Raw genomic sequence first — 72,089 nt, forward strand, 5'->3', positions numbered from 1 at the left:
TCCCACCGCTAGACACCAATATGTTGGACCTTTTGTTACCAGATCACATAGGGTAGCCTGGCCTAGGGTAAGACAGTCAGTTCCTAGAAGCACAAGTGTAAAGGTTGCGCACCGCCCTGTAATAACTTAATGCACTTCCACACAAAAACGACACTACACCAATGTTTTGGAAAAATATGGACTGGTTTATAAAAATATATTAGATTCACTTTTGTCTTTCTCACACTATCAGTTCTCCTTATCCTCCTCATATTTTACACAGTTGGAATCACATTACAAAGACATGTTTTTACTTCCTCCATCAACTTACATATGAACTCCACACTTCTTTACCCACCGGAATATTAGCAGTAATACATAGCAAATACTGAGTGAGCAGTAGATTAAGCAAGTTAAGCTATTCCATTCCCTAAGAAATCCTAGGCATTCTAAACAGGCAGTTGCACAGTGTTAACAGAAATTTTCCTCAGTTGATCCCTTCAGTTCTGTAGCCTCCTAGCACTTCAACTTCTTACAGAGAATTTCTCTGACACGCAACCCCGATTGGAATTTCTGTCACAGGTAACCCACATCCAGGTGTCAGTATCCCAGTTAGACTGAAGAGCCACACCCTATCTCTGCCTCATTAAAGTCCTGCAACAGAACTCCTCTAGGTGCCAGAAACGATCTCCTGCACCTTTTATCGGTGTTTCTAGTCAGTAGCTAGGCGAATTGAAGGAAAACCTAGGCACCCAACAGTTCCCACTTCCCTCCTTACTTGGGACGGCTGTTAGAGCCTTTCTCAGTTCACAGCTCCAGCCCCAGGGTTCAGCTCTCTTCGGGGGCCTCCTCCGGTCCCCAACAGCGCTTACCTCGGGGCCTGGTGAAAGTCTGCACACGCGTCAGCCCTGAAGAGAGGTCGGGCTATGTCTGTCCCCAGCGCTTGGCCCCGATCCCGCCTCCGGCCGCCTCTGACGATCCTCTCACCGCGGCGCTACGGCGCAGGCGCGGGAGAGTAGCGGCCCTGAAACGGAGGCGGCTCCACTCGACGGCACTGGGAGTGGCTCACCTCTGGGCCTGCTCGGTCCTAGGCCCCTCCTGACAGGAAAGTGGTCACCGCCGAGAGTATGCGCAGAAGCGCGCTGCCCCAGGCTCGATCAGCCCTATGCTCCGCTCCACTTCACCTTCACAGCAGCACCAGTGATTCCCCGCCTGGCCCGTCCTCAATGGATTCAGGACTATTGGACCACCCACCGAAGCCCCGACTCTCCTTACTTCGGGCTCTACAGGTTGGGGGGTAAACTCCTGCTGCACTTCCTGATGCAGGTGAGAGGTCCCGATTTTACATAGGCAGCCAATGGCACCACCGTCACAGAGGAGGGGTGGGTCAGAGGTAAAGTCTCACGCTTTTGGGCCCCAGTCCTCTATCTCCTGCAAGGATCAATCTAGCTCTTCATACTGGACAAAGGGAAGAGGGGGGGGGTGCTTCTCACTTCTCGCCCTCCTCAGTTGGGATTCTCTAAGCTTCACCGCTAGCTGGGGGTCAATCCCTACACCCAATTTAAGGTGCCTCCCTGTCCAGGGTCAGCAGGTCGGGACTAACTGGGTCAGGTCTACAGGAATGGGGGTGGTGATCCCTGTAAGGGGGCAACCCTTGAAAAGTAGTCCACCCTATGAAGGCCCTACCCCTTCCAGACCCTTAGCCTATACTCAAGCTGCTCCTCACTGACAAGACAAAATGGTCGCCCTACAGGTGTTCTATTTATACCCTTAGCTCCCAAGGTCCAGAACTAGCCTGAAGGTTCTGGATGCTTCCTATTCTATCCTATGGGCCCAGTCCCTGAGTTGGCAGTTGTGGCAGTTACTAGCCACCATTTTACATGGCCCAACCTTTCTAGTCAGAAAAGGGTACCTAGGTCTCAGGAAAAAAAACTATGAGGGCGAAAGAGCACCTATCCCCCAGGACAACACCATAAAAGTCCAGTGGACACAAAAAGATAACAAGCATTTACAATGCAACGGTTTCGCCTTTGCAAAAGTTAGAGCTATTGGCACTGTAAATGACAATTTTTATTCATGTCTTGGTTTTGAAAACAGATAAATAAATGACATTGTCATTTACACTGCCTATAGCTTAATCTCTCGCAAATGTGAGACCTATTGTACCCTACTGGACGAGCTCAGCAGACAGCAATTACTTGCAGACGAGTTCTATAACACAACAGTGACACTGCTAAATCCAGCGCTTCACAATACAAACAGAAATGATACATCAGAAGATTACGAGTGAACAAATTACAAAAGCAAACGTTGCGTTACATGAGGCAAAAGTGACAATTGTGAGCAAACAAAATACAAGAGGAGCAAAAGGTACATTACAGGAGTAATATACGAACTCGAAAGTTTCTAACTGGCATCCCGGAGCGGCCACATCCGCTGGTTCAAGACGCGGAAGGGAGACATCAAAAAAACAGTATTTACAAGAACTAAATCTGAAAGTGATTCTCCAAAAACTCGTAATTGGGTTATATCTGTTGCTCAGTGGAGTCGAGTCTTATAAAGCACAATAAATATCACACCAATTACGAGTTTTTGGTGAATAACTTTCAGATTTAGGTTCTTACTGCCCCAAACTCTGCATGTTCTTTTAAATACCTGATGAGGGCCTGAATGCTTCTTGATGACTTGTGTTCTCGTGCAGGAGCCGATTACGTTAGAGTGGTGTTATTAATAGCAGAACATTGATTGAGACCTTGGTTCAGTACTCTTGAATAAAAATGATAAGTGAATTATCAAAGCTGTTGCTTCAAGCCCGATCTCAAAATCCATTACATGGCCGGCCGTCTAATTAAATACGCAAGTATAATAAAATCATATTTTATGACTATTTGAGGGTAATGAGATTAGCCTTTAAAAGCGATCGCCACATACTCGGGACGCCAGTGTCTATAGAATGCTAATAACCCTAAATCAAAGAATATGGAAACTGTTCATTAGAAATTAAAACAAAATTCCTATATGCACAACAAGCCCAGATCTTCCCCAGCACAATAGGAGAGATTATGGCATTTAATATGTTTTGTCGACAGTGGAAAAGCAGCAATAATTTCACAGACTGAACCGAGAGACTTTGTTTGCATGTTTTTGTTTCTTAGACGGATTTAGCTGGGATTACTTTTTTTGTACAATGCGATGCTTAATAATGTAACTTAAAATGCAGACAATTCTTTGTGGAAATGCAGTTTTAGCTGCAGCTAGGAGTCTGCGCCCGGCTTCTAACTCCTTCCAGTATCTTCGGTTCAGATTACACGCGCCAAAGCGATTTAAATCTGGTTACCAAATTAGACGGCTCGAAAAGAAAACAAATCCCTTTAAATCTGATACTCTCCGCTAAAGACGGAAAACAAAAGTTCATTGAGACCCTCTCAGAAGGTACCGGCCCCGCCCCAGAAAAAAAAAGAGAAGGCGCCCTAAACCTTTGACAACAAATGCAGCTGTCCCCGCACTTTAGGCGATATTAGGCGAAAATGAATGCAAATCTGTGCTCAGAAACCATCTGGTCAGGGATGGGGGAGTCAGCTGCTGCTCACGACAGGCGCCGGGGCTGCCTCGTTTGCGATCATCTGGCCCCGCACCCCGAGCATGGAGAATGCGCTCTTTATCACCCACCAACTTTCCGTGTTTTGTGACGCTCTCCTGGCTGCGGCTGGGAGGCTGCCTGTGAGCACGGGGGCCTCCCTTCAAGAGCGGGCAGTCTGTACCGATGGCCCACCGAGGCTCGCCTTATTTACCAACAAGGAGCCCAGCTCCCGTGGGCCACAGCTGCGGAAGTGGTGGATTAGTGTAGGGGACCTTTAAGAACGTTCTCCCATTGATAAATGCTTATTGACTTGTGTTTTTGCACGAGATTTCAAAGATTACTACAAAACGTGGGCCCCAAAGTGTATTTTCTTCTCTAGAGAAGAAATCGGGACAGTAGGAATTGGGCAGTCAGTGCAGAAACAGATGTGCACAGCTGCACGTTTTGACAGCTCCCGTGTTTCCCTTTTCCAGTAGAGAGGCCCTGTGGGTGAAGGGGAGCTGGTCCCTTCACGCTCCCACTGCTCTTTTCGTTCTGCTCCAATGTTCACTTATCCAGAACTCTCCGCTCTGCCCCAATGGAAAAGCACAGCGATGCAAGGCTGCTGTGTCTCAGAAGAGAGGCTCTGTGGGTGAAGGGGTGCGCGTCCCCTTCACACTTGCACCCCTGCCCCCAGTGCAGAAGTCTGTGGTTGAAAAGGGAACAGCCCTTCTCACTGTCTGCTTTGCCCCAGCAGAGAGGCCCTGTGAATGAAGGGGACCCTGGTCCCTTCACCCGGCCCTGTACCTCGACAGAGTTAGTCACGCAGAAGGGGTGCGGGCCTGAATGCCATTTGCATACTGCCGGCCGGACCTTCCGAAGCTGCGGCTGTCCTCCTCGCGAGGCGCGCACAGTTCCTTTTGTGTGGATTTATGGGCTGAGGCTTCAATGATCCCCCCCGCACATTTGCATTTAAATAGAGACATCAAGCGATTCGCGTGCCGCACACCATGACCCTCTGTCTCAATTTTATAAATATGTATTATATATTTGTGTAACCCTAATCGCTCCACCTTTTCCTAATATGTAACCTTGAGTGAATTTGTAACCTATTAATACGTAACTCTCACCACGAGTAACTATTGTACATATTAGCAATGGTACCTACTACCATGATGTCACTCTTGTACCTTATGTAATTCACTTCGCTCTATTATTGTAAAGCGCTCTGACACCTCTGGGTAAAGTACGCGCTATACAAAAACGCAGTAATATAAGGCTAAAGCTCTGGAGCTACCATTACATACCTAGTGATATGCCTGTCTATGAGGGAGAGCTCCGTGCTATCCGAGACGTCTGACTCCATGGTACACATTCGGGTACGAGGGCAGGAGGAACAGAAACAGTACTCCGAGTGGAAGATGTTAAATTTAGTTCACTGCGGTCCTTTTGACGAGCCACGGCCCTGCAAACCCCATCCTCTCCCCGAACACAGGAAAATTGTTTACCGCCTCTTCGATTGAAATTCAGCGGAAATAATTCTGGGGCTAGTAGAGTCGCACGATTAACATGCATGCGTGGTCGCCATCTTGAAATTTGAGTGATTTGTTGCAGTAGCCTAAAAACCGGTGTTACTCCAATGACGTTGTTTATTTCCAAGTATGCCAGCGCTAACGTTGGTTATAAAATCCGAGAAATACAGTAGTAAGTATTATATGTCCGGAAGAAAAATGATCTAGGATTAGGTTTCAAAATATAGTGCAGAAAAAGGTGCACTGAGCTACGATTTAATTTGCATAAGCAGTTATAATCACGCTTAGGCAGCTAGCAAATGCTAATAATGCTTACAGTGGAACCCCCTCACCACTATGCGTACTAAGTTTGAAACGCTCACATCAGACTATGCAAAGCTAGTCCAAGGTGGCCTCAGAGTATGCATACCACCTTGAGCGTTTGTCACCCTAGAGCTACGCCCCTTTACTCTGCTGTAGGGAGCTCAGTTTGTCGTTGCTAAGCTACGGAAACAGCTGGTCAGCGTGCATGGCTTATGTTTTCTTTTGCACAAATACCTACCCGTTCGTTCCCTTTTCCAAACCGCTAGCAGCTTCCCTTTTTCCGAGGGTACTTTTGCACTATGTACTGAGTGAACGGGAAAATAATTTCTTCCAATTTATTTTTCTGAATCTACCCTTTGCTTATTTCAAAATTTTGCCATGTATGAATGTTAAGGTTTTTTTTTTTTATCTTAGCATTACGTGTGGATCGCGCAGGGCTTTAAGGGGAATTAAAACAAGTCAGGTCCCGGGCCGCGCTGTGATTGGCTGACGTCACGGGGGTTTCCCGGCCGGCAGCCAATCACAGCGCGGCCCAGGAATGACGTCACGGGGGTGTCCCGGGCCGGCAGCCAATCGCAGCGCGGCCCGGGACAAAGGGGCGGGGCTTAAAAAAAGCACCAGAAACGCCCCCGAATCGCGTTTTCGTGAGAAAGCGCGATTGACAGCCTCTGTCTCCCAATGGCTAGTCTCCATTTATGGAGCTAACCAATTGGAAACAGAGGCTGTCCTAACCTCACTATTGAAAACAATAGATTTCGATCTGGGAGGGGCTTCGCCCCTCGCCAGGTTTCGAAACCTAAAAAGGGTATGAGGGGTGAAAAAGGGGATGAAATAATTAATTAATAGGAGGGGCTACGCAAAAGGCCAGACAGGTCTAACAAGACTTATAAATGTATTCGACCTGAACAAACCTTTATATTCTAAATGATGTACTTAATCATCCAGTTTTTTAATTCTGATTAATGTATTTTGAACTTTCATTTATTTTCATTTATTTTTATCATGCATTCAGTGATGTCATTACCTTCAGTAACTTTTTCTGAAAATTGGGCTACTGATACAGTGTATAATATGCTGTCTGTTTTAGGAATAATTGCTACATTTTCAGATCATCAAATGTTAGAGATTTAATCATATTGCAACGCTACATACCTGTTACCTTTATTAAGGTTATCAACTCCTACAGAATTGAAATACATCTAGAAATATGGTTGTTTAAACACCAGTAGGAATGTTGCCAAACACCACCATACATACATCAGCAGAGGCAAAATTAGATGCTATTTACAACACAACAGGACAGACCCAGTTAGGAAAGTATGGGTGGTTTGGCCTTTTGACACAAATACCTGTCACAGAAATGATTCCTGAACGTCACCAAGGGACTCAGTATTAATCATGAGCGGAAATCCATTCCGCTCGCGGATTTTGCGGATTTTCGGTAAATCCGCGATCCGCGAACTCCCGCTAATTTACTGAAAATCCGCGAGATCCGCGTGCGGCAGATTTCGGGGGCAAAAGTTCAAGCCTGTTGAACTTTTAACTATTTTAGGATGGCGCCGGCAAGCTGCCAGCGCCATCCTAAAATAGTTACTAAGTTAGTTCGAAAAAAGGAAGCACTAATAGATAAAATAAAGCAGGTGCTCGAGCACCTGCTTTATTTGATCTATTAGTGCTTCCTGATTAAGCTAATTTAGTAACTATTTTAGGATGGCGCTGGCAGCTTGCCGGCGCCATCCTAAAATAGTTAGTTAGGATGATGTATGTTTTGTCGAGGCTGGGTAGGTGTGCGTTCTCCCCATATCTATAGTCGAAAATTAGCTATGATGCTTGATGGAGGCCTTTGCATAATTGACTTTCACTAGCTCAATCCCTGTGCAGTTCCTGTGACCACGAGCTTCTCTGATCCGTGCCTGTCATTTTATACACACAAGAGGCATGTGAACTCGCATATAAGCCCCGTCCGTTTGGCCCCTCCCCACACACTAGTGGTGTGTGCACCGTCTTCGCTCCCTTTACCCACTTGATGGACAGCTCACTCGAGGGACCCCGGCGCCCTTTGGTGTGATGGCAAAGTTAATCAGCCCCCCCAAAAATGTGTGTTTTGTCGAGGCTGGGTAGGTGTGCGCTCTCCCCATATCTGTCGTCGAAAATTAGCTATGATGCTTGATGGAGGCCTTTGCATAATTAACTTTCACGAGCTCAATCCCTGTGCAGTTCCTGTGACCACGAGCTTCTCTGATCCGTGCCTGTCCTTTTATACACACAAGAGGCATGTGAACTCGCATATAAGCCCCGTCCGTTTGGCCCCTCCCCACACACTAGTGGTGTGTGCACCGTCTTCGCGCCCTTTACCCACTTGATGGACAGCTCACTCGAGGGACCTCGGCGCTCTTTGGTGTGATGGCAAAGTTAATCAGCCCCCCCAAAAATGTGTGTTTTGTCGAGGCTGGGTAGGTGTGCGCTCTCCCCATATCTATCGTCGAAAATTAGCTATGATGCTTGATGGAGGCCTTTGCATAATTGACTTTCACGAGCTCAATCCCTGTGCAGTTCCTGTGACCACAAGCTTCTCTGATCCGTGCCTGTCCTTTTATACACACAAGAGGCATGTGAACTCGCATATAAGCCCCGTCCGTTTGGCCCCTCCCTACACACTAGTGGTGTGTGCACCGTCTTCGCGCCCTTTACCCACTTGATGGACAGCTCACTCGAGGGACCCCGGCGCTCTTTGGAGTGATGGCAAAGTTAATCAGCCCCCCAAAAATGTGAGTTTTCTCGAGGCTGGGCAGGTGTGCGTTCTCCCCATATCTATCGTCGAAAAATAGCTATGATGCTTGATGGAGGCCTTTGCATTATTGACTTTCACGAGCTCAATCCCTGTGCAGTTCCTGTGACCACGAGCTTCTCTGATCCGTGCCTGTCCTTTTATGCACACAAGAGGCATGTGAACTCGCATATAAGCCTCGCCCGTTTGGCCCTGCCCCTCACACTAGCGATGTGCACCGTTTTCCCACCCGGCCATTCCCCAAACAATCCGCAAAATCCGCTAATCTGCAAATTCGCTGATTTTGCGGATTGCGAATTCGCAAAAATTGCAAATTCGCGAATTGCGAATTCGCAAAATTCGCACATGCCTACTCAGTATACATAGGCCAGACCTAAGTTATGTACAGATAACATCCAGAGGTAGTGAAATCCTACAGTGTAGGGAAGCTGTGCCATTTAAAAAAAAAGCCCCAACACTGACAGTAGTAAAAACAAAAGTTTCCTTCATAAAATTCAATAATGCTTAAAGCGATCTGAAAACCATGCTTGTGCAGCAGCTTTTATTTTTTCATTTTACATCAGCTAAAGAAATATTTTTTTCTTTTTTGCATAATAGTACTCTTAAATACAGGCTGCCCCTTTTTTCCTTTTTGATAAATTTGGTCTTTCACATACAAGCAGTGTGGGACACCTTGGGAATAGCTCGAACAGGAACTATGCTTCTCATGGTTTCTAATATTTAAAAGAACAGTCTGAAAAGACTGCAACGTACCTCTTCCAAAGGAAAATGCCAGTGGCAATCACCACCATGCAGGGTCTGCTGAAGTCCTATGCTTGGCTGTGTCCCAAGCGTATTCACATCAAACCAAAGCATTCCTTGCAAATCCAATGGGTGCCTTGTACTTCATTTAGCAACACCAAGGTATGGATTGAGACCTCATCGGCGAATATGGCTGAAGGTGAGGTACGAGTAAATCCAGGCACACAGGTACAATCTTTAGCACCGGCTGCCTCAGAACAAGCAACTAGCAGCACTGTCTTTCTGTGCTTCCACAACGACTGTGCGAGGTATTAAAAAGGTCTGTTTACTGCAGCAAATGGCTACGAGAAATTTTGTGACTACCAGCACCTTTTATCTCTAGTTCTTCAAAACATGTCCTGAAACACATTTTTTCTGTTATTGTTTCAACTTTCACCGAGTGCTTGGAGCTTTCCCTCTAAATTGACTATTTTAAAGAAAGCATGGTCTTCTGAAAAAAGCATGAAAGAGTTTTCAATTTTATAAACAGAAACTTTTATAAGTAACTACTTACTCTAAAGAGTATATATATATTTTTTAATGACACTATAGATTTTTCCTGTCTCCACAGAGTCTACAGTAATTTTATATATTTTAACATCTGCTATTTTTTTCAGCTCATAAAACTCTCATGCAACTACCTGCCAATTATATGCAAATGCCTATTTTAGTCACGTAGTTTGCTTTTAATGGGTTATTAACTCTTGTCCATAGATTGGAGTGGGTGTTATGAAGGAAATTGAGGCCTTAACATAGGTACTGTCTCAGAGGCACAAATTCTTTGTGTCACAGAGACAAGCAGGCCCTTTCACAGAGACAGGCAGGCCCTTTGACCTAGATTAGCCCTCATTTCACAATAACGAGCAACAGAGAGGCTGTCCCCTTATCTGATCACTGTGTGCTCTGTGCACAGAAGACGGTCCATCCTAAATACGTAATCTCCATGTCCAACAGTGACTAACCTACGTCACAACCAATTCTTGGAAACAGACCAAGAACACATCTTCCTCTGACCAACATTACGTCAATCCAAGACACCTATCCAGTATAAGTATACCTCCCTTTGCCCAAGCAAACCAGAGGAGACAGAGACTTCCAGGCGGACACTCTGCCTGAGGCGCTGCAACCTGTGTCATGCCACAGCTCCAGCTGGCAGAGGTCCATCACCCATCTGTGGGTGTCCAGCTCAAGATCAGGATGAAGTCCCAATAAGGTAAAGGGGTTAGACTAACTCCTAGGGGGATTCTTGGCTCTCTAAGATCTACACACATGCTAGGTACACTTAGGTACATCTAGTTAGGCATCATAGGGGTATAGGCTTTATCTTAATGCATTCTGTATTTCATGTATGTGTTCATTACTGTTGCAAAATGGTAGAACTATACAAAGCCTTTTCATTTAACTGCACTGCTGGCCATAATTCTCTGCTACTGTCCAACAGTTGTCGGAGCACATATAACCAGTACTAGAATAACAACTGTGCAATAAATGTTATTGTAAACACACCGACTGTTTCTTCTATGTACTTCTCTGAGATGAGTGACTGAATGAAAAGTAGTATTTTGTTTCCATGATCCTGAGGGATGTGGGTTTTATGTTATGTGGTTGCCAGAAGCTATTCCCTTCTTGTCTTCAAGAAGTTTCTAGTGGCCTCTGAGCTAGCTGGTACATAGTAATTAAGCTTAATATACATATTAGGGGCATACAGACCTCAGTCCTATGCCAAGCCTATTGTGTATGTTATTCCAATGCGCAGAACCTATAAGGGATATAGGAACTACACTACAATAAAAAGCACTGGGGTCTTTATATAACAAAGCTGGCCAATGCTGTGGCACTAGGGGCACCAGTACCAAAGTCTTGGCTAGGGGCCGTTACAATCCCGGTGTATAAGAAAGGCGACAAAACACAGCTTGGGAACTACAGGCCTATTAGCCTGTTAGACACGGTACAAAAGGTGATTGGAAAAATGACCCTAGAGAAAATATCGGCCTGGGTAGAAGAGAAAAATATTCTGACCCCCTTCCAGGCTGGATTTCGTAAATTAACTAGTACCACAGACCAGATATTCAGATTTACACTACTATACTGGAAGACGGTAGTACTAGGAAAAGGCAGCATCTATGCAGCGTTTATAGATTTACGTGCTGTCTTTGATTTAGTCCCAAGATCCCAGATGTGGAAAGTGCTAAGCGAGATGGGTATGCCGCTAGAGATCCTAACACTTGTGATGAGGTTGCATGAGTCAAAGTATGCAAAAATACAGTGGGGGGGTCACGGCCAAGTAACCTCTGAATTCCCGGTAGAGCGTGGGGTGCGCCAAGGCTGTGCTTTGGCCCCCACGCTCTTCTCATTGAGCATTGATGGGGTAGTTGAGCGTATGTTGCTGGGAAAAGTAGATGCTCCTAGCCTGGCTGGAGTGAAAACTCCAATTCTACTATTCGCTGATGACACGCTAATTTTATCTAAAACCCTTAGCGGGTTACAGCGAGCCCTGAAGATCTTTGAGGTTTTTTGTGTCAACCGGGGGTTGGAAGTTAATGTTACAAAGTCAAAGCTTATGGTATTTAACCCCCACCACAGCTTTAGAGGGAAATTCTCTTATGGATGGACAAAAAGTGGAAATGGTATCGGACTTTGGTTACTTAGGTATCCACGTGTCAAACGGAGTAAAATGGGGGAAGCATATAGAAATGGCGGCATTAAAACTCCGCCAAAACACGGGAGCTATAAGCCCGGAGCACAGGAAGTCCTTGACCAAGCCGGTACAACCAGCACTGCAAGTATATGAGGCGCAAGCCCTAAGTTCGGCCCTTTATGGTGCTGAAATAGGGGCTTATGATAAGTTAACGTCACTAACGCTTGTGGAATTTTTTTTGCCGTAATCTTGTTGGCCTCCCTAAAAGTACCCCAATCCAACTGCAGCGCTATGATCTAGGCAGGAAAGCCCTCTCAGATATGGCTAGATTACGACCTATTCTATATTGGAGGGTTACTCCGGAACTTATAAATGTTAAATGTTGTATACTTGTAAAGCGCACAGCTGCCCCAGCAAAGGGGCGTCCCGGCGCTGTATACTGCTGGGGAACCCATCCTGGCTTTCCCTGTGAGATTGTCCCTCCTGGGCATCTCCAAGGTGAAGACAAGCATCCCCGGCGCTGATGGGGCCGTTAGTAGAGATTAAGCAAGCTATTGCCCAGAGTTGCTGAGTGAGACCCATGGTTGGTGTAGGCACCGAGGCGAGAATTATCGAGTCCGCTGACCATGGCCCAAGACCCTGCCGCGTCGGGAATCGAACCCTGGTCCCGGGTCGACCTCTGCTTCCAGGTCTGCCGCCTCTAACCAGTGAGCCACACCACTCTACTTATGCATTACGCTCTGGGATTTCTGTATGTGATTAAAACTGATATATTCCACAAGATAACTTGGCTCAAAGAACTTCATAAAGTATTGGGAATAATGGGTATGCAGGAGTTGTGGGAGAACCCTGAGACAGCCCAGTTCCCAACCAAAGGCGCCATAAAAGAAAGGTACTGGGAAATGGTCGCCTACGGGAACTGGAATGATGTTGATCCCTCTACTATGGATTGTCGCTTTTTGGAAACAAAAGTTTCTCCTAGCTTAGAGCCCTATTGGGACAACATCACAAAGCCGGAGGATAGGAAGCTCTACTTCCAGCTTAGAGCAGGGTCACTCCCTATAAGATCACTAACCGGTAGATGGGGTATAGGTAATTCTGAATTATGCCCGGCGTGTAAAAGTGAAAGCGAGACCATTGCCCACCTTCTTTTTGTTTTTAGGGCCTACTTAACCCCCCGACGTGTTTGGCTAAAGGCGATGTGCAAATTGCTAGGCACAAGGGACAGTAAGGTGGCCTTAAGAATAATTTCCACTAACACCTTGCCGGTTATTACAGTTGCGGTCGCCAAATACTTTGGGTGGGCATGGGCCATTAGAAGAAAACTTGTGGTGGGCTTGACCCCCTCGAAGTGATTGATCTGTTTTCCTTAATTTGTCTGTCTCTATAGTAAAAGCATAAAATGTTTAAACTGTGTTCTCGGGGGCATCTAACATAACGATTGTCTATTTTAACTTGTTTTTTAAACTGCAGTCAGTATGTTTTCTCTTAATGGTTTTTAACTGTATTAATATATATGATGAATTTTGTGATTTGTAAATAGTTTTAGTAACTAATACATCTGTTTTTATGCTGTATGCTTTTATGAGTTTTATCTGTCCCTCTTCCTATTGGTTTATGTGCACGTGCTACCCCTGGAATGTTAAGGTGTATTTAAGTGACGTCACTACCCAGCTCGATGAGAAAGACCTGGCGACGCTGCATGGTCATCTTTCCTCTCACAAGCTCTTTCTTCTGGTAAATAATTACCAATTACATATATTCTTCTTGTGTGTCATTATTTGATAACACAACAGCTACCACTAGGTGGCGCCACAACCACTCCTCATTGCAGGCAGCGCCTCTATGGTGTCCATTTAGGGTAGGAAGCAGCCTTGCCATCTCCAACCAACTGCTACCAACCGGCCGTGCTGGTGATCGTAGTTTTCTCTCCCTCTGCGAGCTGTTTTCTCATTGTGTGGACAGTCTTTCTCCCCTTGATGCCTGGTCGTCCCTTAGTAGGCAACAAATAGCCACTCTGGGACCGTCTTCCCTCGCTGTGGCCTCTCGTCCAACCTGCAGTCACATCACTGCCAAGGAAGGCAGGTAAACGGCCTCTACCGCAGAAGGTAGCGGGTTGGGTGATTTTACCTCCGGGTGCAGTTCAGCATTGTCGTGCCACATCAGTAAGGCGCTCCACTCCCTCCCCTCCTCACTGAGACAGACAGTGGCAGGCGGTGCAGCTGACGGGCACTCCAGCAAGAAGGGGAGGCGCTATGATTTCAGTTTGGGCCTCCTGCCTGGTCACCTTTTTGATTTCTTCCATTGTTTGATCTCTCCTTGTTTCTTGTTCCAATTCTGCGTTTGTTATGGATGCTGGTGTGTTGTGCTTCAGGATGAAATTCAAGTATTCTTTCGCCATTGTTGTTGTTTCTGTGTTGCGTGGCAATGGATGTCTGGACATATAGTCAGCTGGGTTATGTTCCTTTCCAGGCTTGTGTATTATTTTGAAGTTGTAATCCATCAGCCGTATTCCCCACCTCTCTATTCTTGGTGGTATCTTTGCGTTTGGGTTTCCGTAAATTGTTACTAGAGCTTGGTGATCTGTTACAATTGTGAAAGGCTTCCCGTAGATGAACATGTGGTAGTGTTCACACGCGCACACAACGGCCAGACTTTCCTTCTCCGGTTGAGAGTAAGCTCTCTCAACGTCGGACAAGCTCTTACTTCCGTAAGCAACTATGCATCTCGGCGAGTCTTTTCCTGGTTTGTGTTGCTCCAGTATTGTCCTCAGTCCTACTGGGCTGGCGTCCACCGTTAGTTCTGTACACAGTAGTGGGTCAAAGTATGCTAGATGATCTACCGCTGTTACTGCCTCTCTTATTTCTTCGAATGCCGTGCTGCACTCTTTTGTCCATGCAAAAGTTTGTCCCTGTTTCGTCAGCTCCCGCAGTGGTGCGCTCACTGTTGCAAAGTCTTTGATATATCTTGCACAGTAACTGGCAAGTCCAAGAAATGACCGTACTTCTGCTACATCACTTGGTGGTTTCGCTTCTTTCAGAGTGTCGCCCTAGCTCACATTTGTCTTCATTTAATGTGAGGCCAGCCTGTTCTAGTTGGGCACACACCTCTCGCAACGCCTTGTCGTGTTCTTCGTCTGTCTTGCCAAACACTAGGATGTCATCGCTGTAATTGAGACTAATTTTCACTGGCCTTATCACCTGTCTGATCGTTTCCTGAAATATTTCTGCTGCTGACGATATCCCAAAGCTTAGGCGCTTGTATCAGAATAGACCTAGATGTGTCGAGAAGGTTGTGATATATCTCGACTGTGGATCCAGCTCCAGCTGGTGATATCCCTTACACAAGTCCAACTTTGAGAATCGTCTTGCTCCTGTCAGGCAACTGATCATGTCGTCGAGGTGTGGTCCAGGGTGTCTTTCTCTTTCGATCGCCATGTTTGGTATCCTCATGTCGACACAGATTCTTATTTTCGATGTGTTTTTCTTTGGCACGGCTACTATCGGCGATACCCACGGCGTTGGTCCTTCTGCCGGCTCGATGATGTCTTGTTTCAACAGCGCATTTATTTCTTCCTCTACTTGAGGTTGCAGGTGTATTGGTACTCGCCGGTGATGCTGAGCTACTGGTTTCTTTGTTTCGTCGATGTGCAACGTTATTTGTCGCCCTTTTAGCTTCCACAGGCCTTTCAGTAGCTTTGGATATTCTTTCAAGATGTTTCCTTTTCCTGACATGTTATATGTCATTGCTATCAGGCCCATTATTTGTGCTGTTACATTGCTCAGTAGGCAGGGTGCTGGAATATCTCCTTTCAGTACATGAATCTCTTCTCTGAGTGTTTGGTTTTTATATGTTATATCTTCAGTGAATTTCCCCAAAATTGTTACTGGTTTCCTTGAGCCCCAAGTGAACACTTCAACCCTTGATGGTCTCAGCACCGGTTTTATTTCCATTCTCTCATATTCTGACGCACACATGATGTTGCATGTGGCGCCGCTGTCAAGCACGAACTGTGCTTTATGTGGTCCGACTTCTATTGTCACTGATTCCATTTTTTTGATTGCTTTCTTGTCTACCAGACGAATGCTTTCTTCTCCTGTGTCTTCTTGAGTGGACATGAGGTACAGTCGCTCCATTTTTTCTTCTTCTTCCTCTCCTCCTGATTCTATTGACGAGCCCCTGTTTGCTGTTTCGATGTGTCTGACGTGCCTGCTTGTCGTCATCCACTGCCTGTTTGGTCTTCCTCTGTCATTTCTGAATTATGTCCCTTGACACACACTGGCAAAATGATTGCTTCTGTTATATTTTTTTACACATCTGTCCAAATACTGGGCAGGCGCCCTTGTGAGGAAATTCTAAACCACATCGGTAGCATTGTGGCCCTTGTTGTTTCTTCGTTGTGTTGTCGCGTTGTCCCTTTTTCCAGGTGCTGGTGCGACTGTTATCTGTCATGCGGTGTGCTTGTTCGATCCTCCGTTCCATCTGCTTTGATTGTATCTTTGCTCTTGCTTTTGCCCTTGCTAGCGACAGGATGTTTTCCAGCGATGTTGGTTCTTTCAATATTCTGGTGCGGAATTCAGTGTTGCGACATCCTTCAATTATCAGCAGGCGAATTGCTTGCTCGTTGTCATACTTGTCAAATTCGCAGCGCGTTACCAATTTTCTCAGTCGTGTCGCAAAGTCATCCAATGATTCATCGTCATGTTGGAAAGCTGTGGTGAACGTGTATCTTTCAAAGTCTATGTTCCTTTGAGGGTCGAATTTGCTTGTTAGGCACTTGATGAGCTTTTTGTATGTTGATGTCTCTCCTGCCGGTAGTGTCACTAGCAGTTCATCCACGTCGTCACCCACGAGGTTTAGGAACAGTCCTAGCTTCTTTTCTTCTAGTACGTCAGTGGCCTCCATGTATCCCTCGAACCTAGCGATCCATCGCTCCCATCTTATTCCTACTTGTGGTTCTGATAGATTGAACGGTAGTGGTCTGCGATATTGGGCGCTTGGCCGTGGTTCTGCCATCTTTTTCTTACAGTTCTTTTGTTATTACTTTGTAAATGCTCTTTGTGGCGCTTATTTCTTTATTGTGGCTCTTTCTGGTCTTTTCTTTTATTTATTTTCTTATTTGAGCCTCTCTTTGCTCTTTATTTTGTTATTCAGCTTCTTTTGCCACCTTTCCTGATCTTTTTGTGGTTCTTTCTGGCTCTTTTCGACCTTTTTTCCCTTCGCCTGACCTTAAAATGGCCGCTGACGTTTCCTGTGCTCCTATTGGCTCCCTCGCCTGACTTCAAGATGGCCGCCGATGGTCTCGTGAGACTTCGCAGCCAATCAGTGCTTCGCCTGATTTCAAAATGGCCGCCAGCAATTCCAGTGCTCCTATTGGCTCTCTCGCCTGACTTGCAAATGGCCGCCGAGACTCTCGCGAGAGCTCGCGCCGATTTGTATTCCTTCGCGCTTCTTTCTCTGGCGCTTACCCAATGCAGGCGATTTCGTCGTCGCAGCAGCCGGGGTGGGCTCCCGCGTCGCTGCTGTCCTTAATTTCGTTCTTTGGCCACTATGTTCTTCTTCTCGGCACCAGTCCAGGGTGGGCTCCTGGCTTGTTCACGACGTGGTCGATCCGGCACGCGTGGTTTCTTTATTTCTTCCTTCGTCGCCAGTTGTGGTATCGTGCAGGGTCCCCCCACAGATGACAGGACACGGTGCAGGCGATTTCAGGTATCTTTATTTCGTATCTCACATGAGCTTGTATTGGTGCTTCCTTCCCTGCCTCTTGCTTCCTGTGGTCTGTCCTTTGTCCCCCTGACCGGATGTGGTGTCCGGTGTCTGTCCCCCCAAGTCTGTGTCCCTGTGGGTCCTAGAGCCCATGTTCTCTGGTCACGACACTTACTGGACACAACGGATCAGCACCAGCCTTCGCATGCACGTGTTATCTTGCGAACCCTTCTTCCCTGCTTGCTAACGTCACCAGGCGGATGAGCGATTCCCTCATGCCTCACTTTCATTCCACCAATGTTTTACAGGCACTGAATCAGGCATGCTAGTGCCTGGAGAAGCTGCAGTATGGAGACATTTCACCTTGGCACGGAACGAGGCCTACACCCTCACAGGCGGGTACCACAGTCCCTGACCTACTGCTGACATGCAGCGCAGTGTCCTCCACGATATTGTGGGCTGTGTCGTGCTCTTTTCACTTTTGAGGCAGCTCTGTGGATTGAAGCTTCTCCCTTGGTTACGGGGTTCTGCCGGCGCTGTGGGGTTTCGCTTTATGCGCTCCTTTTACACATCCCCTCCACTCATTGCTGCCCACTGCCAACTTCTGAGCTCAGTCAGCTCACCTTCTTCCCAGTGGTCCTATGTTGCCTTTTAGGGGTCATGGCAGGCAGGCAACTGCATTACATGGAGGCTGGATGCTGTCCTCTTCACTCATAGTGTGGCCGTTGCGCTGGCAACCGGTGCAGGGGTGCCGTGGGCATCGGCTGCACTTCCCCTCATGATTTAGTACCAAACTGGTGACAGCTCACAAGGGGCTCATCGCAATTGTAATGGTTAGAGCCCTAGGCCCTCATGCAGCTACAATAATGACGCAGACACATAGTCATATGGTCTGGAACTGGCCCATGGCCCATGGCACGTGCTCCCGGCCCCTTTTATTAGCAGGGTCACCTGACCAGTGACACCTGTGATAGATGGATGTGCGGTGAGTGTGGAAGCTAGCCCTCAAGGAGTGGCTGGTGGAAATGCATATTGTAGAAACACTAGATCGTGACCAGCCGGTTACTAGAACCTCCTGGCCTTTTACTTCAGATTTAATTTCTGCGGCTCACCATTGAAATCACAATTGGTGTCTATACCAATAAGATCACAATAAATAGGAATAACTTCCTCTTTCGAGGACTACGTTACTCAGATATTCTATTTCATATTACTATTAGACGTCATACCTTTCCAGCCCTCTCTAAAGCCAACAGCTATGCAATTAAGATGCTACACATTACCATCACTTAACAACGCATAATTATGCATGACTTTAACAACCTCTTATGGTTTAAAAGAAAAATGAGTCTCTTCCTTAAACACTTTCCCCGTTTTTTTTTCTCTGACCAATTTTAATTCTACATGCCTTGGTATTGTTCCTTTCATCATATCTTGTGTAACCCTCACAAGCTTTCTTAATTCTATTCCTATTGTCTTCAGTAGGCTAGTAATTGATTTATGATTTATATTTTCACTTTGGATTACATTTTGTCCTAGGATTACGTCATTTTATAATCTCAAATGGTGTTAACCCTGTGCCCTAGTTAACAGTTATTCTATGGATCCACATGGTCTTTGCAACCTTTGCCTTCCAATTAAAAGTACACTTAATGACCACCTGGACAGCACCTTTCAATTTGAGATGATTAAATCTTTCAAGCATCCCATTGCCACAAGGATTATGTAAAGATTTGGTCCTATGCTTAATTCATGTACTTTCCAAATATTACATAGTTTGTGCAAAGAAAATAAAATACCATTATCACACAGCAGGCATACCTTATTCCATGTACACACTCTCCCAAAAACTCAACACTTAATCAATGTTGCTCTAGCTACAATCTGAATAACTGGGTAATTTGAGAAGTATTAGTCAAAGGAAAAACCTACCTTTGAGTAACTGCAACAGGTCCCTTGTCTTCTGCAATGCATACTCAAGGATTATTGAGATAAATATTTTCATACATGAGCAGTTTCAAGGCTTTCCAAGTTTATCAGCCATCAAACACTATGTACACTCTCTCACATAGGTGCTGGAAGTAGGGGTGTTGGAGGTGCTTTAGCACCCCCAAAATAACAATTCTGGAGTTCGGAAGGTGACTGAACAATAAAGATGGCTTTAATTTTGTTTTTATCTTTATGCATTTGTAGTGCAATTCAAAGACAGAGGTCAAAAGTCTGGCTTTGTCGTCTGAAAAATTGCTACTTATTCTTTTACTATGGAGACTGGTGTTTATTTTTTCTTTTTCTAGCTGTAAAGTTAGGGCATTTTGTAAGGTAAACCATCTTTGAAAATATTGCTGGGTTTCAGAGTGAAAGGAAAGGCTGTAGAATGTAATTTATTTTTAACACACAACATTTAAATACTTTCAAAAGACAAAGGAGACAGTGGAAACTTCTTAATTATAGCACCTAACCCAAATCACCCCCAGAATTCTAAATCGCCCTGGGTAGTTTGTATGGGCGAAGTGTGTGCACACTGGTTAACATCCACTGTCACAGTGATAGTTCATCCAAGAACTCAGTAAATTAATAAATAAACGCAAAGGTGCACCACACAATTCCAGAAATATAGTGTCAATGATCACAGACGTAGGTTTTCTTAGTTGTGATTTTCTTTATTCCAAAAAAAGGGTGTACAATCAAAACACGGGTATTCGCAGCCGACGCGTTTCGTCCTCAAGGGACTTCTTCAGGGCAAATTCTTTTGAGTATATATAGTCATTGTAATCGGTGGGAAATTTCTTTGTGGATGAGCGTTTCCGAATGATCTCTTAATTGGTAGTATTAGGAAGCCACAAAATCGTATGTGCATGCAAACAAGTAGTCAGAATGTGAATTGTCTTCAAGAATTTCGCAAGATTTCTATGAATAGTCCTCTTTGGTTATAATATAGATTAGTGTTCAGAGGAGGATGGGCAGAAAAATAATTGTTCCATCAGGGATGACTCTTGATAAAGTTTTAGATTCCCCGCATCCTCCTTCTTCGTACCGCACCACGCGAAGAACGGCTTCCTTCCCGGAATAGGGCGCAAAAGGCTTATATATATATATATATATAAATACTTGTAAATGAACTGTACAAATACTTCAAAATATATCAGCGGGTAGGAAGCCAGACATTATTCTGTAGTTTTTTTAAACTCTGAAGTGTAATGAAAAAAAGATGGGAATTGGACTAAAACCATCAAGACACTTAGGCCCTCATTACGATTTTGGTCGGAGTTGCTTCCGACTGACACTGTTTTGTGGAAGGAACCACCCGAACATAGGTCGACAGATCCGACAGCACAATTAGGCATGTGTAGTCGCAAACTTCCATTTTTCGATGGCTACTTGTGCAGCTGGATGAAACCGCACTCAGCACAAGCCCCCATCAAAAATGGAAGTTTTAAAACATCTCGGCACCATGTGGCCAAATGCAGAGGACCAGGGTGAAGGGGGCCCTGCTAACCCTCAAAGTCAGTTTCTGACAGGGGGAAGGGGCCCTGCTAGCCCCCAAAGTCAGTTTCCGACAGCCGATCCATGTTGGAAAGGCTGGCATGGATTGGCATAAAAGTTCCTGCGCTGTTCTCTTTTGGCTTTATACCTATTATTCATTTCGACCATTCATTTTCTGTATTTCATCATAAGGCCCAAAACTTCTTGCGCAGTTCCTTTTTTTTTTGGCTTTATACCTGTGATTCATTTAGAGTCTTCATACACCGTTACAGTAGCCATGTAGTTTTATTATATCTCTAGAAGTAACATGACGGGTTCAGACTATTTAGACAAGACTGCGGAATTGTTGCTTTGCTGGTCCTGAATAGGAAGTAGAACATCAATAACTCTGCTCTAGGTCTATACCACAATTATCTGCAAACATACATCTGTACATTTGGTCGTTATTGGTCTTTATTTGGTTTTATGTCACCCACTGCTGGTTTTACCTTGGTAAACCTACACTTACATCATGGCCGCCACGTAAACCAACCAGCTTTGGAATCAAACATGTGATTTGTCACATGACTGCCATCTGACTATTTCTAAACCATTTCCAAGCGTTGCGGTGACATCAAATTATCCGTCTTCCTATACCATGCATGTTGCATCTACCAACATTCGACGTGGTTGACTCGAGGCGTATCGATTACCTCATTGTAGGAGCCCAAGTCAGAGACCTTAATTATCAGGATAGACACAATGGTAAGTCCTGGTTTATACTCATACATAGCCTTTATCGCACCGCATAGTATTCCATCTCATTGCCACGCTGGATTCCATTTTATGCATCGTGATTTTGTTTGTCATTTCTAGCTGTTGTAATTCAGTAGCTTTAACCCGTGTTCCTCTTCGACTTAATGGTATTTTTGCGTTAATTGTTCAGTTGTCACCTCACATTAGCTCTAATCTCCTTTACCTTAAAGAGTCCGTTTTTTCTATCTAAATGATGGTGCCTATCACAGTTTGAACTGCCTTTGGCTGTTAGCCTTTAAAAGTCTTTGGGCTCTACTGTTAAACGAGAAATATTGACATCTTATTGAGAAATGGATACCTGAATTTTTGGCAAATAACCTGGGGAGCGCACCCCTAGACGTAGTGTGGGACACATTAAAAGCTGGTATCAGGGGTGAAACGCTGCGCTTCTCAATAAGGAATAACAAAGCTGCCAAACAAAAGATAGCCGAATTACAGGGGAAACTGACAGAGGCCGAGGGGGATCTTGTAAGAGCTACTGAAGGGGGTATAAACATAGAAACGGCATCACAAAAGATTGCCATCGCAAAAAAATAGATTAACGGAGATATTTGCAGAAAAAGCAATTTGTAAAGCCACGATCCAAAAAGAAAAAGTATACGAACTAAGCGAGCAAATTGGGCACCACCTCGCCACTCGCATGAGACAAGAAAACATGGCTAACATAATTAAAGAGATTAAAGACTGTAACAACGTTCTCAAGCAAGACCCGTAGGAGATCAGATCAGAATTTCAAAAATATTACCAAGCTCTATATAAAGAAACCAATAAAGACCAAGAACTTATTGACATATATTTAGAGGCACAACGGGGTCTGCCACTGCACCCTAGTACAACGCCTCAGCAACATCGGGATCCAAGAGAAGGCACTCGAGTGGATCATCTCCTTCCTCGCCGGAAGAACCCAGAGCGTCCGCCTCCCCCCGTTCAGATCCGAGGCCACGGAAGTCATCTGCGGCATACCCCAAGGATCCTCACTCAGCCCCACGCTGTTCAACATCTACATGAGCCCCCTTGCGGCCATCGCACGCCAACACAACCTCAACATCATCTCCTACGCCGACGACACCCAGCTGATCCTCTCCCTCACCAACGACCCCACCACTGCCAGAACCAACCTACAACAAGGGATGAAAGACGTAGCTGAGTGGATGATGAACAGCCGCCTGAAACTGAACTCAGACAAGACGGAAGTCCTCATCCTGGGATCTTCGCCCTCCGCCCGGGACGCCTCCTGGTGGCCCCCTGCCCTAGGCAACGCACCCAAACCGACAGACCACGCACGCAACCTGGGCTTCATCCTGGACTCCTCCCTCTCCATGACCAGACAAGTCAACGCCGTCTCCTCGTCATGCTTCAACATCCTCCGCATGCTACGTAAGATCTTCCGGTGGATCCCCACAGAAACCAAGAAGACGGTCACCCAGGCGCTCGTCACCAGCCGCCTGGACTATGGCAACGCCCTCTATGCCGGAACCACAGCCAAACTTCAGAAGAGACTCCAACGCATCCAGAATGCCTTTGCACGCCTCATCCTGGACATCCCCCGACACAGCCACATCTCCGAACACCTGAGAAACCTGCACTGGCGCCCCGTCAACAAGAGAATCACGTTCCGACTCCTCACCCACGCACACAAAGCTCTCCACAACTAAGGCCCAAGATACCTCAACAACCGCCTGACCTTCTACACTCCCACCCGCCAGCTACGATCGACCATCCACGCCCTCGCCGCCGTCCCCCGCATCTGAAGAGTCACAACGGGAGGAAGATCCTTCTCCTACCTGGCTGCCAAGACGTGGAACTCCCTCCCCATCCACCTCCGCCTGACCCAAGCCCACCTCTCCTTCAGGAAGCAACTCAAGACCTGGCTGTTCGAGCGGTAGCGGACCCCCTTCCCCCAGCGCCTTGAGACCCTACGGGTGAGTAGCGCGCTATACACATGCTTTGATTGATTGATTGAGAGCAGGTAACGGCACCTCAATTGTCATACACCAACCAAGCTAATTTAGCGACCACACCGCAGTGGTTGGAAATTCTGCTGTCCATCAACAGGGAAGGCAGCTGGACTGGATGGAATACCCGCCGAATTCTATATCAGATTTTATAAGTCACTAAAGAATGTGCTAACTGACTTAATGACCGAAGTATTCCAAGGGGGGAACCACCAAAATCATGGGCACGGGCTAAAATTGTAGTGTTTCAAAAAAAAACCAAAGATCCAACTAAACTGGGATCCTATCGCCCAATCACCCTAATCAATTGTGACTCAAAAATTTACGCTAAATTGTTAGCCTGTCGACTTGCTCCGATTATTCACAAGATCATATCAGCCCGACAACATGGATTCATCCCCGGCAGATCCACGACGGATCACGTACAAAGGGTCATCACACTCTTTGACATAGAGGAAGTCGCAGGAGACCCTACTGCGCTTATACTCTTGGACGCAGAGAAGGCGTTCGATAGGGTCTCCTGGCAATATCTATGGACGGCCATGTCAAAGAGTGGGATCGGAGATCGATTAATTAACGCTGCACGTAGATTGTACCATAACCCAGAAGCAGTCGTTATGATAAATGGCGGACTGTCAAATAAGATAGATGTGACTAGAGGGACAAGGCAGGGGTGCCCGTGCTCCCCGTTATTGTTCGCGATATTTATCGATCCGTTCATCCGCAAACTGGAGACTAATCAGGATATATTGCCTATTAAGACATCAAATGGATTAATAAAGACTCTAGCATATGCGGATGATATTGCGATCGTTACCAGTGATCCTCATGTGGCCATCAAAATGATGGAAAAAGAGGCTTCCCTCTTTGGCGCGATCTCAGGATATAAACTAAATCAGGGTAAAACGCAGATAATTTTCAATAAAAAAAGTTAATTACAGAAATGAAAGGATCTTCAGGAACGCTGTATATCTAGGCGTTAAAATCACATTGAATCTAGACGAATTAGTCAAGATCAATATAGACCCACTCTTGAAAGAAACAACACGAAATCTTAGCAAATTAGACAACCTCCATCTAACCCTAATAGGCAGATGCAATGTGATCAAAATGATTTATCTCCCGAAATTTTTGTATTTTTTCCGCACTATCTGCCTAAACTTTGATCAACACATATTCAAGGCAATAGACAACACATTTTTTTCTTTCTTTTTTTTTGGAAAACCTTTATTGTAGCATTCAATAAAAATACAAGCATGGGCCTACAACCGCAGGGGCCGGCCGCTAAACAAAATTAAGACCCACTATATCACGGTACGACACAGCTCATCAGCTGACAACCCTGAGGTCCGGCAGCAATCCAGGATAGAACTTGTATTAGAACGAACAACTAAGTCACAGGATGAGACAGAGGTTTTATTTTATATTATCTAAAGAAACGGATCAGGTGCCATACAATCAAACCGAAGAATACGGGGGACAGGTCAAGAGACATGATATGCACGTAGAAACAGCTATAATGGAACTTTGGCGCCAAAGCATATGGATCGGTGTAAACAACAATACAATATACATTCTATGTTAAGAGCCAGTTCTCAGGGCCTGCCCACCCGGGAATCAGGATAACGTAAGAAGCATGAGCACTAAATACAAGTACACGATAAAAATCAGAATGATTCGCAATCTATACTGATCCTGTAAGGAAGAAAAAGGGAAGGAAGAAAAAGCCCATAGAAATAAAAAAAAAGGCAAAATAAACCCCCCCACCAAACCCTACCCTGCACCCCTGTGGATGGCTGCAGCCTAACCCCACTAGCAGCGGGCCTGTCGCCCCAAATAACTAAAACCCTAAAAGTAGGAAAAAGAATGGAGGAGGGCTTATCCGTATGGGCTCCCAGCCCCCTTAGTCCCCCCGCCAGAAACAGCCACCCCCCATCGCAAAAAGACCAATGTATGACAACCCTTATAGGAGAAATTTGGGGGCACCGTGATACACCGCCCAGCCTCGTAAATCAAACAGTTGCAGGTCGAACACCCGTAAAAGCCACTTCAAACCGTCTCAATCTAATTGATATTAACCTTGACCCTTCCGAACGAGCACACAAACCCCCCCTAGCAAGACCGAAAGGCACACAAAGGAGTCATAGAGGAGAAGGAAGTCATCAAGAATCAATCCATGGCAACTCGTAGACAGTGAGTCCACAAGAATTTCAGACGCAGAAAAACTCTCTCTCCTAGGTGGACAGTCCCAATGTATCTTGCCCCGGAGTCGTAAAGTCACCTAGAAAGGAGAAGACGAACATAAGATTAAAGAAAAGTCCACAACAAAAGTCTCCGGGAGGGGAACGCCTTTCGATACCCCCAAAGTCGATAGTGATGGAAGGTTCGGCGGTACAATCACGACCTCGGGAACACCGTCCTCCAGGGCACCATCCAATGGTTTCAATACTTGCTTCCTCACGGGGTCCTCGCACGGAGTCAAAATGGCCGCGGCTTGAATGGCTGCAGATTGCTGGTCCAACAGTAGCGTGGAAGGGTATACTCAGATGTGAGTCCCTAGCTCATTGCACCATCAGGATTCAAGCAAGCCGGGCCGAAGACGGCTGAAATGCCAGAAACCGGTCCCCGGTAGCTTGTTTCCTTCCCAGTATAAGAATTGGCTTGGTAGTTTGGTCTGCCCTGTTCCCATGATGCACTGGGCCAGGGTCAGACTAATTTGCATATAGCCAAGTTCTGAGCTGGGATGGTGCAGTGAGCTAAAAAACGGTGATGGATCAAGCCCTGATCTTTGGACTGGGTAAGAGTGGTCTGCTTAATTCAGACACTCTGTTCATCACCACCCCCTTTTCTGAATCATTTTTGTCCACCATAAGCGTGGAAGGGTATACTCAGATGTGAGTCCCTATCTCATTGCACCATCAGGATTCAAGCAAGCCGGGCCGAAGACGGCTGAAATGCCAGAAACCGGTCCCCGGTAGCTTGTTTCCTTCCCAGTATAAGAATTGTCTTGGTAGTTTGGTCTGCCCTGTTCCCATGATGCACTTGGCCAGGGTCAGACTAATTTGCATATAGCCAAGTTATGAGCTGGGATGGTGCAGTGAGCTAAAAAACGGTGATGGATCAAGCCCTGATCTTTGGACTGGGTACGAGTGGTCTGCTTAATTCAGACACTCTGTTCATCACCACCCCCTTTTCTGAATCATTTTTGTCCACCATAAGCGTGGAAGGGTATACTCAGATGTGAGTCCCTAGCTCATTGCACCATCAGGATTCAAGCAAGCCAGGCCGAAGACGGCTGAAATGCCAGAAACCGGTCCCCGGTAGCTTGTTTCCTTCCCAGTATAAGAATTGGCTTGGTAGTTTGGTCTGCCCTGTTCCCATGATGCACTGGGCCAGGGTCAGACTAATTTGCATATAGCCAAGTTCTGAGCTGGGATGGTGCAGTGAGCTTAAAAACGGTGATGGATCAAGCCCTGATCTTTGGACTGGGTAAGAGTGGCCTGCTTAATTCAGACACTCTGTTCATCACCACCCCCTTTTCTGAATCATTTTTGTACACCATAAGCGTGGAAGGGTATTCTCAGATGTGAGTCCCTAGCTCCATTGCACCATCAGGATTCGAGCAAGCCGGGCCGAAGATGGCTGAAATGCCAGAAACCGGTCCCCGGTAGCTTGTTTCCTTCCCAGTATAAGAATTGGCTTGGTAGTTTGGTCTGCCCTGTTCCCATGATGCACTGGGCCAAGGTCAAACTAATTTGCATATAGCCAAGTTCTGAGCTGGGATGGTGCAGTGAGCTAAAAAACGGTGATGGATCAAGCCCTGATCTTTGGACTGGGTAAGAGTGGTCTGCTTAATTCAGACACTCTGTTCATCACCACCCCCTTTTCTGAATCATTTTTGTCCACCATAAGCGTGGAAGGGTATACTCAGATGTGAGTCCCTATCTCATTGCACCATCAGGATTCAAGCAAGCCGGGCCGAAGACGGCTGAAATGCCAGAAACCGGTCCCCGGTAGCTTGTTTCCTTCCCAGTATAAGAATTGGCTTGGTAGTTTGGTCTGCCCTGTTCCCATGATGCACTGGGCCAGGGTCAGACTAATTTGCATATAGCCAAGTTATGAGCTGGGATGGTGCAGTGAGCTAAAAAACGGTGATGGATCAAGCCCTGATCTTTGGACTGGGTACGAGTGGTCTGCTTAATTCAGACACTCTGTTCATCACCACCCCCTTTTCTGAATCATTTTTGTCCACCATAAGCGTGGAAGGGTATACTCAGATGTGAGTCCCTAGCTCATTGCACCATCAGGATTCAAGCAAGCCAGGCCGAAGACGGCTGAAATGCCAGAAACCGGTCCCCGGTAGCTTGTTTCCTTCCCAGTATAAGAATTGGCTTGGTAGTTTGGTCTGCCCTGTTCCCATGATGCACTGGGCCAGGGTCAGACTAATTTGCATATAGCCAAGTTCTGAGCTGGGATGGTGCAGTGAGCTTAAAAACGGTGATGGATCAAGCCCTGATCTTTGGACTGGGTAAGAGTGGCCTGCTTAATTCAGACACTCTGTTCATCACCACCCCCTTTTCTGAATCATTTTTGTCCACCATAAGCGTGGAAGGGTATACTCAGATGTGAGTCCCTAGCTCATTGCACCATCAGGATTCAAGCAAGCCGGGCCGAAGACGGCTGAAATGCCAGAAACCGGTCCCCGGTAGCTTGTTTCCTTCCCAGTATAAGAATTGGCTTGGTAGTTTGGTCTGCCCTGTTCCCATGATGCACTGGGCCAGGGTCAGACTAATTTGCATATAGCCAAGTTCTGAGCTGGGATGGTGCAGTGAGCTAAAAAAAAGGGTGATGGATCAAGCCCTGATCTTTGGACTGGGTAAGAGTGGTCTGCTTAATTCAGACACTCTGTTCATCACCACCCCCTTTTCTGAATCATTTTTGTACACCATAAGCGTGGAAGGGTATTCTCAGATGTGAGTCCCTAGCTCATTGCACCATCAGGATTCGAGCAAGCCGGGCCGAAGACGGCTGAAATGCCAGAAACCGGTCCCCGGTAGCTTGTTGCCTTCCCAGTATAAGAATTGGCTTGGTAGTTTGGTCTGCCCTGTTCCCATGATGCACTGGGCCAGGGTCAGACTAATTTGCATATAGCCAAGTTCTGAGCTGGGATGGTGCAGTGAGCTAAAAAACGGTGATGGATCAAGCCCTGATCTTTGGACTGGGTAAGAGTGGTCTGCTTAATTCAGAGACTCTGTTCATCACCACCCCCTTTTCTGAATCATTTTTGTCCACCATAAGCGTGGAAGGGTATACTCAGATGTGAGTCCCTAGCTCATTGCACCATCAGGATTCAAGCAAGCCGGGCCGAAGACGGCTGAAATGCCAGAAACCGGTCCCCGGTAGCTTGTTTCCTTCCCAGTATAAGAATTGGCTTGGTAGTTTGGTCTACCCTGTTCCCATGATGCACTGGGCCAGGGTCAGACTAATTTGCATATAGCCAAGTTCTGAGCTGGGATGGTGCAGTGAGCTAAAAAACGGTGATGGATCAAGCCCTGATCTTTGGACTGGGTAAGAGTTGTCTGCTTAATTCAGACACTCTGTTCATCACCACCCCCTTTTCTGAATCATTTTTGTCCACCATAAGCGTGGAAGGGAATACTCAGATGTGAGTCCCTAGCTCATTGCACCATCAGGATTCAAGCAAGCCGGGCCGAAGACGGCTGAAATGCCAGAAACCGGTCCCCGGTAGCTTGTTTCCTTCCCAGTATAAGAATTGGCTTGGTAGTTTGGTCTGCCCTGTTCCCATGATGCACTGGGCCAGGGTCAGACTAATTTGCATATAGCCAAGTTCTGAGCTGGGATGGTGCAGTGAGCTAGAAAACGGTGATGGATCAAGCCCTGATCTTTGGACTGGGTAAGAGTGGTCTGCTTAATTCAGACACTCTGTTCATCACCACCCCCTTTTCTGAATCATTTTGGTCCAACAGTGAGGCAGGGTCCGATTCCACAAGGAGCATCTCAGATAGGCGTGTATCCAATTTGTTCAATAAGACAACCACATGTGCATGAAACACCCAAATCTCTGCCAATATTGACCTCAGTGATGGCTCAAGCACCGTTCGATCCATAGTCTCACGCCCGACACCAGTCACAATCACCTCCCCCGGTGAATCTGGCATCCCCGAGGGGGACAAACAGGATCACGAACGGGCAGATGCGGAGGGTGACCAGTCCTTGTCTGCACCCGCGGTCAACCCGGTTAACGCCACAGGCCAGGGACCCCGACCCACCGAACTCCGGCGGGGACCAATACCGGGTCTGCGGGACAGGGACCCCCACCCACAGTCAATAGCAAGCGAAGTCACTACTCCATCAATGCTGAGCAATAGAAACGATTGCCGATGAAATTCGGGCATAAAAGAACCCTCCACTCCGATTGACCGGACCCTGCCTGGGTCTCCCGGCCGATGTTTTTGCACTGCAGCCCGGTTGTGAAAGTACTCGAGGCCCCGGCTTCCCCGCTGGAGTAGGCCACAATCTTCAACTCGAAGCAACTTCGTCAAAGCAGCCGATAAAATTTTCCGGATTTCACCATCGGAGTGCGGAACAGTTCATTCACACAGAGGCTTGGCGTAAAATCAGGATAATGTACAGGATCTTGTGGCGGGATACGGAGGTCGGCGGAGCCGGGAGCCTTAGCAGCCATCTTGTTTGCCAGCGTAGCTCCTCCTCCACAACACATTTTCTCGATTTGTATGGGGCCATACAAAATCACACAGAGGTTACCGATATATATCGCTCCCGCAAGAAAGAGATGGACTCGCTGTCCCTAACCCCAAGGTCTACTGGTGGGCCACACTCCTGAAATATATCAAGATCTTATTGACCCCAAATCTGAATCCTACGCAAGAAGGAGAAGTTCCGACCCCACAAGAACTCATCCTTGGTATAGAAACGGGTGAACATCTATGGCGACTTACCTTTGACTGTCACTACAAAAAGGTCCATTTCAAAACATTAACCGGTGTATATATAACGCATGGAGAGATATACGCAAGCTTCTCGGGGTCGGTTGAAACTTTTATTGTACGAGCCTTCATCAGAACTATAATCTACCTGATATCTTCTTTGATAACTATATGAAAAGATGGGTGAATATGAGGATCACACGATGTGGATGTTTCTATACATCAACAGACTTCAAATCATTCGAAGAATTAAAGAATGAGTTCGGCTTAAAACTGAGATTTCTTTAAATTCCTTCTAATAAGAGATTTTTTAATAAAGAAAGGTGGTGGAAGCGCGGAGTTCCACAGGATTCAAATAACAGAAATCCTCAATAGAAACATCACCGCAAAAATAGGAGAAATATATCTCAACCTAGTCTCCTTGTTACCAGATGACATGTATAAACATATAAATAAATGGCAAAATAAGCTAGATATGAATGAGGAGTCAGTTCAGAAGGCATTCCAACTCTATCAATCACTCTTAATGTCACCCAAACTACAAGTCCAATACTATAAAACCTTCTTCCAATTATATCACACACCCTACAAGATAGCCAAATGGAGCACAAGTAAAGGTACCCAATGCCCTAGATGCTCGACACCAGCGCCCGATATAGTCCACTTATTTGCCACATGTGATAAAGACAGACCCCTTACATGCGAAATATCAGCATTCTTATCCGAAATCTTGAACACAAACATAGAAATCACAGTAGCCAAAATTATGCTAGGAAGGGACGGGGATATCAGGCCAAAAATAATGCAGGGGTTCATATATGTCTCCCTGGCTGTCTATAGAATATGCTTAGCATCCAGTTGGTTAGATCTAAATCCCCCGACTTTTTCACAGTGGCGGGCAAGACTCTTAGCCACATACACTCTAGAGATTGCGATATATCGGAGGAAGGGAGTTCAAAGGAAAAAAAAGGGTCTAGAAATATGGGATCACCTAACACAGTGGATACGACATCAAGAACTATAAAACAGAATATTATACTTATTATATAAAGTTAATGCCATTATAATCTAATGTTTTTTTTATGTCAATGACTCCCGAATATGTCTGAATTTGATGTTTCTCTGTTCTCTTGATTTGAGTTATTCATCATCATTCTTTTCTTTTTTCTCCTTCTTCATTTTCTTTCACTTTTTTTCTGTTCTTACTTTCTGTAAATCTGTGACAAGTAAACAGATGACCGGATCGGGGGGTGGGGGGGGGGGGGGGGGTGGCTCATGGGTGGGAGGTACATGTTGCAAAAAATATTAAAATAAAGAAAAGTTAAAAAAAAAGTCTTTGTGCTGTTCTTTTGTGGAATCTCTTTGTAGAAGCCTGTTTAGGTCATTAGGCTACATATGTACCAGGACTCAGATGTATGTTTTCTTGTTCCATGTAGGAAGGTTTCAAGAAACTGGCTACCGAATTTGCTTTAAAAAAATACTACAAAGACAGCCTTTAAGTGGACCCTGTCCACTTTAATCATAAACATACTACTATACATCAAATATGCATACAGCATGGAAACATTACAATATCAGGCATCTTAATGTCATTCTTTCTTTTGTTTCACATAGAAGACCAGGGCATATTTCCCTTTCAAGTAGGACATTGCATATTTTTTAAGTGTACTGGCGGACAGTTTCCACAGTATATGGTAATGATGTTTTTAATGAACATCGCATGACGCAAGGGCACATATATAGGGATATTTTAACCATTTGTGTGGGTCTTCTCTTGGCACTTTTCGTATTTGTCGCATGCAATCACACCTCTGTGATTTTCACATTCAATTCTGCATGCTCCTTTACCACTGCACCATGGGGCTATTTATTTAAGTGATATGCTCTTCCTTTTGCTTTTCTCTGAGGTGATGGTCTACCAAATACAAAGCAATAATTATATGTGTAGATATTTCATGTACAATGTGATTTCAGGAAGGACAGCATACTTATGTTCTTTGTATTTACAGATATTGCCTGAATCTGCTGTGACTTTTCCTGACGAAGGCATTTTCATGCCGAAACGCTTGTAGGAAATTATCTGGAGCTACAGCCACTCAGTGAAACAGATATGAATTTAGGAACTAAAAGCCTGCATCTCAGGCTCACCGAGTAAAAGTGTTGAAATCAATATCATAATGGCAATGTTCAACTTCTGGCTATGTACATAATGTTTTGAATCACAACCATTTCAGGTGTTTATAGTGCCAGTGATGTATGCATTATGACTGCTTCGTATGAATGATGACATGGATGTGGTGTGCTTGTGGTCTGTTTTAAGATTGCATTTTTTGAATATATATTAAATATAACATTTTCAATAAAGAACTATTTTTGTATTTTTCAAATATTTTTTTTGCCTGTGTCTCTCCATATAATAGAAATGTTATAATTAAGTGTTGTTTTTATCCTGAGTTGCCCTAGGAATTTACACTGTGTATTATTTCCCTGCCTAGAGGAACTCCCTATTAGTAGAAGGGGGCTCTTTTCATTAACGCTTGGCTGTCCGAAACCAACATCATAATCCCGAGGGCGGAAACGCCATCCTTAAGAGATTATGAGGGCTTTCCAACAGGCTCCTTGAGTCAGAATCCCCAGACAGTTTAAACTCTGACTGCCGTCATCATAATACAGCGGTCTTACTTTAAACCTACAGGCTTTTCGACTAACATCGTAATCAGGCCCTTAGTGATGTACGAATGATAAATATTTTCTGAAACCCAATTTTGAGACATTTCTCGTTTGTACACTGTGTTTTATCAGTGAAACTGCATGTTATTACGAATATTTTGGCCATTTCAATGGAAAATGTTTTTCGGTTAAAGTGATAGATTTGCGACAGTAAACTTCAGCACCGGCTACATACCACACCCTTACCACTCTCCTGCTGAATGTGCATGATGCATTGCTATACTTATTCTTGTGTGTGACACTTACATTTTTCACAATTCCTATGAATTCAATGATGTAACATTGATGGCAGCAACCCTACTCTGAAAATTGTTCCAGCACCACTGCCCCCTCACTACTTTTTCAAAACAACGTCTGAACTAAGACACAAAGTGAAATTCTTCACCACCTGTTTTGTTATAACAATGTCTAGGTGTCCTTCATGGCCTTGTTTCACAATTCTTTCAATGGTTTAAGACTAGAGTGTCTTTAAAAATAAAGTGACAAAATAAAATATAAAGGCACAATTTGGGATTTGCAGTCATAAAGGTGTTAGTACATAAAGTGTACAGTGGCTGCATAGATGGGGAATTTTAAAGTGATTTTTCACAGTAGCTGAGATTCAAAGTACTTCCAAGACCATAGTGACTTTTATTGAATAAGTATTGTCACAACAATATCCGTGCAGTAGTTGCATTGAAGGACAATGTTTGATTCCTGAAAGGAATTCTAACCAGGCGAGTGTCAAGTATTTCTACCTAAGTCAGTACATCAATTTAATTGTATGTGCTAGCGTACAGCAGCCTGTTTAAAGAAAAGCGTTTTAAGAAACATGAGACCTGCCCTGGTTTTTCAACCTATGGATTTCTATTCTAGAGGCGAAGTGCCTGATTGGTGTCTCTTGGCACTTTGGTGTGTCTGCATGTTGGTTCCCATCTGCATTGAAGCAGAGAACCACACGGATCGTTTCTTGCATAATTTCTGCATGTGTAGGATTGCCAGCGTTTCGCAGTTGGTGCACTCTTTTGGTGATCCTGGAGTCTACACACGACGCTGCTTTCTGCTTAATTCAGAGACTCTGTCCCTCACCACCCCTTGTTGTAAATATTTTTGTCCACCCTAAGCGTGGAAGGGTATTCTCAGATGTGAGACCCTTGCTCATTGCACCATCAGGATTCAAGCAAACCGGGCCGAAGACGGCTGTAATGCCAGAAACCGGTCCCCGGGAGCTTGTTTCCTTCCCAGTGTAAGAATTGGCTTTTGTAGTTTGGTTTGCCCTGTTCCCATCATGCACTGGGACAGGAACAGACTAATTTGCATACAGCCAGGTTCTGAAACTGGGATGGTGCAGTGAGCTAAAAAACGGTGTTGGATCTAGCCCTGATCCCTTGACTGGGTGAGAGCGTTCTGCTTAATTCAGAGACTCTGTCCCTCACCACCCCTTGTTGTAAATATTTTGTCCACCCTAAGCGTGGAAGGGTATTCTCAGATGTGAGACCCTTGCTCATTGCACCATCAGGATTCAAGCAAACCGGGCCGAAGGCGGCTGTAATGCCAGAAACCGGTCCCCGGGAGATTGTTTCCTTCCCAGTGTAAGAATTGGCTTTTGTAGTTTGGTTTGCCCTGTTCCCATCATGCACTGGGACAGGAACAGACTAATTTGCATACAGCCAGGTTCTGAAACTGGGATGGTGCAGTGAGCTAAAAAAACGGTGTTGGATCTAGCCCTGATCTCTTGACTGGGTGAGAGCTTTCTGCTTAATTCAGAGACTCTGTCCCTCACCACCCCTTGTTGTAAATATAGCACTACTTTTGGCATTTTATAGCCGAAGTGGTGTTTGAGTACTGAATCTGTCATTAGTTTATTTCATTTTTATTTTCTATTGGTTATGCAGCACATTACTGAGGAAATTGCTCTATTGTACGATTACAGCGCTTTTGAGGTGAGCTTTCCTGCACCGTTCAACCTTTTTTTTTATAACCGCTGTTTGGTACATTCAAAATCTGAGGCGCGCGCTACATTCAGCTCATGGAATCTTACCTGAATTGTAGAGACTCATGTGGCATTCCAAGCTCGTCCTTTTGAGAAGCTGTGACGAAGTTTCAGATGATGGACGCTTCCGCTTGTGATAGGACGTTTAACTGCAAAGGCGTGCTGGGAGCCACCCGGCGCTACGAAAAAAACGTGCCGCCATCTTGAGGTTTCTGGGTGTCTGAGTGGGATGAATGTTGCAGTTAGAGATGGGCTGAGCAGCTAGGCAGGCTGCTCCTAGTGGGGCTGGTGCCACACTAGGCTGGCTGGAGTCAAGACAGATGTAACCTACAATTGAAGACTGAATAAAGAAGACCTAAATATACATTCTGGCTCCTGGTGTCTTTCTACTTAGGACACAACACACCACCTTAACTTTGACCAACCGGCAAGAAGGCTATTTTTTGCCTCCCTTTTACTTGCAGATACTCCCCACATCTACCAAAGCAGAAGTGGAGGACGCTCCTTCTCTGGTATTGCAGCAGAGACTGCCTAATGCAGCACACATAGAAGTTGCAAAACTGTATTTTAAAAAAATGATTGTTTTTGTGCAGGAGGGAGGATCTTCCTGACCATAAACTATCATTGGCCTTTTGCTGTTTTCATGCGTGCTGTACAACGCAGCACACATGAAAACAGCAAAATCGAGGAGAAACTAAACTCATTGCTGCAGGGTAAGACCAGGTTTTCCCTGGCCTTCATTCTGGCAATGCCTCCTATTTACGTCTCCCTTGTAAATAGGGGCCAGCCTCAGAATCAATGGGTGTTGCAGTGGAATGCCCACAGCAACACCCATTGCCCCCCCCCCGCTTCACGCTAAGCGTAGCATGAAATGGGGCCTTATTTACAAGGCAGCGTTCAGCCACGCTAAGTGGCTTGACGCTGCCTTGTAAATAAGTGGAAGCCCCTATGGCCACAGGAACATCGTAAAAGATTACATCCCTGTGGCAAAAGGGGCTCGAAATTATATAGCCCATTATATGCTTTTGGGCACAGGAGGATTAAGGGATTTGCCCAGATTCACAGGACGTTTGAGCCTCCCAATAGACTCGAACATGGTTTCCCAGTTTAAAAGTCGGCCGCCCTAGCCCTCAAGCCACACCCTAGTATCTATTACGAGGTCCAGTCTTTTAGCAATCTCATGCTGGCAAGGTGGCATTACAAACATCATATTACAGCGAGTTCATATGGAGACCCAGGGCAACAGCCTTTAGCGGATCATTAGGACTGTTTGTGAACAGACCATAGGTGTGTATACAGTCCTCTGTAAAAAAACGTAGCACTATCATATTGTTCTACAAATTGCACACAATCAAATCTCCTTAGGCCTTAAAAATTGGTTCCCCAAGAGGCAGTTAGTATTGCCCTTTAGTGAGGCACTATACGCTATAACATGAGTTTTCATATATCAAGTAAAGACAAAGTAACAAGGTGCATCATTAGGATAGAAATCCTTCCCGAGAGTGATGAATTAATAAGCCTGCCATAAAAAGTACCAAACCCTCATCTTGCTCATCTGTTCTCATCCCTCCCACTTTTATAAAAAAACAAGAACATTCTCTATAACAAAGGACATTTTGAGACACACAGCCATTGTCTCTGACTTGTGCCAGAGAAGCCATGTGATCCTCAGTTGCATCTCTTCCTTTTTAGAATGAGTCAGGAGTCAAAAAAATAATTTGGGGTAAAAATCGAACGTTCTCCTGCGAGTTAGGGGCTTAGATACTCTCACTTTTTTTAACTTTGTTATTTGCTTCCTCAAGAAAAATGTATGTGACTGTTACCCTGCTCAAGGACACTACAATATAATTGAAACAGTGAGATTCTTTTTATCCATTGAAACATCCCAAATAACGAAGACGGTTAAGAATAGTTGAAGAAGATTCATAAATTTGATCAGCATAGATTTGTTTTTTATGGTGATTTGTGTAAATGTAGTTTCCTAGATTCTTCATGGCTTTTTAATGGCTGGCATAAGCGGTTCCGTAAACAAGGGACAAATTAGTAGGCTTGAGTGACAAAAAACTCCACAGCACTCCGCGGAGGTCCACAAGCAGCAGAGTGAGATAAGTCACACTGCTGACTTTTAGCACCAGAAGTAAAACAGGGTGAACAGCACCACAAGCAACGCAAGAGCAAGCTTCTTTCTGCCGATTGAGCAGATGTTTAACTTGATTAGCAGCTTCCTCAATGCAAGTGGCCGGTTTCTCAATGTGAGCGGTAACGATCTGCTGTGACAGCCCATGTTGAGGATTCTCGCAGGGAGATAGTCTAGCCTCGGTGAGCCGGGAGAGAGAAAATACTCCTTTCCATGCCACTATGCAGAGTTTTTCGGATCTCTGTGCTCTGTATGTAAAGCGCAGAGTGGGAAAAACTCGGTAAGTGCAGCAGAGTTTACTGCCCAGCTAATAAACAGAATTCTTTTCTTCATGTTGCTTCTCTTGCACATGTCTGAGCCAAGCAAATTCATAGACAAAGACCAGTGTGTCCCTGTGTTTCAAACTTGTGAATGTGATTTAAGAAACATGTTCCATCCAAATCTTAAATTCTGCATATAAATACCTTGCTGAGAGTGATTTTTCAAGAGTGATGCGTTGTGTTGCAATATGCCCCACACCAACTTAGTTTTGAAACTCTATCTTGAAGGATTATGCCAGTCATGTAGCCAAGAATATATGAGAGCTCTCATTAAAGGCAAGAGTATTTATTTTCTTATTTTTTCTTTATTTAGTTCCAAGGCCCCTTAAAATGCATAACAAACAACACATTTACAATGTTTACATTCAGTAAAGTCTTGGAAAGAACATTCACATTACACATATTTTAAAGAGTCAGATTTACTTTACAAATAGTAAGCAATTTCAAATTCATCATAGCTGTACAATAACTATTTAACAACTGCTTAATATTGCTCAAGTTGTGATGAACCAACATGCCATGGCTGATATGGGGGAATGATTTGATGTAGGAGCCCCAGACTAGAGAAAGCAGTACTTCCTTGGAGTCATTGGAGGTCAAAGGAGGTTATCCTAAGCTGTACTACTGAGTTGCTGTTGTCATTCTTCGTCAAATCACAAAAGTCGAACCTTCATGTTTCTCTATGGCTGGTGAAGCTTTACTATTCAATGATTTCTAATGGTTCTCTGGATGTCATCTGGTGGGATATGGCGTTTCAGCACTGAATGTTCCACAGAAAGGAAATGGTGAGGGATCCTCCATAAATGTTGTTAGTGATATCAGTCAGTGGTCAAAATCAAAAGCCAAAGAGATTGCATTTAGGCTGGTACCTGAAAGTTGAAAGGTACAAGGTCAGATTGGTCAAGTAGGCAATTGCCCATCCTCAGTCTAGCAAGCAACGTGGAGGCACCATGAGCTCATAAAGTATCTTTTGCCTTGTTTTAAATGTTGGCTTGAAAAGAATTTGAATAACTTTAACCAAGGTAAAGGGGGATTTATCTGGGAAGAGACTGTGCCTCTTTAAATACAACAAGAGGTAAGACAGTTCATAAAAATGTGCTGCCATACAATATTGTACTCCAGTAGCTGCCACGTATCTTCTCCAGTGTCACAACCTCTTCCACACAGGAGCTACTCCACAGAATTCTAGCACTCTTGGAAGTCTCAGTCAGTAGGTATTTTTTAATCATACAGATTTATAAGATTTATATGACCGCGAACTGGTAAACACCAGTCTAACACTCTAGGGGGCACATAATGTCCCTTACCCATTGGGCCCCCCTTGCAAATGAATTAGATTTGCAGAACTATTTTGCTCTTCTGTGGCAATCCCAAAGCATCCATAGTGGGATGACAGCCAAGCTCTTGGGGGCTCTATTCCCACATGATGCAGATAATGAATTCATATAAACAAAGTGAAGACAAGTTACTTACCTGTAACCAGTATTGGAAGCGGTCATAGAATCACTTGCCTGAATTATTCCCCGTCATCAAGACGGGAGTCTCCGGTACATAAAAAAGCAGTTCTTAGTAGTATAGCAAATTAAAAAGAGGCTTAGGCCTACTCCCCTTTTGCAACCCATAACCTTTGTTATGTAAAAGAGACCAAACTTTTCCCTGAACCAATCAGAGCTCCTCTCCCTCTAAGAACCCTCCTGAGAGAACCTTTTGCCCCTCAGATTTTCACGTACTTGTGCCATAAAGCCTCACATCCTATGCGGACGATACTCAGTTGGTCCTGGCCATAAAAAACAATGGACAGAAAGTAGCAGCCAATTTCCAGCTAGGCATGAACGCCATCAGCAACTGGATGGCAATAAACTGTTTAAAACTGAATTCCGAGAAGACGGAAGTTATGATGTTTGGCAAGCTCAGCCCGACCTGGTCCACTTCCTGGTGGCCCATTGAGCTAGGTCTCCCGCCTAACCCAGTCACCAAGGTTAGAAACCTAGGTATACTACTTGACGACAAACTCACCTTTGCCGCTCAGGCAAACACCATTGTTTCATCCTCCTTTTACAAATTAAAATCCATTAAAAAAATCCTCCCTTACATCCCCTCCAACTCAGGAAAAACTCTGGTCACCGCATTTGTAATGTCCTCCTTGGACTACTGCAACGGACTCTTCATGAATGCCCAGCAATAAGTCATCCGTAAACTACAGTCGGTGCAGAACGCGGCTGCAAGAATGCTGTCAGGTACTCCCAAGTTTAAACCTATAGCCCACGTCATCAAAGGCTACCATTGGCTAGCCGTTAAAAACCGTATCAAACTCAAGGCGCTTTGTATAGCCTACAGAGCCTCACGCAAGCAAGGACCCCGTTTCCTCCTTAACTCCTTAGCTTTTTATGTTCCCAACCGATCTCTACGATCAACTAACGCCCTCATGATGTCACGCACTAAAACGGCCTCCTGGGGCGATCGTCGCTTTACGGTTTCCACAGCCAAACTCTGGAACTCCCTCGACCTGGACATCAGGTCCAGCCCCACTCTGCTAGCTTTCAGGAGAAAAATCAAAACCTTGCTGTTCAATCAATAACCTTCCCCCCTTTTCTGCCATGTTCACAGCGCCGAGACGCCCTAGGGCATTTGTTGCACTTTACAAATTTCATAAATAAATAAATAAATACCTTCTGTACTAAATCAGAGGTGAGCTTCTCAGGGGAGGAGGGTGGTTCCCATGTGAATCTATGAAAGCTTCCAATACTGGAGAACTATTGTTACAGGTAAGTAACTTGTTTTCTTACTCCAGTATTGGAGCTTTCATAGATTCACATGCCTGAAACAGAATAGCGATCAGTAGTATAAAGCACATTTAATTTTTTTTTTTAATGCAAATCCAGTATAGTTACTTAAGACATCATCTTTTATACATATTGAACTTAGAATTCTGCATATTAGTATTGCAACCACTCTTACCAAACATAATAATAAAAAATGTGCATTTGTAACCAATAAAAAAAGGACGGAGGGATATAAAAGATGGCTTACCGTTTTTGAATAATGTTTCTCAGCACCGCTTCTCCCACGGCCACATCTCTCTCTCTCTCTGCGGCTGTATCCAAGCAGTAATGCCTGGTGAAGGTATGCATATTTCTCCAGGTCGCTGCCCTGCAGATATCCTGCATCGGCACTACCACAAACAAAGCAGCAGAGGTGGACACTGCTCTTGTCGAATGGGCACGAACTCGTGCATTCAAAGGTTTGGCAGCTGCTTGTTCACAGTATTCTATTGCACTGGAAATCCTGTTGGTCTAATGTGGTCATATGATTTTCTGGGTTTAAAAGCAGAAGGATGTTTTGAAGGGAAACCATCCTGAAAGATTGTTTTTTGAGATAGGTGTTTAGGGATCTGAGGTCTAGAATAGGACACCATTGGAGAATGTTTTTCTTGACTAGAAAAAAACAGTAATAAAATCCTCTTCCCTTCTGGGATTTCGTACCGGTTCTATTGCTCCCTTTTGGAGCATTGTCCAAATTTCCGAACGCGTCTGATGTAAGTGCTTGACCTCTTGATGCTTTGGTGGTGTACAGGGGGGCGTTTGTAAAAGTTCTAGAGTGTGTCCGAATTGTATAATGTTGAGGACCCATTGGTTCATTGTTATTTGCTGCCAATTTACGAGATATTAAGCAATTTTTCTACCCAGGGGACCATGTGACGTAAGAGGGATAAGTGTAGCCGGATCTTGTAGGTTGTCATTGTCGTCGGGTGTTGTCCTTCCCCTGACGACCTCTTCTACCTTAAGGAGTACATTTTGTGTACCTTCCTGACTGACGTTGCGTATACTGCTGACGGTAGGGCTGAGACGAGGTGGGGTAAGAAGAGTATCTTCTTTGCTGGTACCCTCCTCTATAAGATGATTGGCCTCTACATTTAGAGTCTCAAAAAGGAACTTTCCGATATTGCAGTGTTCCTAATGATTTTGCGGTTTCAGTATCCTTTTTGATACTTTGTAGTGCCTCGTCTTCATGTTTTCCGAATTGAAAGGAAGGTCAAAGATTTTATTTTGGACTTTAGGCCTAAACGCTGTTGCTCTTAGCTATCCTTGTCGACGTAGGACTGCTGCTCCACCCAACGATCTGAAGGCCGTTGTCACGATGGCCATCATGCAATCAATGACCAGCCGAAGTACTTTCCCCTTCTTGGAGAATCTTCTTGGCCTCCTGTCTATCAGCTTCTGGAATGCAGTCTTTGTAAGGCAAGAGGTCACACCACATCTGCCTATCGTACCTGCCCAGAATGGCCAGGGCATTCGCCGCTCTAACCAGTAGGGCAGACATTGAGGAAAACCTCTTCCCCGCATTGTCCAAAAGCCTACCCTCTCTATCAGGAGGTGTCATAATAGGAGCTGATGGATTTGGTGACTTCTGCAGAGCCGCCTGGGTTATAACTGAATTCGGCTTGGGGTGTCTTAGAAGACAAGCTGGAGCATCCGAAAGCGCTTTATATTTTTTGTCTAGTCTTTCGTGTCCTGGAGTCACAGTTGCCGGTGTCTCCATGACCTTCAGGCCTTCCTCCCATAGATGATTGACAATCGGGAGAGACCAAACTGCTTTACGATATGGCTTACTGAAGTCGTACAAGAAGATTCTACCTTGTCAGATGACATGGTGAGCGCAAATCTGTAGTTCTCTCCATTAAATTATGAAACCCACTGATGTCTTCCGGTGGTGAGTCGACAGGCTTCAGTGAAGGAGAAGAAGGTGATGAAATGAGATAATCATCCCACTCTCTGCTAGGGTCTGGTATCTGTCCCTCCTCCTGATCATCATCCGTGGTCACTGGTTCTTGTTGAGACTTTGGTAGTGGAGATCTAGGCAAGGACTCTGGTAAAATCTCTCGCCTTCTCACCGATGTACTTGGCCTAGGTCGTAGTTGAGGCATATCCACTTGTAACTCTTGAGAGGTATGAGGTACAGGATGTCTTTTCTTATAATCTTCCAGCATAAATTGCAAATCTTTTCGCAATAAAGATGGAACGCTCACCACCTCTTCTTAAACTCCTGGCGATAATGTTGCTGGGGACGTTCTTGATAGTCCTCATATTCATCCTGCGAGTCATCTCCCTGGCACTTCACATGCAACTGCGACAGGCTACTCGCGTAGCCAAAAGGACCACCACCATCCTCCTCCTCGTCTGACTCCTCTTCCTCCAAAAGGTGAGATGGTACCAGAGGTGTCACCTTACTTGGAGAGGTAAGTTCCGGGGTAATTGTCATTTTCCTGGTAAATACTCTTTTTTCTGGGGGGTTTCTCTCGTCGACGAGATCGCCATAGTCATCGTCATCGTCCCTGATCTCGGCGTCGACACTGTCGCCGACAGTGCCACCGTCGACGGGAATAAGCAAGTTTTACCTCACTTTTCGCTGATGACGACAATTTCTTCGTCGACGATTTAGTTTTTTCCAATCTTCCCTCAGGAGATGTAGAAGCCGGCTTCTTGGCTGAATGCTTGACTTTAGGGGGTGATTCTGAGGGCTCAGGGCTTGTCCTCTTGGCATTTTTAACCCCTGATGCATGACCCTTGCTCTCCTTTTCCTTGCTTGGAGATTTTGAGGGACTGCGCCCAGAAGAACCTTTGGTTGTCTTTTTAAGGGCCTTCTCAGGTCTTTCCCTTGAGGTATGAGCCTGAGGAGATCTGCTTCTTTTCTGAGATTTCCTAGAAGTAGAAGATTTCTCATCACTGTCACTAGACATGACTTTCCAGGCTTTTAGCTTTTAAAGCCATAGTAAAAGACTTCTTTCGCTATCCCTCAAAGTTTTATTTGAAAAGGTATGACATACCTTACAATCCTTTCCCTGATGGTCTGGATAAAGGCAGTAGATGCAATCCTTATGAGGACCATCTGTATATGGTCTTTTCTTCCAACAGGTGGCACAGGCTCTAAATAAACCCATTTTTTCCTTGTCAGCCCTTCTCAGAAGATGTAGAATTAGTAGGTAGTGATCCAAATTATTAATTGAGAAGAAGAAAACTCTCAAATCCAATCCAGATTGAGTAGAGACAGTAGAATTTGAGCAGAGATCAAATGAAATCACATAGCACAACCTGTGGTAGAAAATCTGAGGGGCAAAATGTTCTCTCAGGAGGGTTCTAGAGGGTAAGGAGAAGATTGTGGCACAGTAAAACAGTAGACAAAATATCGAATGGTAAATGTACAGAGTGACGTATATAGTTGCCATTCTTAACTCCACATAAATGAAGATATATGTGTATGTTTTTTTGGTACTCAGATGTGGAATACGGTACAGAAAATCTATACACATACCTTTTGATATTTTGTCTCTCGATTTTTTGTCAATGATATTAGTGCGTCACAATATTGATATTCAGCAACCACAGCACTGAGCCTGCCCTCATCGCCGCCACCGACGACATCAGGACCCTGCTGGACAATGGCGGGACCGCAGCACTCATCCTCCTAGACCTCTCTGCCACCTTCGACACTGCCTACTACCGTACACTACGTGCATGCCTCCACGCCGCAGGTATCCGAGACAAGCCTCTGGATTGGACCACCTCCTTCCTCTCTGGCAGAACCCAGAGCGTCCTCCTCCCCCCAGTCCGTTCCATAGCCTAAGAGATCATCTGTAGCGCACCCCAGGGTTCCTCCCTCAGCCCATTTAGGCCCAGATCCTTGTATTGGGTTGAATGTATGACATTGTTCTACATTCTGTCCATCAACTGTGTTTTTTGCAGATTAATAATTGTGTCACGAATTATTCTACAGTAGTGATACCTTGCTTGTCTCCCTATGTATTTACAGAGAGGGTGTTAAGTAGTAATCCTTGAAGCCGGTGACCCCAAAGAAACGACAGTCCTGAAGAAGGTGCTACAGTATCAAGTGCCCACAGCACCGAAACGCGTCGACGCATTCCTTTTTTTGTGTGTAGAATCCAAATAGGGTCTGGGAAGAAATATATACTAACACATTTAGGGTACTATTAACTATACCACGTGCGAATCAACTTAAGACCATTGGATCTAGACATTAGAGTGGCGCAGGAACTTAAAGGCCGTATTGTGTAGGGGTTTTTCTTATGATTGTATAGTATTTCTGTTTGCTATATTTGTTTTTAACATGTTTATAACTTTGATACATTAATTTAGATAAATGAAATTGTGCTTGCCCAATGTCTATATTGAATTGTTTTGAATATCTGTTTTTCCAAGGTATATGTTCATAGATTATTCTTTGAAATTTTAATTTGTTGATGTGTATAGATCTTTTTATGGTTTTTTATTAAAGAGACTGTGAACGTTCAATTTTAGTGTGGAAATTGACCATTTACCATCACCGTGATTGATTGGGTTGTGTTGGTAGGAGCATGAGTGTATGAACACCTAGACGGATAAGGTATGAAAATAGAGTGAACTTCTTCGATAGTGTATACCCAGGGATTTTTCACAGACTGGTCAACATTTACATGGCCCCGCTCGCACACCTAGCCCGACAGCATGACCTCAACATAATCTTCTACTCCGACGACACTCAGCTGATCCTCTCCCTCACCAAGGACCCCATCACCGCCAAAGCCAACCTCCACGAAAGAATGAAGGCCGTCACCGACTGGATGAAGACCAGCCGCCTGAAGCTGAACTCGGACTAGACGGAGGTCCTCATCCTCGGCTCCAACCCTTCAGCCTGGGACGTCTCCTGGTGGCCGACAGCACTGGGGGCAGCCCCGACACCCACCGACCACGCATGCAACCTGGGAATCATCCTCGACTCAACGCTCTCAATGACCAAGCAAGTCAACGCCATCTCATCATCCTGCTTCAACACCCTCCGCATGCTCCGCATGATATACAGATGGATCCCGACAGATACAAGAAAGAAAGTAGTAAAGGTAGTGCACTTTACAAATGATTTATTGATTGATTGATTGAGAGACATTTGGAAGGCCAAATTAGGGAGCACAGTGAAAGTGATGCAGCAAATGTAGTGCATTCTGTGACAATACTATTTTGCTATTTCATCACACATTAATGCTGTTCTCACAAGACGCTCTGCCTCTCTAGTACCAATATAACACTTGGGTGAAACAATCAGGTGAGTAGTTAACATTTGCCACGGCGCAGCACCATGTGTGATTTCTGATCCTTCTGAACTAGCAAAACATTTATTTGTGGAAAACTGCAAAGTGTGTATCATAGGGTGGAATATTTGGCAAGTTTAGAAGAACTTAACTTAATGTGATTCCAGTGTTTATAGTGGTATTCATTTACTATTAAAATATAGTATTTATTTAGTATGCATGAAGACTGTAGTATGCCCACAAGCCGAAATATGCAAATGAGGGAATACTAGTTCTATTCAACTACCCTTCAAATACATAATGAACACTTCGATTGATTGCTAAAAGAAGACTAGTCGTATTCTAGAAGAATAGTATTTGAAGCTTAGTGGTATTCTGTTAGGGTTTATTTGCAGCTCCTGTGCCATTTCAAGAAAGATTTCTCATTTATTGTGACAACTTTTTAGTGAGCAATATCTGAATACTAACGGCAATGATTGTGAAGACTCAAGTAAGACTAGCAGAATTTAAAGTGAATGTTAATTGAACACTAGTCACATTCACTCAGATTAATTTATAGTGATTGATTTGATTGCTTGCACAGGGCTTCTCTTAATGTTGCCTTACGGGCCTTTCAGACTAAATTTTATTTTTTACATGCTTCTGAGTCAATGATTATAATCTGCCTGTTACAAACTCTTTAGTGATGCATTCAGCAAAATTTTTATGATGTGTACCCAGACATGTGTTTGTTTTCAGATTACCCAGAAGGAACAATTGTGCAAAATTGAATTAGTCGCCAGATAACAGCTTTCCTCCTGATTTGATTTTCCACCAGACTATGAATGTTAGAATTTAGAAAAACAATTTGCTAAACACATTGTACAAGACTTTTGTGGAATTAACTTGTGAAATGTTCTTAACGAGATGCAGGTGGACTGCGAGATGACATTTTATTGATAGAAGAAACTTGCCGAATGGTTGAACTTATGTAACAATTGTAGACCACATTATTAGTAAACATGTCTACATCAGATGTTTGAATGCTGTTATAGTCTATCAAATTATCAGAAGAGATTTTGAAAAACATGACAAATATAACCAGTCCATCTCTTGGCATCTGCACTTTTAGATATATTGCTATCTAAATCAAAGTTTATAAGCACATTAGTAGTAAAAGTGTCTGCATCACACATTTGAGTGGAGTAATTGTCTATCAAATTATTAGAATTGATTTAGAAAAACGTGACAAATATTACCAGTCCATCTCATGCATCTGAACCTGCAATTGCTATCAAAATCAACAAAGCTTCTAAAGTTTGATGTGGTGAAAAAGTCTGTCTTGTATTAGTGCACTTGTTAAAGATCCATTGGTCACTATTTGGAACTTTCCAGTGGTGCTCCTTGCAAAGAGCCCAAACAAATTCTGTAGAATAAATATAAAAGTGGTTATATTAAAAATATATTAACAGGTGAGCACAGTCAGGTCAACTGATTTCTGTCATGAGCATATCCTTCAGTCAATGTCATCACAGTTCCATTTACCACCTGCACCCCACTGACTCAAAATACTACAGCAACACCTTTGATTTCCCCTCAATCCCCCTCAGTGGTGGTGGATCTTGTGGAGTACACACAGGACTTTGCTATTGGAAAGTATTGAATAGTTTCTTAACTGTCGGTGTAGTTTTGCAGCTTGAAGACTTTCTGGATTCACTATGCTGTGCAATACTCCACGGTCCAGTGGTTGGGCCCAGAATCATAGTCTTTTTTCTCTTTTTTCGTGGCCCAGGTGGGCGTCGACGTTCCACCATTTGGTGTCCTCCTGTGACGTCGGCTCGCTTCTTCCGGAAGCTCCCACCTCTGGGCGCCATCTTTTTTTCTCTTTCTGTTTGTTTGGATTGTACTATTATTAATCCTTTTTCCATTTATCCTTCCCTCCTGCCTCATCTTTCTGGCAGAGGTGGCTCTTTTCGCTAGTGAATCCAGAAAGTCTTCAAGCTGCAAAACTACACTGACAGGTAAGAAACTATTCATTTTGCAGCGTGAATCTTTCTGGATTTACTATGCTGTGCATAGACTTTGTAGCGGTTTGCTATTTTTGCGGCCGCTGGGTGGAAGATGAGCGTTGGTTGTTGAATATATGTTGAAGCACTTTTGTCCTACTTGCACCTCCCTGTTCATCTGTATATCTGTGCAGTAGGGTTTAGTGAACGTGTGCACTGAAGCCCATGTTGCTGCCATGCAGATGTATCGGATGGGCGTGTTTGCTAGGATCGCTATCGTTGCTTCCTTCTGTCTTGTAGAGTGAGCTTGTGCTGCTCCTTTTAATTCTTGACCTGCCTGCTTGTGGCAGAATTGGATTGTTTGTGCGTTCCATCGCACAATGGTGTTCTTAGTTACTGGTCTTCCCATGAAACTGCTGGCGAAAGACACAAAGAATTGTTTTGTTTTCCTGTAATCTTTGGTCCCTTCAATGTAATGCATCATTGCTTTTCCAGCGTCGTGTGCAGTGCTCTTTCTGAGCTTGTGGATGGTCTATGGAAGAAACTTGGTATCTGTATTGTTTGGCTGATGTGGAACTTTGACACCACCTTTGGCATGAAATGTGGGTCTGTTCTCAGGACCACCCTGTCATTGTGAATTTGAATGTAGGCTTCTTGTACTGTTAGCGCTTGCAACTCGCTCACTCTGCGTAGCGAGGTGATTGCCACCAGAAAAGCCATCTTTATGGTGAGCATATGTAGAGAAGCCTTGTGAATGGGTTCGAACTGTGCCTTCATGAGTTGTGTTAAAATTACATTGAGGTTCCATGCTGGCGATGGCATCCTTTTTTGGAGGGGCGATACGTTTGGTCCCTTTCAGAAATCTATTCACCACCTGGGATGTAATGAAAGTTTTCCCTGTTTCTCCTCTAGTATAGGCTACTATTGCTGCCAGATGTACTCTTAGCGAAGTGTAGCTGAGGTTACTCTTTAGCAAGTGTGTTAAGTATTTTAGCACTGTTGATTCCCTGGTGGTTTTCTTTTGGAGCTTTTCCCTGATGCACCATTGTGTGAACCTTTTCCATTTCGCCACATAACACTTTCATGTGGTGGGCCTTCTTGCTTCCCGCAGCACCCCCAGTGTGCTTTCTGGGAGTTTCAGGTGCGCGACCTCCAAGTCTTCAGGAGCCAGGCTGCTAGGCTGAGGCTCTCTGGTTCTGGATGAAGCACCCTTCCATTTTGCGTAGAGTGTAGTTCTCTTCTTTTTGGGAACTTGTGTGGTGGCCCCTATGCCATCTCCACTATTTGTGAGAACCAGGACTGCCTGGCCCACTGTGGTGCTACCAGTATTAGTGTCATGTTGCTGCTTTTGCACTTGCTGAGCACCCTGTGCATCAGTGGTATTGGGGGAAAAGCGTAGGCAAATGTCTTCGACCAGCTGATCCATAGGGCATTCCCTTGGGATTGTTGACTTGGTTGTCTGGATGCGACGTATTGGCATTTTGCATTCTGGTGTGTTGCAAACAGGTCTATTTGTGGGGTCCCCCACTTCTTGAACAGCTTTCGCATTTCCTGTGGATTGACTTCCCACTCGTGGGATGCTGATGTCTGTATGCTGAGTCTGTCCGCTTTCACGTTGTCCTTTCCTGGGAGATGTATCGCCAGGAGGTCTACTTGTAGTGGGTTGGCCCATCTCCATATCTCCTGCGCTAGTTCTGATAGCGCCACTGATTGTGTTTCTCCCTGCTTGTTGATGTAGAACATCGTTGTGGTGTTGTCTGTTTGTATCAACACCCTGTGCTCGTACAGCTGCTTCTGGAAAGCTTTTAAGGCTAGGAACACGGTCTTCAGTTCCAGGTAGTTGATGTGTTGGACCGCATGTTTGCGTACACAAACCCATCACCTTGAGCTAGTTCATGTGCGCTCCCCACCCCATCTGGGATGCGTCTGTTGTGATGGTCACTGTTGGAGTTGGTGGTGTAAATGGCTTCCCCTTTCTTATGTTCTCCTTTGTCCACCATGTCTTCGCCTCTTGCACTGCATGTGTAACAACCACTAGATCCTCCCAACTCCCAGTTGCCTGTGACCATTGCTGTTGAAGCCATTCCTGGAATGTTCTTATGTGGAGTCGAATATTGGGGGACCAGGTGTATGCAGGATGCCATCATACCCATGAACTTACTCAATGCCTGTTTATTAGGGCACTGGAGTTTGCAATGCGCCAGTGAATCACTGCATTCCTCTCTACTTTTCTTCTCATTAGGTCTATCCTCTTACTTTCCTTGTCTGGAGGTGGCCCTGAGTTTGTGAGGTTGTTGGCCCTCTTCCTGGGTGTTGACGTTATAATTGAGTCAGCTGGTACTGATCCCTGGATATATGCTGGGTCCTTCAAGGAATGCTTATTTTTTCCAGTGTTCTAGGGGCAACAGATCTGCAGGCTGCTGGATTCTTGAAGGCTTCCCTGCCCTGCTCCAGCACACTTGAGACAAGGGTAGGAACTGTCTCCTAGTTTGAGCGGGAAGCAGAGTCTCCAGAGAAAGCAGGCTTTTGGTTTCTCTTCCTCTAACTTTACCCCATATGTTACTGCAGCATTTTTAATGATCATATTGTAGATGCAAATGTCGTCCGGCGGCAAAGACCTCGACTGATATGACTCTACGCCCTCCTCCGGGATTTCGGCGTTGAAGTCCTGCCATACCAGGTCCTGCGCCTCCGAGGATATCGAGCCCAAGTATGTCCGCTGATCATCCTCACCTTCCCCTTTGTCATAGTACAGGCCTTCTTCGTCCTGTTGCTCTGCCGGTTCAGGAGTTTTCGGCATCTCTCCAGCGTCGAACTCCTCTTCGACTTCTGTTTCGGCTACAGTGGCGGGCTTCGAAGGGATGGTGTATCTGCTCATCCGTTCGTCAAAATCCTTTTTCCTCTGGAGGATGCTGTTCATTTTGGCCTTAAGCCTTCTCTTTCTCTCCATTTCGGCCGCTTGTTCGGCGTCAAGAGTTTCAGCGCTTCTCTTCTCTTTGATGTCAAAGTCGCCTTTAGCTCTTTTTCCTTCGGCGTTGAGCGTGCCTTTTCGGGGCTGGGCTTCGACGACCTTGGTTTTTCTAGATCTTTTGCCATCTGGGAGTCCTTTTCGAAGGATCCGCTGAACTGTTTGTCCGTGGATGCAGCTGTGATCGTCAAAGGTTTTGACACCAGTGCTCCTTTCGAGGACTTTGACTCCGTTTTTCGAGAGTCCATCGGGGCTTTTGGGGTGGACGTCTCTTACCACCTTTGTCGACTTCTTATCTGTCTCTGCGACCGTGTAGTCCTCTGGTCCCTCGCAGATGTTGTCCTCTTCTCCGCTGGAGAGGCCCAAGTCCCGGAACGATGGAGGTTGTACTTGCCTCTGAATGTTGTGGCTTGCTATCCTCTGTCTCTCCCTCACTCTAAGTGTCTTGGGTGCGAATGCCGAGCAGGCGTTGCAATCCTTGCTTTGATGGTAGAGAGGCAAGCAAAGGATGCAGACCGGGTGCTGGTCCTTCTGCGTGTACTTGTGGTGGCAGTTACGGAAAAATTTGAAAGGGGTTTAGTCCATTCCTGTGCTCAGGGGACCCCCTGTATGCGCATTCTCTGTTGGACATCGAAGTTCTTAATCTTCCTCACCATCTTTGTCGTCCCGGCTCTTTGTTTTTTTTTCGGTGTGCTGAAAACTCCAACCTTTGGTGTTTTTTGGTCGATTTTCTTCTTCTCTGTGAGAAGTTGGCCTGGCATATGATGTTGACTATTCTAGTGGGCACCTTGCACCAATCCAAACGACCCTTATTGATGGTAGGTTTAACAACAACCTATATAGAAAGCTATCCTAGTGGGGGCTGTGGAGAGCAGCCTTCAGGCTAAGTCTTGAAGGAATGTTAAGCAGCTTGTTTTACCAGTCTATAATCACATGAATGATCAAATGAAAGGAGAACCACACCAGTTATATATATATAAAATATATATGTATGTATTCTAACCACACCCCTCTAGTCTCTTTTTGAGGCTAGAGGCAAAAGTACTTACAGAGAACTTAATAAGCACACAGTAAATTAGCACAGTATACCTTTGCCCTAGGGGCTTCACAAACCATATACTAAAAAAGTGGTATAAGTACCACTACAATCATAGAGACAAGGCCTCGGGCCTGTAGAACCGCTGCGGAAAACAGGAACCACCCAAGGTAGGGACGCAGGAGACCCACAAGGGTATGCAGTGTCTGAACACAGCCATGAATAACCATTGACTTCTATGGAGAAAGTTGAGATTGGATTTTTAAAGATTAAGGACACTTAGGAGTGGACTAGGAACAAACCCCTGCAGTACTGCACAGTTTCAGAGTCAAGACCCACTGGAGCACTTACTCGTGCTACCTCACCCAGGGAAACCAGGTGCATAGGTTTCTTTTTGTTTCGGGTTTTGTCGTCGTTTCCTATGGAGAGCTGCAATGAAGTGCTGCAGGCGACCAGATGAAAAGTGTCCGGATGGATCCAAGGGTGGATCGGAGATCTGAAGAACCTGAAAGCAGAGGGGACAGAGTATGCGTCACTTGACAGTGACCAGGGAGGCAACAGGAAGGTACCAGCCGATGTTGGGTGATTTCAGGTGAAGCTTGACTCTTCAGCGACAAGGACCAGGAGGTGTCGACGACACCCAGGAGCTGGATTCGAGCTGTCCCACGTTGGATGACGAGTGCTGCAGCTCGGTATCCGGATTGGACCCAACAATCCTTGGCAACAGCAAACCACGCAGAAGGAAAAGATTGGCTTTGGAGCAGACCAGCAAGGTCTGAGGGACTCGCCCTTTGGAGGCGAGTCAGGGCACATCTATGGAGCAACCAGGGAGGCCCAAGAAACAAAAGAGTTACCTTTGTGAGGACCCACCAGTCGACCGACCGGGGATCGCGAAGGGGCCCTCAAGCAGTAATGATAGAAGCGGGCACACGGAACACTCGTGGAGTGTAGGCCGACAATCTTCAGTGCAGATGGTGCTCAGGGCTTGGACTACGAGTAGCCCAATGCACAACTTCAGGAAAGCTCGGGAAGTAGGTGCACTTGCAAATATGAACGGTGTCCAGGAGTTCCGGTCCCACGTCTCTTGTGACGGCTGCAGGTCTCAGCTTTTCTGTGATCTCTTGTCGGCCTCGGAGATGTCTGGAAGTCCATTTCCTGTGTCGCAAATCCTTCGGGATATGGCGGGAGCCTTGGAAATTCAGACGGCAAGATGCTTCTTTGGTGCCAGTTTCAACAGGGGAGGCACTCCTTAACCCCAAGGGAGATTTCTTCTAGCTTCTAGTCGAAATAGAATGTCAAAGTTTCAGGATATATGTTGCAGAGTTTTGTCCAGGGTAATCAAAAGTCCTAGGGACTGAAGTCCTATACCTATACTAAGTTTAGGGGCTGGACTAACTCTAAGGTCCGACCTATGGGAGGACCTGGGGAGGGGGTGGTTAAACCCCTTCCCCTTTGTCCAGTTTCGCGCCAGAGCTGGGGCTGAGTGCCCCAGCAACCGGTTTGAACTGGGGTATGCACAGGAATACATTGTGTGCCCCGGGCACTGTCTGAAAAGCATTCACTGAATGCAACCACCCTGCCCCAATACACTAAAGCCTGGCTGAGGAGGTGGTTACACCTCCCTGGACATGAAACCTATTGTCCAGGCCTCCCCTGCCGGAGTTTCGTCCAGAAGGAGGTCAGACTTGTGTCTGTGGCAGCAGCATCCATTTTGTTTTGCTGGGGCTCTTTTAAACTATTACCGGTCAGGTAAGTGTGTATATGTCTTCTCCCTCTGGAAGGGTGGAATTCGACTCCGCTGCCAGAACTGGTGTGGAGGGGGGTAGAATTCCAAAGTGTTTGACACCAAACACAACATGTTTTGATGCAGCCATTCCAAAGTTAGCCTTTACCTCGAGATTATAATGCACTTAAGAGTATATGGTATGGCTGTGTCACATGACAGCTATAAGGAAGGGATTCTGAAAGCTGCAGAGGAGCTCAGCTCATGCTTGGACACCCTCTCACACAAAACCAAGCACTCTGCCTTCAGGATTGTCAAGGCCTGCCATTGGATTGACTTATAGGTTTATATGTGTCTGTATATATAGGTAGATATAGGTATACTATATCTTAGTAAGGGGTGCTTACACCACCTTACCCAGGCTGCAAGAGCAGACCTGTGGAGACATTTTGGAAGGCTTCCTAGGGCTGGCTTAATACATGCTTCAGTCCCTGGTAGGCCTCTGGTACCTAAGGTACCATATACTATGGACTCACAAGGGTAACCCAGTAACCAATCAGGAGTGTACCTAATGACCATGCAATCAGTTTACAAAGGAAGCAGCTAGGCTGGGGTCCTGGTTTGCAGAGCCCCAGCAAGACTAAAGTCGATAAATCAGTGAAACACAGCAAAAAGTGGGGGTAACCATAGTAAGCAGAGCCTACTCTCCTACATTCTCTTTTCCAAAAACTCTGGAACTCCCGGTTGACGATCCAGACCCAACGGCGGAAAGAAGAATCTGAAGATGGCGCCCAGAGGTGGGAGCTTCCGGAGGAGGCGAGCTGACGTCACAGGAGGACACCAAATGGTGGGACTCCGACCCCCAACTAGACCACGAAAAAAAAAAAGGGGAAAAAAAGAATACGATTCCAGACCCAACCACTAGATAGTGGAATAATGCACTGAAATCCAGAAAGATTCACGCTGCAAAACCTTATAACACTTTCAATGGATAAAAATGAAGAAATACACCAAGGTTAAATAGTTCAATACATAAAATATATCCAAACATACCTCTGCAAGCAGAAACTCTTCATTCAAGCATCTATCCTTTGAATGCTTTCTTTGGCCAGTTCCTTTACTGTTTGCCAATTCCAGATCATTGAACACCATTGATATGACTCGATTTAGTATGCTCTAGGATCACTTGAAATATGTGCTCTTGCAATTAAACTATATAGTTGGCCAGTATCTACCAAGATATTGTAACGAAGAGTATTTTTCGGGTCCTTAATAAGTTGTATAAGTGCCCTTGTCTACATTCTCAAAATGCACTGCCCATCTCTTCCTGCATTGAAAGAATGACGATGGATATTAGAGATACAAACATGAAATTGCCCTGGATATGAAATTAACATTAATATCAAGAGTCTTCCCAGTAGCGTGAAACAGCTCTTATTTAATGCCCCAAGTAACATTTAAAAAAACTATTATGAGATAGACAGAGAGAGAGAGAGAAAGAGACATTTAGAGAAATTTAGTGCGAGAGTTAGCGAGATAGAGGGATAGAGAATGAGGGCCAGATGTACGACCCTGTTTTGCGTGCACAAACTGGTTTGTGACCAGTTTGTGCATGCAAAATCTAATAGGCCGTGTAACAATCCCTATTAAGTGAGGGAGATTTTTTTTGTGATTCTCTAAATAGGAATTGTGAGTTGCTATTAGAAAGGGGCGTCCCTTCCTAATAGCTAGTCGGAGGCCTATGTGAGAATGTTTTGTGACCGCAATATGCGCTGATAACAGTTTGAGCCCCATCAGAGCGCTCGGGCCACACCCATAGGAATCTCGACACTACCTGCCCTTAAAATAATTAAACGAAAACGTTTCATTTTTCTTTTTTTAAATGAATCCCGTTTTCCTTTAAGGAAAACTAGCTGGATTTTTTTTTTAAACTGCTTTATTTAAAAGCTGAGCTCAGCAGGCCACCATGTCTGGGAGGGCCAGCCATTCTCAATGGTGTCGCAAATTGCAAGTGCCTCATGAATATTGATGAGGCATACAATTTGCAACCCCATTGGGAATCACAAACAGTGTCTCTGACACTGTTGTACATGATATTTAGTGACTCGCAAATTGCGACTTGCATTTGAGCGCAATTTGCGAGTCGCTAAATGCCATGGTCGTACATCTGGCCCTTAGAGAGGTAAAGATAGAGATATGCAACACCACCATGCACATATTAATCTTATGAAACTGATAGCAAGTTTTTTTTGTATGTGTGAATATGAACTTATACATATGTCAGGGGAGATAGAATGGCAATATAGGAACAATTTACACTGAGTTTCAGGTGACATCATACACCATTGGCTGAGTGGTTTAAAAATATCCGCTATAGTGTTTTTAGTCTGTTGCTGCTCCATGGTATTCTGGTCTTCAATGTAGATGTGATCATGCCAATACTTAAAAAAAACAAAAAAAAACTACGACTACACAGTTTGCATATAAATCTGCTAAAAAATCTCCTGTGTAATCTCAGAAAATCATGCTTCATATTTGACTGCAATATACACACTTTCACTCTAAAAATCTAAAAACAGGCAGCAACTTACCCACGAGTCCAGCTTGTCCTCTAAAGTATTTTAACATTATATGCCTGTGTGATTGCTGGAAAACCTGAAGCCCCCTGCCCCTCCAATCTTACTGACCAAGCAACACCCCATGTGTTGTGTGAACGAAGGTTGTGTGCTTTAAGCACCGACGAAGTGCATTAAAAACAAGCATTTGCAATGCAATAGGTCTCGCATTTACGCGAGTCTGAGCTATTGACATTGCAAATAACAATGCCTTTTTGTTTTAAAATTTTAAAACAAATAAAAGGCATTGTCATTTACAATGCCAATAGCTTAAACTCATGTAAACACGAGACCTTTTGGATTAGTGGTGAATTAGTATGGTGAAATATGAAAGTAACTTGAGTGGTTGATATTAGTTAGTTCGAGTAAAAAGGATAGCAGAGGGATAAAAGGGGAAGAAAGGTTTGCATTCATATAGCACCTGTTACCCCTGATGAGTGTTGGAGCGCTTACTACTGCATAGACCCAAAACAGGGGAAAATACATACAATTAATAAGAAAGTTGTTCGGGTTTAAAGTCGATCACTACAAGAATTTTTATGGTTTGTAAATATTAGGGGTGGGCGGAATTTGCGGAATCGTGTTACGCAAGTCTCTGCGAAACTGTAAAAAATCTCTGCGAACATGCAGAAATTCCACGAACAAGCGAAATTGCTTGTTCGCGATGCTTTTTTACTGTTTGCAATCCCTGTTTGCGTGCTCGGGGGGAAATTTCTCGCGAACACTAATTTGAGAACGCGAACAAGCAAAAAATTTCGCGAAGTTGCAGAACGTAGAATTTTGGGCAATTTTGCGTTCTCTGCCGAACGCAAAATTACCTACATTCCACAAAAGGAATGTGATTTACCGCCTAGGCCTAGTCAATCTTAGAAAGGGAATTCACTTCTTTTTTTTTTTTTTTATCTTTTTATTAGTTTCAAAACAAAGAAAGTAATAGACATATCAGGTGCCATACATTGAGACATAATAATAAGGCGAACAGATGAAGATACAGGATAGATACTAGCAGTGAAGAAATGGCTTAGACGCCTACGCCATTGTATGAGAAACAGGATGTGCCACAGTACAATATACAATTCACATTAAGCTCAAGCTCTCAGGGTCAGCCCACCCATAGAATCAGGATAATAGAAGAAGCATGGGCACCAGATACTGGAATACCAACAAAGTCAGGATGTTCCACCAACTATACTTATAAAAGGAAAGTGAAAGAGAGTGTGAAGAAAAGGAAACCATAAAAACAAAAGTGAAGACAAAACAATAAACCCATCCCCCCACCCTGCACCCCTGCATATGGCTATAGCCTAACCCCAACTAGCAGTGTGCCTGTCGCCCCAACTAACTAAATACTAAAAGTAGAAGATGGAGGAGGGCATCTTCATACTTGCCCCCGGTCTCCGCTCCCCCCGCCAAAGCCAAGAATCCCCAGACTAAGGTCTCGAAATCTATTAAGCTGCAGTTCCGTAGCGCAACAGGGGAAACTTCAAACACCACCCAACCTCCCGAACGCATCATGGTTGCAAACCCCGTGTCCAGTAATACCCGATGGCAAACTCAATCACACAGTCTCATCCTTGACCCTTCAGATCAAACATGTGCGCCCCTTCCGGACAAACTGTCACTTCCGCAGGATAGTCAATGCACGAAAAAGCTGTAGCAAAGTTAAAACCGAGACGAACCAGAGAGATGAAAGTGTTGAGAACTCCGCTAAGTCCAAAGACTCCCCACACCGTCATGGATTCCCAAGGTTGTTTCGTCCGCCATCTTAGCGGTGCCGATGCATAGGGGAGTGACGCAGTTTCAAACCAACAACAGTTCCCATCAAAAGTCTCCGGAAAGGGAGCATGAAGTAGTCCTTCTATAGTCGGCAACGATTGTAGGCCTGACAATCCAATTGCGGTATCAATCTTGCTCTCAGCACCCAAAACACTGGTCAGAGGCTCCAACACCTCCCATATGTTATGTTAATGTTATGTTAATCTTTTTCTTCTATAGCGCTCGGCTACTCCATGGAGCATCCCGGCGCTTTGGCGAAGAGTATCTACAGGTAGAAAGGCAACATAACATCTGAAACGCAGACTAAGAAGACACAACAAAAAACTATTTAGTGAAAAGTCACGTTTTCAAGCCCTTCCTGAAAGCAAGGAGGCTAGAAGCCTGTCTTAGGGATAGTGGTAGCTCGTTCCAAACCCGCTGGGCCAGGTAGCGAAACGACCGGCCTCCCATTCTAGCACGCCTAATGACAGGAACCGTCATTTTAGACAGAGAAGTTGACCTCAGGGTCCTACTGGGTTGGTAAAAGGAAAGGCGTTTTCCGATAAACTTGGGACCTATGCCATGTAGAGCTTTGAAGGCCAGTGTCAGGCTTTTGAAAAGGATCCTCTTTGGAGTAGGTAGCCAATGTAAGGTGTTCAGTAATACAGTGAACCTGCTCTTCTCGGGAGTCCATAAATGGCTCGGGCTGCCGAGTTCAGCACTACTTGCAAACGGTTCAAAAGATACTTCGGTAGACCGAGAAAAAGAGCGTTTGCGTAGTCTAATCGTGATCCAATCAGAGCCTGAACAATTATTTTCCTATGGTGAAGTGACACCAAAGGAAGGAACTTTCTCAGCATCCGCAGAATGCCGAAGCACTTCCCTGAAAGGCACGATATATGTGGCCCAAAGGAGAGATCACTGTCCACTATCACTCCAAGGTTCTTGGCCTTGAAGGACACATTGTCAGGGGGAAACATATCCTGTGGCCACCAGGATATCCAATTTGGCTCGGAGTGCATCCAAAGAAGAGCAGCTCAGACTTATTGGAGTTGCACTTCAGGCCATGACATCTAAACCACTCAAAAACCGCACCAAGACATTCCCTAATCTGGATGCCATCAAACACCCCGCCCCTGTCGCATGTGAACAGGAGCTGGGTATCGTCAGCGTAAGATATGATCTGGGCGCCAAAGGACTCCGCTACCACCGCCAGAGGGGCCATAAATATGTTAAAAAGCATGGGGCTAAGAATGGAACCCTGTGGAACCCCCACCTCTAGCGGTGTCATATCAGCTGAGAAAGGGGGCGCCCAGATCGTTTACCGGTGGCCGGCCAGAAAGGATTTGAACCAGTTCCACACCGTTCCACGAAGGCCACATTCCCAGAGTCTTAAAAGGAGGCTCTCATGGGGAACGGTGTCGAAAGCCGCCGACAAATCTAGCATGACTAACATGGCCTTTCCCCCAGAATCGAGCACCTCCCTGATGGCATCAGTGACCTCGAGTAAGGCCGTCTCCGTGCTCAAATTGGCACGGAAACCAGATTGTGATGTGTGCAAAAGATCGTTTCCTTCGATGAAACTGGAAATCGACCTATGCACGTATCTCTCGGTCACTTTCGCCATGCAGGGAGGAGGGAGTTTGGCCTATAGTTGGCATGGATGAGGGGATCTAGGGCAGGTTTTTTAGTACGGGGTCTGCTTCCTCCATCGAAGTAGCCATCTTGGGTATCTTGAGTCATTTCGTTTCTTGAAGTGGACCAGGGTCCGGTCCCATCCACCCAGTTCCACACAAAAACACTATCATTTTATGGATGTGGGCTTCGACGCAAAAATGAAGTGACCCTATGGCTGCCAACACAGTTCGTAGTGACGGGTCACTCTCAGTCCGCTCCACAACATCTCGCTCAGTTTTGGTCATATTCGCGTCCCCAGAGAGCCCGGTCTCCCCGGGGGGAATAGGTGGATGCGGAACGGACGACTTCAGAGGGGAACTTATCGTTGGGGACAATAACAATCCAAACTCAGCCACCGCAGTCGGAGATCCCAACACAGCGAACACCGGCGGGGCCCTAACCGGGTCACCAGGCCAGGGACCTCCATCCACCGCTCCTATTGTGTGTCGTCACCCCTCCTTCGACATTTACCAATTCAGCCAACCATCGTCAACTTCGGTCCAAGAAAATGTTTCACCTCGGTAGACCGTACCCTGTCACACAACTACAGCCGATGTTGTTCAACTGAAACCCAGCTGGGCCAGTACTCGAGACCCCGGCATCCAGGCTGGTCTAGGCCACAAACTGCCACACAACGTATCTTTGTCTACCAAACTGGTAGAAATCTCGGGATTGCACCGTTAAGCTCCAGTCCGGTCCATACACACGGAGGCAGGGCGCAAAAACAGGATAAATAACAGGATCTTCTGGCAGGAGTCGGAGGTCGGCGGAGCCGGGAGCCTACGCAGCCATCTTGTTAGCTGGCGTAGCTCCTCCGGGAATTCACTTCTTAACTATGTTTTGCTAAAATTTAAACAGCGCTAAAATGGAGAGGAAGGGTGGTATCAGAAAGTAAAACATAGTTTGGATAGGGAATAAAAAAACAATATCCAGCGGCATGCTCCCATCATGATCCAATGGATCACTACCCCATACATATATCCTACCATCCTCAGTTAGACAGGAATGCATCACAAAATCCGATAAAAATGTTAGCAGTGACGAAAATATGTTAATTAATCGGACGGAGCAACTGAGGTTTGAAATTGGATTTCATCCAGAAAGGGTTTAAAATATACTCAAAGTAGGAAAATAGGATGGTCATGTGAGGTCGGTGTTAAACTAATTATGTGGCGACTGTATAAGCTTCAACAACAAGGGGCTTTAAAAATATGTCTTAGGCTATCAAAGGGTAGGGAGTTTCTGGAAGGAAAAATTACAAAACACTAAAATGCCGTAGCTTACTACAAAGGTGAAAACCCTCTGCAGTAATGTCAAATTATGTAAAAAATGAGAATACATCTTCACTGGTCCAAAAGTCAGAAATAACCTAAGACCAAAGGAATTAAGCTCTGGCTAAGATTAGAGAAACACTCAAACCGTATTTTGAAAATTGGTGAATACCCTCGAAATTGCTTTCGAGGGCTAAGAAGTGCAACTCTGACCCAATACTTGCATGAGTATTTAAGACTTACTTTCAATGGCTGTTTCAAGAGAAAGGACTTCTTCATCCCTAAATGATGCTAATTAAAATACTGAATTTCCTTTATCCGACCTTGCGTGTGAACAGTTCTACCTGGCGATTCTCTTGTTCCATTTTAGGTCTCGCTAGAGTCAGGGCATTCGCTGGTCTTTTCTATAAATTTAGTAGCTGATTTAAAAAGTGCTACCCAGGCCGGCCACCAGCTTGCTATTACGCGCAGAAGCACGCGCAACGTACACAGCACTTTTTAACGCCGCGCACGTGCACCACTCACGTTAATTTTTGTGCCCGTGGACACAACTCCCGGGCGGGTCGCGCGGTCAATGCTTGTTGTACATATCCTGTGCCCCAAGCCTCTGCTTTTAGATTAACTGTCAACATAGCCTTTGGGTTGGTTATCTTTCATCTACAACCCTTCGACAACAAACGCACCCCTGGAAACTTGCGTGCATCCGCCCTCCAGCACCTCAGCTGTCCTTTCACTTCTCCCCAATACCCTGAAGGTGCCATGTGTTCAGTGTCACATGCCAAACATAGTTGTTTTTCCTGTACCCCAATACTCTACCCTCTCTTGTGCTTCCATGCCCAGTGTATGCTTTTCCCTGTGCTCCCACGTCCTGTACGTGCCACATATGGTATACAGTTCAAGCTATACATGTGCCCTGTCTTGCTCTGAAGTCCGCATGCCAACACAGCACCTACTGTTCATTCCATTAATTTCTAGTGCCCTATGCTGCAGGTGTTCGCTCCCCAATGCAATTAACTGCGATGGACCCATGGGCCTGCTTATCTGCAATGCACAATAAAAAATTAGCTAGCTATCGCACCAAGAATTTTCAATTCTATTAAGGACACGGAGGCGAGGATTATGCTTCTCTTTCTTTAATATGCTACACACAGCAGCCAATGAAATTTAAGTTGTACCAAAACAAACTACATTTCCCATGATGCTAAACACACATCACTTCCTGCAATAGTCCATAAGACCTGGTCACTCCCGGATATCATCCTCTTTCTTTGCTTCGAACAGAAGTCCATAAATAACTGAAGTCCAACAAAACAGCCTCCAACATGGAAGAACAGCCAACAGGAAAGAATTCCTTAACCAGAGATGTACTCAGTCCATCTTCTTCTCGGAACCTGGAAGAATGAGAAAAATAATGCCCGTAAAATCTGCATGAACAGATCATAAGCATAGGTTGGCAAATATTACAATGCATGTAATACAACCAGGTGGGATAATCCTCGCCTCCGTGTCCTTAATAGAATTGAAAATTCTTGGCGCGATAGCTAGCTAATTTTTTATTCTATTACAGGACCGGAGGCTTCGTATTATGCTAGTTTAACGCTCTTGAAACACCACAGAGGAAATATCACCCACCGGCTTGTAGTAAAACTGTTTGAAAGTGGATTTAGAAGACCAATAAGCTGAATGCATTATATCCTGAATAGTACCCCCCAACATAAACCTTTTAGACGCCATGGCGCCCCGAACAGAATGTGCTCCAAACACCTGGGTATCAATACCCGCTTCCTGCATAATGTATCTCAACCACCTGGCTATAGTAGCCGCAGTAACAGGTCTGAACGGTTTCTGCAAGGCAATCAATAATTGCTTAACACCCTGAGGCCTGACCTCTTTTGTACACGCTTCATATGCTTTAAGACATTGAACCACACAAAGATTGGCATTGCTGGGAAAAGCATAATAATCAACAGATCTAGACATAGTTTTGATTCTGGCCGTTATATTAAAGGAAACCGCTTCAGGGGTGAATACTCTACCCGTAATATCCAGAGCCTTCACGTCCGAGGAGCGTCGGCAAGCCCACAGACACAGCAACATGGCGAGCTTGGTTGAAAGTTGTTTCCTGGACAACAGATCATTACTTGGCTACTTCGCGAGAAAATCGAGTACCTTAGAAACATCCCACAAGGACGTATATTTTGGCTTAGGTGGATTCGCAACCCGAATCCCCTTTAAGAGTTTACATACCATAGGATGCATACCTACCGGCTTACCATCGATTTGGGAATGGCCCGCCGAAATCGCGGAGCGGAAGTTATTAACAGAGCGATAAGCCAACCCCTCCGAAGCTTTCGAAGAAAGGAAATTTATAATGCAGGGTAGTCCTGCCCCCACGGGATCCATGTGCCGTTCCACGCACCAACGAACCAAGCCCTTCCACGCGGAAGTATAACGTTTTCTGGTGGAGGTAGCCCAGGCTTGATAAATGAAGGCTGAAGCTTGTTCCGAAAACTCCGGCATTTGCCAACGTTTCCTGAAAGTCTCCAGGCCATCAGTGTCAGATGCCCCGACAATACCATCGGGTGCATCTCTCCCTGAGGACCCTGGAGCAGTGTCAGAAAATCCGGGATCTTCCTGGGAAGGTCGCAGCACAGCTCCAAGAGGCTCGGGAACCACGGCTGCGACTTCCACAGGGGAGTCACTAAAATCAATTCCGCCTTCTGACGCAGTACCCGAGAGTACAACCGCGGAATCAGAATGAAGGGGGGAAACGCATAATTCAGTGACTGAGACCAGTCCTGAGAAAAAGCATTGGTCGCTAGAGCTAACGGATCCGGCCTTCAACTGAAGAACAGAGGCATCTTACGATTCAGTCGGGACGCGAACAGGTCTATCTGACACGTTCCCCACGTCCTTTGCAACAATTGCACCACCGTCGGGTCGAGTTGCCAATCGCTGTAGTCCTTCAGGTGACGAGAATGCCAATCCGCCACCACATTTGACTGACCCGGGATATACTCCGCCGTGACTGAAATCTGATGGGTCAGACAGAAATGCCAGAAATCTTTCGCTATCTCTACTAACATGGAGGATCTTGTGCCCCCCAGTTTGTTGATATAGCGTACCGCTGATACGTTGTCCATCCTGAGGAGGATGCAACAGGACACCTTCCTGGGCGCCAGGGTACTGACCGCGAACGAACCGGCGAGCAGCTCGAGACAATTTATGTGCAGCTCTAGCTCCTGCAGAGACCACCTGCTGCCGGTGGAAATATTTCCACAACGCGCTCCCCAGCCCCAACGGCTGGCGTCGGGCTCTATGATGACCTCTGGAACGGAGCCGAAGACGGCCCGGCCGTTCCAAGCCACCACGTGACCTAACCACCACTGGAGTTCCTGTCGAACCTCCGATGACAGAGGAACTAGATCCGTATACAAGAGACCCTCCTGTAGATGCCGAATCTTCAACCTCTGAAGGGCTCGATGATGAAGGGGTCCCGGAAATATTGCTTGCACAGATGATGCCAGGAGACCCACCACCCTAGCAATCGCTCACAGTGTCACACTCTGTCTGGACAACAGGACCCCAACTCCTTCTGGATGTCGCGCAGTTTCGACCGAGGGAGGCTCAACTGAGCCTTTTGCGAGTCTATGACAAAACCCAGAAATTCTATCCTCTGGGTTGGGCAGAGAACCGATTTCTTCTCGTTGACGACAAAGCCTAGATTTTGAAGCGTAGCAATGGTCAAGCGCAGATGTTGGGACGCCACATCCTGCGCCTGTGCCATGATCAGGATGTCGTCTAAGTACACTATCATACGGAGCCCCTGCTCCCTGAGATACGCAATCATCGGTTTCAGCACCTTGGTGAAGCACCAAGGAGCTGATGAGAGACCGAAAGGCAGGACCAAATATTCGTACCATTTGTCCCTCCACTGAAACTGTAGAAATTCTATGATGGGGTGGAAAAATCGGAATGGACAAGTAGGCGTCCTTCAGGTCCAAACGGACCATCCAGTCTCCCTGCTTCAACAGATCCGTCAGAAGATGGATGCCCTCCATCTTGAAATGCTTGTAAACCATGTACACATTGAAGGTTTTTAAATTGAGTACTAACCGGTAACCTCCATCTCTCTTCTGTACTAGAAAAATATTGCTGCAGAAAAAGCGAGTGCCCGCGTCCCAGCGTGCTATCGCGCGTTTCCGCAGCAATTCTCCTATTTCTGAATCGATAAAAGCGCCCTCTGCTTGGGAAAAAAACAGCTGTCTGGGAAAACTGTCTTGCACGGGGACCTGAAAGAAATGTAGATGAAAACCTTTAACAGTCTCCAGGACCCAAGCGTCCTGAGACAATTGAACCCAATTGTGAAAGAAGTGACGAGTACGACCCCCCAAAGGCAATGGGTAAATATCCGGAGCACTCACCTCCTGACTCTGAGGCCTGGAAACCACCACTGTAATATCCTTTGTTGAACCGTCGTTTGTTGAATCGCTGCCTGGTAGGGTAGAAGGTTCCCCCTCTGGTGGAATCCCACTCGCCCCTGCCACGGCCAAAATCGCCTCTATGGGGGCATTGGAATTGCTGACGGCCAAACGAACGTCCCCGGCCTCGTCCGGACCTGTGAAAAACACCAGCTTGCAGGGCACCCTTGATACCGGATTGAGCCTTATCCAAAGTGGTGAAAGTACCCACGTACTTTGCCACATCCTTAACGAAGCGGTCACCAAATAGATTGCCCTCCGCCAAGGTCCCTGGTTATGCGGTGGCAAGTTCAGTGAGATTTGCATCCATCCTCATGAGGAGGGACTTGCGCCGTTCAGTGGAAATAGCACAGTTTGCATTGCCCAATAGGCAGATAGCCCTTTGGGTCCAGCCCGCCAATACATGCAGATCCATGGCCGAACCGGATTCTTGGGCCTCCAAAGCCATCTCTAGGATCTTGGCCAGGGGACCGACCACGTACAGGAGTTTGTCCTGGCAGCCCCTCCATGCGCGATCTATACCCTTCTTAGGGTCCTTTGCGAACTTTTTGAGGAAAGTTAGCATGCTAGGATCAATATCCGGAGTCTCCGCCACCTTGTCGGAAATGCCGGGCGCGGGCATTCCGATCGGAGTCTATTTCTGACCTCCTTGTCGAAACTCTTGCGGAGGTTGTCATGAATATAGGCTGCGACCTCTGGCGCCGGGAGCCAGTCAGAAGATCGCGGGTGGACAATATCTGCCGGATCGAAAGTAAAGCGTGTGGACAGAGACTGTGTAGATTCCACATTCTTGGACTTCTTTGCTCGTTTTTTAGGGGGGGATTCATCAGAAGTATCAGTAGTAGTGGCAGTGTCCGTGTCGGTATCGGTATCCTGTACCTGGGATTTCTTACCAGAGTCTGGAGCAGGCAGAGAGGACATAGAATAGGAATGAGGCCAAGCCTCCGAAGGCGCCTGAGAGGCAGCTGCGCCCTTCTTTGCGGTATCAGCTGAGGTAAAACTATGCATCTTCGCAAACTTCTCCAGTTGTTTAGTGATTGGCTTCAGAGCACTAGCCAGAGCCTGCTGAACAGTTCCTGGAACTGCCTTCTCCAGGGCCTTGTTGACAGAATCTTGGACAGAGGCGTCCAGAGCCTCAACAATCTTTTCTTCAACAGAAGGATTAACCACTTCCTCTGCATAGACATTCTCCTCATCATTTGTCACCCAGTCCTCCATGGTGGCACCAAATTTATACATAGACTTGCTCATGGATAAGGCAAGAGTAATATCAGAGGAGTAAAGGGGGGGGGAGCCAACCCACAGCACAAGAAGATATTATATATATATATATATATATATATATATATATATATATATATATATATATATATTTATATATGCATATATATGGGCAACCGGTACCTAGCTCCTCAGCCAAAGGCTGTATGAAATTATTGCAGCCCACAGGCGTAAAATGGAGCCAAAGTCTCTATAATAGAGTGATAAAGTCCAAAGAGGTGTGCACCCTCTAGGCCCAGCAGTTATTCCAGCCAGCTAAGCGTCAATGATCTTCCTCCGGTGGAAGGCAGCACCAAAATCCCTAAAAACGAACCAAAAACTGGCAGTAGCGACGTGCGTAGCCCAATCCTACCAAAAACAAGCCCAATTGGGCTACGCAGGTCGAAACTATCGAAACCGAAACTACCTAAAGGCTCCGAGCGTCTAAGGCCAATGAGGGGGGCCACGCGCTCTCAATAAGGTAAGAATCTCGCCGTCGGCAAGTCGGTACCGTGCCCAAAGTGAAAGGAAATACTTTAAACTCAAGCGGCAACAGCCGCGACCGCCGCGCTCAACAGCGCGATCCAAAAAGCCTCTCGGGAGCCAGTGCGATCACAGGCGCCGCTCCTAAAACATACACGCGGCGTCCCGGTGCACTCGTGACCCCCACCCCCCCCCCCCCCCCCCCGCAGGGAAGGAAGGCGCGATCGCACCCGGCAGACGCTGAAGCGAAGCGTTTAAGAGATTGCAAAGAAGGCAGCAAAGTAGCGCGCCGCAGCGCGAGCACAGGCAATAAGACCAGAGGGACAATAGTGCCTAAATACAGAAGCAATAATACAATGATTATCATATAAATATAGCAAGGCAAGAAATGGCACTTTACTGGCTGTGTGAGCAGCAAAGAAAGAGGAGGATATCCGGGAGTGACCAGGTCTTATGGACTATTGCAGGAAGTGATGTGTGTTTAGCATCATGGGAAATGTAGTTTGTTTTGGTACAACTTAAATTTCATTGGCTGCTGTGTGTAGCATATTAAAAAAAGAGAAGCATAATACGAAGCCTCCGGTCTTGTAATAGCATTATTTACAGGATCCTATAATTTGGAAGGGGCTTAGTCTGTATTCCAGTGCCATGCAGGATACCACCCTGTGTCCTCCATATCCTGCGTGGGTTGTATGCCCCAAGTACCTTTGTTGCCTCCATGCTCGGACTTGTGTCTTCTCTCCGAGCCAAGCACAATTCCTACTGTGATTACATACTCTGCAGAAACATTTTCTCCAGTGCCTCCCAGAGACAGGAGCCTTCTCATCTGTGCCCTCATAGAACACGAGTCATGTGTTCTGTGTTTCCTCCCCACACCCACCCAGCAAAAGCCCTCTTTTAAGTGATCCCACGACAAGGAAGAACTGTGACCACCTGTCTGCTACTTACATGGGCCGTCCGTGAATTCTGTCTGTCAGTCGTCTGTTGATCTTTGAACAGATGTAATTTGTCTGTCCTTTTTGGCACTTCCGGGTCGCATAACAACCAATCCCACTGCTGAACATACTGCGAGAGTCGTTTAGGGGCGGTGGGAAGGATACTGTGTGAGGCGACCTAGGATTGGACCAATGGGGACCCCACAGCCAATCCCAGTGTGCTGTACATAATTGGAAGTGACTGGGTCTTATTGCATCATTCCCTCCAGCTGGTCTACTTTTGTCTTCTCATTCAAGAGTTCTGTGCCAGGGTCTCGCGTGCTTTTTTTTTCTTCAGCGCGTGCGCTCACACAACTCCCGGCCCGGGCATGTTAAAAGCTAGGGGACCATTGGTCAGGTATTGTCCTGCTGTTAGGTTAAATTCTATGTCAGTCCACGGAGGCTCAGATTATGCTTCTCTTCACTTTACTGACATAAACAGCAGCCAATAAAAACTTTAAACTGGCATGACCCCGGAAGGACAACCCCCTCCAACAGTATGCACCAATCACTATCAAGTCCAATGTATAACTGTCCATGTTTATCCATACAACCTCCTCTTTCTTTGCTGCTGCAGCAGCGAGTTAAGTGCCCTTTACCTTTCTACTTTATGGTGGTTAATGGTTGGAGGGCGGTGGTTGTGAACGGCACGGGTTCGTGCCCTTGACTTTGTTAATGTTGATGTGGTTTCATGCCTTAGCGCTCATTGACTGCAACGTCTTCCGTTGTGCTGTGTACCCCTCGCACGCTACTTCGCGTTGCGGAGGTGTGTATTTTGAATGTTCGCCTTATGACTCAGGTTATTTTGTGACCCGCTCGGGTCTGTGCCGCGTGTTTGTTTTGCCCGGTGACCGCGAGTCGGCGGTGCGCGTGTCTCGCTCGGTAGGGGGCGGTGGAGAAGGAGGAGACAGACGCGAGCCTCTCGCGCTCAGGAGGCAGTCAAGTTCGGCCCCACGAGCGACGCGCATGCGCGAGGAGCCGCTTTCGTTTTCAGCAGTGCCGGCTCCTCGCACATCGCGCGTCTTTCTGACTGCATCAATCCTGGTCTCAGTGAACGCTTACCGGAGCGTGTCCGGATCAGAGCCTTGCTCTAGGGGAGCGTTTGTGTGATAAAGGGGTCTCCTTCCACCTACATCTTGGCCTCTCAACGTGGTGACCTTTCTGGATTACTGTGTGTGTGTGTGTGTTTGAGGCACCCCTGGGCTGCTCCCCCCTGTTGAAGTTCCTCCACACCTCCCTGCTTTAGCGCTATGGCGTACTACGCCGAGGAGGATAACCAATGGGCAGAATATAATGAATACGAGGAGTATGAGCCACAGGAAGAACAATTGGAGGAAAATTTGGTTGAGGCCCTGGATACCCATGTCCAAGGGTCAGTGAATAAGGCATTGATCAAGGCTCTCAAGCCTTTTACTCACACCCTTCAGAAATATGGCAAGAGGAAGTTTAAGTCAGCCCGACAGGGTGATACCTCTACTCAAGCCTCGGCCCAGGTGTTAGCACAGATGGCCAGGAATGTTATGAAGGATCATGGCTCGATGGTTATGGATACATCTGGGGATTCGTCCCCGACCCCGCCTGTCACTTCTGATTCTGAGGTGGACTCGGTGACGTCCAGGAAGAAATCGAAGAAGGTGAAACACACCGCCTATAAGGCTGATTATAGTCAGGCGCCGAAGAACCTTCTGTTTGATCCAAACAACATTGTACACCCTAGGTCCACGGAATGGGTGCCGTGCCCGGAGGTGGCACACTATGTGGGTAATAACCTGCGACAGGGTTTCGACAGTAGTGTCAGAGCCACACTCAGATCTGAATGTCCCAGGCCATCCATGGCAGGAAAGGTGGCTGATACGCCGGACTTGGACCCCACGATGGCGGCCTTTATGAGAAAGTTTTCGAAAGATCCGAAAAAGGGATTAGATAGAGCCTGGCGGGGGTGTCAGGACAAAATGTTGGACGTAGCTGGACCCCTCACAAAGATTCTGGACGCAGCAGTCAAGGCAAAGGATAGGAAGGTGCCACTGGATGTGTCAGAGATCCTTGAATGGGCACAACGTGCCATGTGCTTTTTAGGGAACGCAAATGTGGCCCTGTCTACGGAGCGGAGGCGCTCCTTTCTTATGAGAATCGACTCCCAGCTGGCGGAAATGGCCCCTACCGAACCTGGTTCTCTCGCCAATGGTATGCTTTTTGGAGACAAATTTGTTAGAGAAATGGGCAAGTACGTTGCCACCTTTTCCGCGCTGGACCGGGCGCAATCAAATATCAAGAAGGTATTCCACACTGGTGTTTTTGATAGGGCCGGACGCCCACGAGGTCGAGGGTCCGGCCGAGGTTATGCACAGACCTCACGTGGAGCAGATCAGAGAGGCAGAGGCAACAGACGCTCCAACTTCTACCCCTCTCGCGATAGAGGAGGAAGGGGCAAAGGACAGAGAGGAACCTATCGTGGCCAGCAGAGTGGTTCTGGAGACAACTCCTACTCAGGTACGACTTTTGTGTCCGTCAGATCATATGGTGGGAGGCAGACTGTCTCTTTTTCTCCACAGGTGGCGCGCGCTCACGAGCGACCCTTGGGTGTTGCAGACAGTACAGGGATTTCACATAGAGTTCTATGCCTCCCCGATCCAACGGCGGAGACCGAATGCCCTGCATTTTTCCCAGACAGAGCAGAGTTTCATCGACGTAGAGATATGCTCTTTACTCCAGAAGGGCGCGATTGTGGACACCGTTCCGCACGACCTGGGCTTCGTGAGCACTGTCTTCGTGGTCCCCAAAAAGGACCAGGGGTATCGGCTGGTGTTGAACCTCAGGGAATTCAACGGCTGGGTGGTGTATCGACACTTCAAAATGGAAGGTATACACCTACTGCGCGACATCCTACTAGAACAGGATTGGATGGTACGCCTGGACTTAAAAGACGCCTACCTGGCGGTGTCCATTTACCCCCCGCACCGGCGTTTTCTACAGTTTCAGTGGCGCGACCGGTGGTTCGAGTTTTCGGCCATGCCCTTTGGGCTGTCGTCCGCCCCATGGTGTTTCACCAAGTTGATGAGACCCGTGGTACAGCACTTGAGGGAACGGGGCGTTCGCCTCATTATTTACCTCGACGACATACTGATTTTAGGTCGGTCACCGGAGATGGTGTCACTCCATCTGTCCTGGACGATTCAACTTCTTCAGGACTTGGGTTTCCTTCTGAATTTACAGAAGTCCATCTTGCAACCTTCTCAGGTGATGGAATTCCTGGGTTTCCAGGTCGACTCGGTGAAGGCTCAACTACTCTTGCCCCTCAAGAAGAGAGTGGCTATCAGGAAGGAGTTGAGGAGAGCGCTTGCCTCTCCGACAATCTCCTTGAGGATTTTGGCGCGCCTGGTCGGACTTCTAGCGTCATCTATCCAGGCGATATTTCCGGGCCCTTTACATTACAGGGCCTTGCAGCGTTTGAAGGCATTGCACTTGCGCAAAGGTCTGACTTACGCTCAACAGGTTTCCCTTTCGCCAGAGGCTCGTACGGAGATGAACTGGTGGTTAGAGCATATGGATGCGTGGAATGGCAGAGCCATTTTCGCGGCCACCCCGGAGGTGGTGATAGAGTCAGATGCCAGCCGCTGGGGCTGGGGAGCCCGTTGCGGCTCGGTGGAGACGGGGGGTCGATGGTCCAGCGACGAGCTGAGTCTCCACATCAATTGCCTGGAACTTCTGGCGGGTTCCTTTGCGATTCGCACTCTGTCCCCTCAGAAAGTGTCATGCTGCATTCTCCTACGCATGGACAATGTGTTCGCGGTGCGATACATAAATCGCCTGGGAGGAACCAGATCTCGCCTCCTGGCGGAGATAGCGAAGGATTTCTGGCACTACTGCCTGGCCCATCAAATTTCGGTGACGGCGGAATATATTCCGGGGTCTGCCAACGTGACGGCGGATTGGAACTCTCGGTACTTGAGAGATGCGAGCGATTGGAGACTGCATCCTCGGATCTTCGGGGCATTGAACCGCAAATGGGGTCCGTGTGTGATGGACCTTTTTGCCTCTCGGCTCAACCGGCAACTTCCCCAATTTTACAGCTGGCGCCCGGATCCCTTGGCGATCAGCTCGGACGCCTTCCTTCAATCGTGGACGACGGGCATTCT

General features: G+C 46.0%; 1 long non-coding RNA gene across 1 annotated transcript; it reads left to right on the plus strand.

Moving 5' to 3' along the window:
* Positions 1 to 10,072: 10,072 nt before the first annotated feature.
* LOC147749176 (uncharacterized) lies at positions 10,073 to 32,875 on the plus strand. The gene is made up of 2 exons (XR_015309990.1): positions 10,073 to 10,154; positions 32,496 to 32,875. It is a non-coding gene; the product is annotated as an uncharacterized LOC147749176 (long non-coding RNA).
* The last annotated feature ends 39,214 nt before the right edge of the window (positions 32,876 to 72,089 follow it).

Source organism: Lissotriton vulgaris, chromosome 1_1, assembly GCF_964263255.1.
Source record: "Lissotriton vulgaris chromosome 1_1, aLisVul1.2, whole genome shotgun sequence".
Lineage (NCBI taxonomy): Eukaryota > Metazoa > Chordata > Amphibia > Caudata > Salamandridae > Lissotriton > Lissotriton vulgaris.